The sequence below is a fragment of the Arachis hypogaea genome, chromosome 9 (genome assembly GCF_003086295.3).
Source record: "Arachis hypogaea cultivar Tifrunner chromosome 9, arahy.Tifrunner.gnm2.J5K5, whole genome shotgun sequence".
Taxonomy (NCBI): domain Eukaryota; kingdom Viridiplantae; phylum Streptophyta; class Magnoliopsida; order Fabales; family Fabaceae; genus Arachis; species Arachis hypogaea.
The window spans coordinates 107,332,457-107,404,545 of NC_092044.1; the positions used below are offsets into that span (position 1 = coordinate 107,332,457).

Sequence of the window (72,089 nt, forward strand, 5' to 3'; positions counted from 1 at the left end):
GGATGTCCGATTGGTTGGACTCCCTTATTTTGTTGTGTGTTTCTGTTGTGGATGCTGAGTTTTGCACAGAACTGAGGAAGTGCCATAGGATTTGTGGTAACAATGCCCGTGAGGAGGATTACGAGCTTGTTGACCCTGATTCTGACGAGAGAGTTTGCTTTCCGACTTCTATTGAGGGAGAGCGTCCCTTCTTTTATGCTTACGAATACTTTTTTAGTCAGTTGAACGTTTCTTTTCCTTTTACTGCTTTTGAAACCGACCTGTTGTGGTCGTGTAACATTGCTCCATTCCAGCTTCACCCGAATTCCTGGGGTTTTATTAAAATTTTCCAACTTCTCTGTCGTGAACTAGATGTAACACCTTCCCAGACTCTTTTTCTTTACTTGTTTGTTTTCGCCAAGCCTGGCGGTTCTTCAAAAAAGAAAGCTTCTTGGGTTTCTTTCCGGTCCGCCCAGGGCCATAAAGTGTTTGCGATGTATGATGAGTCCTTGAAGGACTTCAAGAACTACTTCTTTAAAGTCCGAGCTGTTGAGGGGGCCCGCCCTTTTTTTCTTGATGAAAATGACGAGCCTGCTTTTCCTCTAGAGTGGCAAAAGAATGTAAGAGTGCCACATTACACATGGGAAATGCTTAGTGAGGTTGAGCGGGCCTTTGTAGTTGTTCTTGAAGATTTGTGGGGAAAGCCTCCCATCTGGATACGAAGAGATTTTTGAGTGATCCATCTTTGGTTCGGGCTGCTTTGGGTACTGTCTGCTTTATTTTTATACTTGCTTCCGAGCTTTTTCTTCTCCTATGTTGTAACTTGTCTTTTGCGGTTGATTTTGTGTTTTTCAGAGATGTCGAAGAATAATGATTCTATGAAGGCCTTCAAGAAGGCGAAGAAGGCGACTGCTGCTTTAAACATTTCGACCAAGGCGGTCGGAGAGGGATCTTCCCAGGTTCCAATTAAACCTCCTGTACCTAGTTCTCCCGGGCCGAGGAAAGCAATTCCTGTTCCTTGGGTTCGTCTGGTCGATCCTCCACAATCTTCTGCTACAGCTCCTAGTGCCCATCCTAATAAGAAGCAAAAAACACCCGAGCCCTTTAACCTGGATGCCCCAGATTTTGATGCTATCGAGTTTGTTGACCAGCAAATTGCCCCCTATGGTGGGCTTTCCATGGACGACGTTTCTCTTCTTCAGCATCTGGATTTTATCACAAAAAGTAGTGTGAAGATGGCTCATATGGGTGCGGCTATATTCTGAACAGTTCAGGGGATTTCAATTCATGCCACAAAATCCTTCATGGAAGAGGCCAAGTCGGAATTTGATCGAATCAAGGGTCTGAAGGAGGAGTTGGAGGTGAAGTTGGCAAAAGTGGATAAGGAGTTGGAGGGTGAGAAGGCCAGTTCTATTGCATTGGCTGCATCTTTGAAGCTGGCCGAGGACATGGCATTGAAACATAAGGATAGCTATGTCTCGGCTTATAGGGAATTGATGCATCTTCGGGAGGATTTGGAAACCGCTTGGGTTAATTATGGTGAGCTTCAGGGTCACCTTGTAGGTAGCGTAACTGCAGCCTCCGAGAACCTGATGGAGCAGTTCCGGGTTGTTGCTCCTGATGCTGACTTAACTCTCATCAGCCTGGACAATGTCGTGAGGGATGGTAAGATTGTCCCTGATGACCAAGATGATGATGAGACGATCCTCCCTCAGTGCCTTCTCTTAAGGTGTCGACCTCCTCTGTTCCTCCCGTTACATCTGATCCGGATTGCCAGATTTTGAACCGGGATGATGGAACCGTAGATGCTGTGTCCTTTCAGACTCGTCCTCCTTCTCCTTGTCCTGACGCCGCCAAGAAGGCTCCTGATGTTTGCTGATCTCTTTCTAGATGTATAGTTGGCCCGGCTTGTGGGCTTTTTAAAACTTTTTAATTGCTGACATTTCCTAGTTGCTTGTTTAGCAACTTTTTATTTTGAAAAACAAAAGGTAGCTTGCTATCCCTTCACGGTAGGTTTTGGTGGCCTTTCGGGGCCTTATAACTTTTGTGGAGTAATAGAGGTAGTTTTTTTTTTGACTTGGCATCTTTTTAGTTTTCTACTGATGTTTGAAATCTTGTATCTCGACCTCCTCAGATTGCTTTGTTTTATTGTTTGTAGCTTGGATCCTTTGAGGTTGTGACTTATGGGTCCAACTTATTTCTTGGTGGATCTTTTGCGCTGGTCCCCCTTTAAGTTATTTCTGTAATCCTCTTTCTTGGACCTTTGTCATGTCTCTTTCGGGGATTACTTTTATAACTTATTTGTAGGAGATCGATTTCGTTAGGTCGATCCCTTTCTAGGTTATTTCTGTAATCCTCTTTTTTGGACCTTTGTCAGGTCTCTTTCAGGGATTACTTTGATAACTTTTTAGTGGTAGGAGTCCGACTTGGCTATGTCGGTCTCCTTTAAGTTATTTTTTGTAGTCCTCTTTCTTGGATCTTTGTCAGATCTATTTCTAGGACTACTTGTATAACTTTTTAGTGGTAGGAGTCCGACTTGGTTATGTCGGTCTCCTTTAAGTTATTTTTTGTAGTCTTCTTTCTTGGATCTTTGTCAGATCTCTTTCTAGGACTACTTGTATAACTTTTTAATGGTAGGAGTCCGACTTGGTTATGTCGGTCTCCTTTAAGTTATTTTTTGTAGTCCTCTTTCTTGGATCTTTGTCAGATCTCTTTCAGGGACTACTTGTATAACTTTTTGTTTTGGGCTGACTTTGTTATGTCAGGCCCTTCTAAGTTAAAGTAATCCTCTTTAATAGGGTTAGCTAGACCTCTTTTCAGGGTTTACTTGTAACTTGGGTTGACTTGGTTCGACTTGTGAGCGTCGGCCAGCCTTTAAGTTATTATTTTAGCTATCCATAAGACCTCGTCAGGTTCTTTTTTGGATTGCTTTCGATAACTTCTTACATTATTCTGTGTTCACCTTTGCCGATTTGTAGAAAGTGGTTGGCATCTTTAGATCGTCCTTTGGGTGAATCGCGTTTTCACCTTTATCGAACGATTTATCTTTATCGTGGTCGTGCAGTGAAATTGTTTTTTGCCGACCTGTCGCTTTATAACCGGACGGTGAATACTTCAGATTAATGCGTCTTGGATTCTTTGTAGAATATCTAAATAAACTTTATTCAAAGAAAAAATGCAAATATATATATATGTGGGAATTTTCTTATCCCTTTAAGTCGGGCATGACCTGGATCTCAACATGGTGCCTCATTAAAAAACCTTTTCAATAAAAAGAGCACATCCACTAATGAGATCCGTTGCCTTTTCTAGCTGTAGTACCTTCTTAGGTTGCAGGCGTGCCATGATCTGGGAAGCTCTCGTCCCTCGAGTTCGGATAGTTAGTAGTAGCCCTTCCCAAGCACTTCTATGACTCGGTAAGGTCCCTTCCAGTTTGCTGCCAGCTTTCCTTCTCCGGGCCGAGTTGTTCCAATGTCGTTTCCGATTAAGATGAGATCGTTCTCAACGAAACTTCTTGGCACTACCCTTCGATTATATCTGGAAGCCATTCGACGTTTTAGAGCTTCTTCTCTAATCCGAGCTCTTTCCTGGATTTCAGGTAGTAGGTCGAGTTCTTCCCTCTGAAGTTGGAAGTTTGCTCCCTCATTATAATGGACTACTCTATGCGATCCTTCTTCAATTTCTACTGGAATCATTGCCTCCATTCCGTATGCTAATCGGAAAGGGGATTCCTTTGTGGTGGAATGTGGCGTCGTTCGATATGCCCATAGAACCTGTGGAAGCTCCTCTGCCCAGGCTCCCTTTGCATCTTGCAGTCTTCGTTTTAACCCTGCCAATATGACTTTGTTGGCGGCTTCGGCCTGTCTATTGGCTTGTGGATGTTCGACAGAGGTGTACTGGTGCTTTATATTTAAGTCGGCTACTAATTTTCTGAAGCCTGCATCTGTGAATTGGGTGCCATTGTCTGTGGTTATAGAATATGGAACCCCGAACCTTGTGACAATGTTTCTATATAAGAATTTCCGGCTTCTCTGAGTGGTGGTATTGGCTAGGGGCTCTGCCTCGATCCACTTTGTAAAGTAATCTACCCCTACTATGAGGAATTTAACTTGTCTTGATCCCTGTGGGAAGGGGCCGAGAAGATCGAGTCCCCATTTTGCAAATGGCCAAGGCGAGGTCACGCTAATGAGCTCTTCTGGCGGGGCGATGTGAAAGTTGGCATGTTTCTGACATTGTGGACATGTCTTTACAAATTCTGTAGCTTCTTTCTGTAGAGTTGGCCAATAAAATCCTGCCCGGAGTACTTTTTTGGCGAGAGCTTGTGCTCAGAGATGATTGCCACAAATACCGCCGCGTATTTCTTCTAGCACTTCCCTTGTGTTGGAGGTCGGCACGCATTTTAGTAAAGGTGTTGAGATTCCTCTTTTGTACAGGATGTTGTTTATGATGGTGTAGTACTGTGCCTCCCTTTTTAACCTCTTTGCCTCCTTTTCTTCTGTGGGGAGCGTTCCTGTTTTGAGGTAGTTGATTTTGGGGGTCATCCATCCTTAGTCCTGACTTGTTATAGTCAGGACTTTTTCTTCTTCTGAGATTGACGGGTTTTGTAACATTTCCTGGATGAGGCTTCTATTGTTGCTCCCTGGTTTGGTGCTGGCTAGTTTTGAGAGTGCATCAGCTCGGGCATTTTTTTCGCGGGGTATGTGGCAGATTTTATACTCCCCGATTTGTCCGAGTTGTTCCTTGGTTTTATCCAAATATTTTTTCATGGTGGGATCTTTGGCTTCGTAGCTCCCTGTTATTTGTGATGTGACCACTTGTGAATCGCTGTAAATGTTGAGTTTTTGAACTCCGACCTCTTTAGCCAGCTTCAAACCGGCTAGTAATGCTTCATATTCTGTCTGGTTATTTGAGGCCGGGAACCCGAACTTGAAGGAGAGCTCAACTTGGGTTCCTTGGTCACTTTCTATTATCACGCCTGCGCCACTTCCAGTTTTATTTGAAGAACCGTCCACGTAAAGATTCCATTCTGTGGGGGTTTCTAGGGCATCTATGAATTATGCGATAAAGTCGGCCAAATACTGTGATTTGATGGCCGTCCGAGCTTTATATTGGAGGTCAAACTCTGACAACTCGACTGCCCATTGTAGAATTCTGCCTGCCAGATCTGTTTTCTGCAATATTCCTTTATGGGTTGGTTAGTTCGAACCTTAATGGTGTGAGCCTGGAAGTACGGGCGGAGTCATCGAGATGTTAGGATGAGGGTATAGGCAAATTTTTCTATTTTCTGGTAGTTCAGCTCGGATCCCTGTAGTGTTTTGCTAATGAAGTAGACGGGTTTTTGCCCATTTTCGTCTTCTCTGACTAGTGCTGAGGCTATTGCCCGGCTCCCTACTGCGAGATATAATATGAGCGGTTCTCTTTCTTGTGGTCGAGATAGGATAGGTGGCCGTCCTAAGAACTCCTTGAAGTCTTGGAAGGCTTGTTCACATTCTGTCGTCCATTCGAACTGTTTTTCCTTTCTTAAAGTAGCATAGAAGGGGAGAGATCTTATTGCAGCTCTTGCTAAGAATCGGGATAGGGCGGCCAACCTCCCATTGAGTTGTTGTACTTCTTTGACACAGGTTGGGCTCTTCATGTTGAGTATGGCTTGACATTTGTCTGGATTTGCTTCAATTCCCCTTTGTGTGAGCATGAAGCCTAAGAATTTGCCTGCTTCTACTGCGAATATGCTTTTTGCGGGATTGAGCCGCATGTTGTGTTTCCTTATAGTGTAAAACACTTGAGTCAGGTCGGATAATAATGTATCTTCACTTTGTGTCTTTATCAACATGTCGTCCACATAAACTTCCATGATTTTTCCGATGTGATCTGAGAAGACTTTATTCATTAGCCTTTGATAAGTAGCTCCTGCATTCTTAAGAACGAAAGGCATCACGATGTAGCAGTAGTTTGCTTTCGGTGTTAGGAACGAGGTCTTTTCTTGATCTGGTAGATACATGGGGATTTGATTGTATCCCGAGTATGCGTCCATAAATGAGAGATATTTGTATTCAGAGGAAGCATCTACTAAAGCGTCAATACTTGGGAGTGGGTATGGATCTTTTGGACAAGCCTTGTTGAGATCGGTGTAATCGGTGCACATTCGCCACTTCCCATTTGATTTTTTCACCAAGACAATGTTGGCTAGCCATAGCGGGTATTTGACTTCTCTTATGAATCCGGCTTCCAGTAGTGCCTGTACTTGCTCATCCACAGCTTGGGATCGCTCTGGCCCAAGTTTTCTTCGTCTCTGTTGCATCGGTCGAGATCTTGGATAAACTGCCAACTTATGACACATTAGCTTAGGGTCTATGCCTGGCATGTCTGCGGCTTTCCATGCGAAGAGATCGACGTTATCTCGTAAGAATTGTATTAGTAATTCTTTTAAATCTCCTTTTAGTATCGTACTGATATTGGTTGTTTTTTCCGAGGTATCCCCAATCTGAATCTTTTCTATCTCGCCTTCTGGCTGGGGACGAAGTTCTTCTCGTCGGTGAACTCCGCCCAGCTCGATTGTGTGGAACTCTTCTCCTTTGCCTCTGAGGTTTAGGCTTTCGTTATAACAGCGACGTGCCGTCTTCTGGTCTGCTTTTATCGTGGCTATCCCTTTTGGGGTTAGGAACTTCATACATAGGTGTGGGGTCGAGACTATTGCGCCGAGTTGATTGAGTGTTGTCCGTCCTATGAAGCGTTGTAAGCTGAACTTACATCGACTATGATGTAGTCTATTTTGAGGGTCCTGGATTGGTCCCCTTTTCCGAAGGTTGTATGTAGTGGTATGTATCCGAGTGGTCGAACCGGAGTATCTCCTAGCCCAAACAGGCTGTTTGGATATGCTTTAAGTTCTTTTTCTTCCAAGCCGAGTTTATCAAAGGCTGTTTTGAATAAGATGTCGGCAGAACTCCCTTGGTCTATTAATGTGCGGTGTAGGTTGGCGTTTGCCAATATAATGGTGATAACCATGGGATCATCGTGTTCTATGATGATGTCGGATGCGTCCTCTTTAGTGAATGCTATTGCCGGAATGTTGAGTGCTTTCTCCTCTTCTTCGACATGATATACTTCTTTGAGATATCTTTTGCGAGAGAATTTAGAGATCTCACCTGCTGTGAATCCGCCGTGTATCATGTGAACATGTCTTTCTGGTGTCCGAGGTGATTGTTCTGTTCGTTCGGTATCTTCATCCCTTCGTCTCTTTCTTTGATCATCTCGGGTGGCCAGGAATCGATCTAATTTTCCTTCTCTCACCAATTTTTCTATGATATTTTTTAAGTCGAATCATTCGTTTGTGGAGTGTCCTCGGACTTGATGGTATTCACAATATTCCTTTCGGTTTCCTCCTCCCCTTTTGCCTTTGAGCGGCCGTGCTGGGAGGATTTTTTCCGTATGGCAGACTTCTTTGTATATCTCGACCAGGGATGCCCTGAGAGGGGTGTAGTTATGGTATTTTTTTATTTTCTCCCCTTGTTGATCTTCTTTTCTTTTGGGTTCTTTGTCTTTGTCTCGGTAGGAGGCCCCCGATTTTGAGGTTTTTCCTAACCGAGCGTTTTCCTCCATGTTGATATACTTTTCTGCCAGCTCCTGCACTTTGTCTAAGGAGGTCGGGTACTTTTTTGATATAGATTGGCTGAAAGGTCCCTCTCGTAGGCCATTGATGAGTCCCATGATAGCGGCCTCCGTTGGTAAGCTTTGTATGTCCATGCATATTTTGTTGAATCTCTCCATGTAGTTGCGGAGGCTCTTCCGATCTCCTTGTTTGATCCCTAGTAAACTGGGGGCGTGCTTGGCTTTATCTTTCTGAATGGAGAATCTGGTTAGGAATTTTTTAGCTAACTCATCAAAGTTTGAGATGGACTTCGGGGGTAGGTTGTCGAACCATCGGATCGCTGTCTTTGTGAGAGTTGTTGGAAAAGCCTTACAGCGAACAGCATCTGGGGTGTCAGTGAGGTACATTCTACTTCTGAAGTTGCTGAGGTGGTGGTTGGGATCCGTGGTGCCATCATACAGGGTCATATCCGAGAGTTTGAAGTCTTTTGGAATTTCGGTTTTCATGATTTTCCTGGTGAACGGGTCTTGGTCTTTGCGTGAATTTTCCTCGAAATTAGTCCGGGGGGCTTTTGATTTGAGATCGGCTTCCAATTGCTGTAGTTTTTCTTCCAACTCTCGACGTCGCCGCACCTCTCTTTGGAGATCTCTTCCAATTTTCCGTTGTTGTTGGGTTTCTTTTTCCAGTTGTTTTAGGCGATCTAGGAGCGCTTCTATTGCCCCTGAATTTGGTGAGTCTTTGTCTTTGTTGGTTTCCGGAGTGTTTTGTAGCGTGACATCCGCATTTTTGTGCGGTGTCCGATCCTCCAAACCTGAATCGTTGCCGTTGTCATGGTCGTCCTCCATGGTGATAGGATGACTTCCAGGTTCTCCGGCAACGGCGCCAATGTTCTGAGGGTTACCTGAAATTGTAGGTCGATCTCGGACAAGATCTTCTGTGCTGGTCGGAACTGATGTGTTCGGCTGGTGAATAGCGGCCGTCGCTGGTGCGTCTGACTTGTTGGACTGAATGTGCTGCTGATCCTTTGTTACCGAAGGGTGGGGGGTACCTGCAGGGGACTCCGATGCTTAAGTTAGCAAGGGAATTAAGCAGGTATTGAGTAGAATCAGAGTATGAGTTATACCTGGGTGCTCCAGTGTATTTATAATGGTGAGATGTGGCCTTCTGTGGATAAGATAAGTTAGTTATCTTATCTTATCTTTTATCTTTAAGTGAGGTCATCTTATCTTTAAAGGAACCACCCTTCTCGCTGTATGCTTGGGCCGCTTTAGGATTTGAGACGTGTTCCTCTATTTGGGCCCTTCCTTGGACTTTCGTAGGGACTTGACCGAGATCTTTGGGAAGAGGTCGGGTTATCCTGACCTGAAGAGGTCGGTCGCTTTGTCTGTCGAATATCCCGGGTCGGTCATCTCGACCCAGGGTATGAACAATAAAATAAATGTTATTTTACGAAAATTTTTATTTTTAATATAAGATAACATTAAGCTAAAATAAATGTTAATATGATATGAAAATTTAAAGTTTTAAATTTTTTTTTCTTTAGGCCAGAAGAACATTTAAATTTTTAGGCTGCATTTATTTTTGAAAACAAAACAAGATAAAATACTAAGAATTATATATAAAGAATAGAGACATAAAATATAATGTTTTTGTATTTTGTTTCGTAATAAAATAGAACAAATTATGAAAATCTAATTTATTCTATTTTTTTCATTCAATAAATTTAAGAAAAAAATATAATAATTAAAAGTATAATTACGAAAAATTAACAAAAATAATGAAAGAAAAAATAAAAAATAAGTTATATCTCTTGTTAGTGTTTTTATATTCTTCTTGTTAGGATGAATACAAAATACACTAATTCAGTATTTCTAGACACAATATCTCTATTCATATCTCATCTGCGAAACACAATTTTATATTTTTGTATCCTTATCTCAGTATGTCATCGCTATAAATAAATGTAGTCTTAAAGTACAGTAACTTTTTTTTGTTGCACATTAGACAAAAATTCTACTATCATTAAATCTTCCACTAATACTCTCATATCAATTTATTACGTGTATAGTAATAATTAGAGTTGGAAGTGAGTCAAATCAACTCATGAGTCAATTTGAGCTTGACTTGTTAATAGTTTGATAAGCTAAACTAAGAACTAGTGAATCAAGCTTGAACTTGAAATTGAGCTCATAAATTAAATGAGCCGAACTTGAGTTTGAATAAGCTCATATCAGCTTATTAGCTCGTGAACTAGCTCGATATATATATATATATATATATATATATATATATATATATATATATATATATATATATATATATATATATATATATATATATTAATATTTTTAATTATTTAAAATTTTATATTTATTTTTTATGTATAACTGTAGGATATAAATAAAAAATTTATAATTTATTGATAGATAAATAATATATAAAATTGATCTTTTTAAATATTTTAAAAATATATAAATTATAATTTACTGATATAGAATTATAGATTATTTTCTTATTATTTGAGTCAGCTCGTGAGCTTTTGGTGAGGCGAGATTGAGTTTAAAAAATAGGCTCGATTATTAATGAGTCGAGCCGTGAACCAAACTCAATTTTTTTGAATCGAGTTTGAGTTTGGTATAGCTCGACTCACTTCCAACTCTAGTAATAACCATACTGTGATAACAGTTCAAATTTTTGTTTTAATAAAAAAAATCATGCGTCAATTTTCATTTAAGAAAATAATTATGTATAAAATATATGTTAAATATATGTATTTATACAAATAAATATTTAAAATATTAAATATATATTAAAAATAAATTAATTAATATATATTTATATACAAATACATAATAATTAATTTAGTAATTAATTTTTAATATATCTTTATCATATTTAGTCAACAAAATAGTATAATAGTTATTATAGGTTGTATTTATTTATAGATATAAGACATTAAAAAATACAAAATTATGTTTAACAGATAACACAAAGACATAAAGTTCAAAGATATTAAATTAATAATTTTTTGTGTTTATTCTGACAAAAAAAATATAAAAATATTAGTAAGAGATAATTTATTTTTTATTTTTGTTATTTTTTATAATTATATTTTTACTATTAATTTTATTTTTAAATTTAAAAAATAAAAATAAATTAAATTTTTATAATTTATTTTAATTTATTATTTTTTATAAAATATAAAAATATTACTTTTCCTTTGTATTATATTTTATATGTCTTATCTTATCGTATCAGTCATAGTTCCTAAACAAGGCGTGAAAGGGTGGGAACAACGTGATTCTATTTCTACGTTTGGAAAAGTCATATGTTTATTAGAATAGAAACAAATAAATAACAAAGGCTATTGAAAGACCAAATGAAGAAGAGTAAATAAATAATTAATTTAGATTGGTCGTCGAGTAATCAGTTTATTTATTTATTTAAATAAATATTAAAAATTTAAATTTTATTTTATACATTTAGTCATTTATTGATTAATAATAAATTTTTAAATAAAATTTAAATTTATAATAAATTAATTATTAATCTCTCAATACCGTAACAAATAAAAAAAATAATAATAAATGAATATTACTACCAACTTACAGAGTACCATCATTTTTAACCTTATGTAAATACTACTGTCATGTTGGATACTACTTAGTCAAACGCAATTTAATAACTTTCATAGATTTCTATATATTATGATATAAAATTTTAAAAATCAACTACAATTTAATGGTCAAAATGGATATATAAGCTTCATAATCTGAAGATATTAAATTTGGTATTTCACAATAACTATCTTAAAATTATTTTTGTTTATACTTATATTTGGTTTGACTAAAATTGATCGATTTTTATATGTATTTAATTTTAGTTTGACTAAAATTGTATTCAATTTCTTAATATATGTATTGATTGGAGTAAGTTTCTTTGAGAATAATATAGACAGAGAGACATATATAAAAACATATATATATATATATATATATATATAATTTATTTAATTATTAAGATAAATTTATACTTAATTTAATTTTTGAATTTATACGTGAATTTTAATTTATTTTTAGAATTTTTTAAATGTAATACATATTAATCTTGGAATAATTTTCGACTCATAGAATGTTAATAAAGTCTTTATATAAATTGTTAAATGTCAAACTTGTAAAACAAAGCCATTTTGATTTTAGTATTCAAATAGTTAGAATAGATCATCTTAATTGTTAAAAAAATTTGAAAGAGTAAAATATGATCTTTAATTTTTAATTATTCTTTCTTATTTTTTCTTAGTTTCACTTAAAATTAATGATAAGAAATCACACTTTACTCTCTCAATTATTACAAAAATTGAGAGGACCAACAATAACGTCACATCACTTGTTTTGAGAAAAATATTTTAATAAACACTATTAACAATATTGTTTTTGAGTTATTTGAGTGCCAAAATTAAATGACGTCATTTTACAGAATCTAATATGCTATCTGATTGTCTACGTCAGCGTTTTATTAATGTTTGTACGTCAAAAATTATTATAAGACTAACATGAGTTATATTTATAAAATTTGAGAACTAAATAGAGACAATTGAAATTTAAAACCAAATTAAGTATTATCTTTTACTAAGATATTAATAACAAAATATAAATATATTTGTTGCTAAAAACCTAGTTTATATCTAGTTGGTGATAAGATTATGAGTGAAATTTTAAAAATTTTAAAAGAATAAAATTATAATAAAAATATTTGTCTTATATCTAATATTTGTATCCTAACTTTCTAACAAGATATTAAATACGTATATTTTTGAATCTCATTATATATATATATATATTATGTCCTTCTAAAATTTATATTATTAAACAATTAGTAGAGATATATCATTATCAATAATGTTAGAGTAAAGGTTCAATTTGACTTCTGTCTATTTTTATAAAAGATAAAACGTCGCTTATAAAAAAAATACTTTGATCCTCAACTTTTTTTTATTTTAGGACAATACGATCTTTCTATTAAAAAAGTTCGTTAAATAGTAATAAAAAATAAATTTATAAGAGTTTTATTTGTAATTTATGACAGTTTTAAACTCCCACAAACTATGAATAAGTTTATTTTAAAAAGTTTTTTCTCCTGTAGTGGTTAAGTGGAGAAAGATCATTGTTAAAAATGATGTCACGGAAAAAAATTACAGTAGAAAAATCTTTTAAAGAGAAAAAAATAACATCGAACAAGAAATGAAATAAGATAGATATAAACAAAAAATGAAATAAGATAATATTAATATTGATGATATCTGTATTAGTGATGATGACAGTAGAAGAGATAATGATGGTGATAAAATATGGCTACACAATAGAAATAGTAGAGGTAAAAGTGATAATGATGAAGATGAAGAAGGTGATGGTATTAGTGGTCATAGTTGGTTATATTGTTAAAAATAATTTTGTGTGAATTTAAAATCTCCATTAATTACAAATAAAATTTTTACAAAACTTATTTTCGTTATTATTTAACCGATTTTTTAACAAAAAGATCGTATTATCTTAAAATGAAAAAGTTGAGGATTGAAGTGTCTATTTTTTTTATATAAGAAGCGCATTATCCTACGACCAAATTAGGTCTTTACTTATAATATTATGTGTATATTAAAAATTAATTACTAAATTAGTCATTTAAATAAAATATATGTTAAAATATAAAATATATATTAAAAATAAATAAAATATTATTCATATTTATATATAAATATATAGTAATTAATTTGTTGATTGATTTTTACTACGTACATTTCTGTATCACTATTATACCTAGATATGGGCAACAACCAAATACTAACGGTTATTCAGTTACTCATTCACGGAGGTATCTCGGGTAGAAAAAGAATATTTGGATCTTTAGTGGTCCAAGATTCTTTTTAAATCTTATCCATTAAAAATTTAAATCAATGGATAAGATTAAAGTATTTTTATTATATAAAAATAATTTTATAAAAATAATGATATTAAAAAATTTTAAAAGAAATTTTACTTTGAAATGTCTATTTTGTCCTTTTCCTTTTTTATCACTTCACATTCCTTTCCTCCCTTTTTAGGTTGACAGGTACTCATCTTAGTATCTTACCTTGTCTTTTGCTTTTTCTCCCTGGGTTGCCTCCTTCTCTTTCTTCCACTTTTTCCTTCTTCTACATGCGCATTATCACCTATCACATCTTTGAAAAACCTCACATTCTAAGACGATACCATATTATACCAACAAGCTATACAAATCATAAAATTGAAAATATAAATTTTTTTATGATGAATCTTCCCTCAATTGCAGTTAATATTTACTTAGCATTATTACTATTGAAGCTTAACTGGTAACATCCAAAACACATTTTGAGTTAAAGTCCGAAAAAAAATGACTTGTCTTGATTTAAAGTTAGTCTGCATCATTGTATAGTAGTATCTTCAAGGATCCGTCTGAGCTATTAATGCTTTAAGGAATAAACACGACCACGCTGAAAAAAATGGCCAAATAAAAAATACTTGCGTTTTGTCATCATGGGCTATGCCGGCATCGCAAGAAAATTGGCTCGAGCCATTGTCTTAGCACCCAATGCCACACTCTGTGCCGGACATGCTGTTGGAGAAGATGAGTGAAAAAAAATGATAAAATAGTCATTTTATATTATTATTTTATATTTTTTTGTAAAGACCACCAAGATCTTGATTTCAGGTTTCCCCACCTAAGTCAAAACCTTCACGTTGAACAATTGTGTGTGAATGCCTAACTTAAACAAAGGGAGCACCAACTACCATGTACTTTTTTTTCTCTCTCTCTCTCTCCCTCTCCTTCCAATTCTCTCTCTTACTGTGAAAGGCTCGCTCTGTTTCTATACCAGCATTGACTACCTTTCTGCCTTGTGAAGCGTTCACTGCGGCTATCTAACGCACACGCACAGATCGAAGAGCTGAGGTACAAAAGATCATATAATTAAAGTGCACAATAAACAAAATTCCAAGCATTTACTTGTAACCTTCATTTCACAGATTCTGAAGATTCTTTATATCATCCTCCATTGTGCCAAAATCCCATGTATTTAAATTGGGTTTTAATTAGTCAACATAGTCAGATCCATAGCCACACAAAGAAAATCTTCTTTTGGTAGTGTAGGCTGGATACCTGTGCTTACTTTTAGTTTCCATTTTCCATTCAGCATTTCCATGTTTTTCAAGTCATTTATTTCAGCATTCAAAGCAGGTAACTGAATCATTCATGCATGAAAAAAAGAAAAAAAAAGGCAGGGGGTTATTCTGATATTTATTCATTTATTATATAGATTTGTGGTAATATTATTTATTGCTGTAGCTATGGTGAGGAAAGTGTTGAACAAATTTTTGGCAGGTTAGGATTATAGAGACAATGGGGTGAAACAGAAAACTCTGGATTTGCATGACAAAATCTAGCAAGAGGTAGAATAGAGTTAGAAATAGCTCAGAAGAAGTCTTGGAACTTTGCAGCTTTCTTTCCTGTTCCATTGAGATATTAAAGCTCTACAATTTATCCAAATGAGCGGCCAACAAAATAGCAGGTAAGATTTTTCAATTGGGGATTTTTGGTTTTTTTTTTTTTTTTTTTCCTGCTGAGATCCATCACAAGCTTGTTAATTGTGAAACAATTGATCTTTACTGTTAATATAAAACATTTCTTAAATGTTTTATGATGTGACTGTTTGTTAGAACTTAGAACTGTACCTGTTTATGCTGTTTATTGATTTGGTGAAATACGTAATGCAGAATCTAAAGTGGTTAATTCAACACCTATGATTCTTTGTCCTGCCATATCTCCTGGTTTATCTCTACCCTTTTATGCATATCATTATTTATTGGCCATCCTCCCTATATGTTATGAGTGTCGCTTCACTGGAATGTTTATTTTTAATTTGTACTCATGGTTTCCAACTACAAGAGCTATGTCTTACGAAAGATGAACAATGAGTTTGATATGATCCCTCCTCGTCCATACGTAAATTTTATCTATGTTATTATAATTGGATTAATAGTCAAATTAGTCTCTAGAAGATAATATATTCTTCAAATTCATCTTTGAAAGATTTTTTTAATCAAATTAATCATTCAAAAATTATGAATTAATCATATTTGTCCTCCAATCACTCCATTAACAATTTTCTTTCAAAGATTGATGTTGTAAAACATTAATTGATAACATATATAATATCTGATATGTCTAATTGGATATTGATTAAATATTTTTATAAAAATTTATTTAGTTATTTTTTCCAATTATAAAAATTCTATTCCCAATATGACCTATTGACTAAATTGATAGATTTTCATAAATATATTTAGTCAACGTCTAATTGAACATGTTATGTGTGATATAAACTATCGGATAATATTTCACATCATCAATCGTTAACGAAAGTTGTGAGTGGAGTAACTGAAAGACAGATATAATTAATTCGTAATCTTTGAAAGACCAATTTGACTGAAAAAACCTCTCAGGGACGAATTTGAAAAATACTTTATCTTTTAGGAACTAATTTGACTATCAACCCTATTATAATTCTATCCTATGTTAACAATAATGCTATAGAAAATATATTCTCCATGTTCAGAATATATTTCCTTATAAATTATGCAGATATCAACCTGGACAAATGAAAGAAAGATAACATTGCAAACTTTTTTTCTAAATTGCAGATATTCAATAATGAACTTTGAAGAACAGCTTTTGGGTCAAGATGAGAAAAATTTTCAAATAGAAAACGCATGGGTACCCCTCTCTCCTGAGAAACTCAATCCAATAAGATCTAAAATGTTATCAGACTATCCAGTGAACCAATTGAGAGGAAATTTTCAAAACTTTCCTGTAACTGAAAGAGATTACATGAAAGAGATGTTGCTGCATTGTAATAGACCAAATCGGAATCTCAATCTGACAGTGCAAACAGGTCAAATTGGACAGTACAGCAGTTTTGATGGAAACTCAACTAATAGAAGCAGAGTTCTCAATCACATAGCAGGCTCATACACACAGGCATGTAACTATGAGAGCAGTGGATTAAACAGTAACGCCTTGGAGCTTCTGCTGAAGAATAATGCAACACATATAGCTTCTGCTAACAGGAACTTGAATCTGAGCGTTAACATGGCAGCGAGAAATCCACTGCTACCAAAATTTCATCATGAGGCTACCAGTGATGTAACAAATTCCTATGCAGGTGTACATAGGTGCAATATCCATTCCGCTTCAGAAATCATTCACAAAGATCCAAACAGACTTGCAACTCCAAATGTGAATTCTGAACTTAATGGAAGCAACTCAAATAGTTTGCTCAACAGCTCAGATTCAAACCAATGGATGGGCATCTTCTCTGAGATACCCCAGGGTAAATACTTTTTTTTTTTTTACAATTCAAAATCAATCTTCAGGGTCACAATCCTAACTTCTTATGTTACTTTAATTCAAAAACACCAACTCTTAAACAATTGAATCAGAATATTAGATGATCCAGTTGCATGTCATATACGACCACAGAACCATACAATTGTAACAGTTTTGTCAAATTAATAAATGAATTGATAATGAGTAATTCAAGGCAAATTCACTACTATGGTAACTTACTAATTAAGCTTTGGCTGCAATACAAGGAAAAGAAGGGGGGGGGGGGGGGGGGCGCGGGGAATCCACAATTCAGTAGCATCTGATTTTACTTGTAAACCCAAGAGACATTTGATGTTCATTAAACTAGTTATGAAAGAAATTGTTCTTTGAATTATCAAGACCTTAACCATGAACTTTTAAAAGCATAGACAACGATTGCAAACAATAGTTTTGTTTTTTTTTTCTATTCTTCACATTGTAAGCCTGAAATTGGATATCCCTCACGCAACTTAGTAAGCAGCAATAAGAAACTATGATAAGGTTTGCAAACTTAAACACAATAAATCCATTTATTTTGACTGACTGACTAAATATCTTTTTCCATAGATTATGTTTCAGCAACTGACTGGTGATGATAAAAACTGCTTCCACAGGTGATACTTACCCTAAGTATAATATGAACAACATGCCACTAAGAGAAGCTGATGCAACTGGTACTTTTACCAGCTCTCTCCACTCAATACCAGAAAAAATGGATCAATTTAATTTTTTGTACCAGTTATGTACAGTGCCCGATGACACAATAGCTGAAAGCACCAGTCAGGAGAAAGGCAACCAAGAAGATATGGCTTTGTCCAGAGAGAATGAAACTCAGGAATACTGTGATGAGCTTGTACAACAAATTGTCGATACATCATTTGTAGTTTCTGCACCACATGGGGATCAGAATGGTTCTGACAACATCTGTGAGAAGGGAATTGACCTGGGTTTTGACCTAAACAAGACACCTGAGCAGAGAGTGCCTAAACGAAGAAAACACAGGCCAAAGGTAATTGTAGAAAGCAAGCCTAAAAGAAATCCAAACCCTGCAACAGGAAAAAGACAGGTTAAGGAATATGGAGCCAGAAAGAAGAATGTCGCAAAAGCTGCAGCAACGCCACAGGCTGATCTTATAAAAGAAACCTTTGATTCCACTGTTGTAGCTACAAAATCCTGCAGGAAAGCTTTAAATTTTGACATAGAAGAGAGTAGAAATGAAAGCCAAAGAAAAATAGTCTGTCAGCTGGATATCAGCAAAAGAAATGAGAAAGACTTCAATAGCACTTCAGAGTATAAGGCCACAGAGATGCTCAGCGGAGCAAATGCAAGCTCAGTGTTGCCGATCAGCCAGCAGGATAAGCTTACAGTAGAAGACCAACAACCCAGAATCACAGATGATATCAACCTTTCGCTGAACCAAAAGCTAACTAATACTTTCTCATCAAAAAGAAACCTATCCATTGCCATGTCAGCAACTGCGGAAGAACAGCAGATAGCAAATTTTACAGTCACTGAGAAAGGTTCAGCTCAAAGGAATTCCGATATGTGCAAGGAAAGACATAATGGATGCATGCAGCAGTATATTCGAGCAAAAGAAATTGACAACCTTGCCCTTCAATCAGAAGCATGTGTTGAAAATTCTCGGAAGATCGGTGAACTAACTTGTCAGAAAAACCTTCAGCTAGTGTCTAAAGTTCCCTCCAATTCCACTAAAGGGAGGGGTTCCAAGCGAAAATATTGCAGACGCATTGAGAACCAACATGACTCAGCCACAAATGCACTTAGTACTTCCTTGTGCCAAGAGATTTTACCAGGGAATGAAAAGTTTGAAGGTGCAAGTCTTGCAAAAGCTTTCTTAAAAGCTCCAAAGAGGAAAAGATCTCAAAATAGACTCCCTTCAAAAGGACGTGGAAGGTCATCCAGCCAAACAATGTCAAAAGATGATACACAAAAATCCAGAATAGAAGAGAAAAATGGATGTCAATCTGAGTCTAAAAAAAAATCAATTTTCTCTATTGAGGGTAATAGAGCTCTAAATCAGCAAAATATTGGAACCAACACTGATGATTTCTTTGTCATATCAGGTAATGCATGTTCTATAAATGAAGAGAATTTTTCAGCAGCACTTTACATGATATAATGATCACCATCTGTTTTATTTTCAGGAGAATCATATCAGATAGGTTCCACCCTGATAGATAATATAACTAACCAACTAAACAATCTCAGCTTTGGGGACAGCAACATATCAGAAACGGAAGGACAAAAGGCACTTGTCCCATACATGCCAGATGCTTCAATTATACCCTACCAAGAATCTCAATTTGTGAAGAAACAGAAACCAAGGCCGAAAGTGGACCTTGACCCAGAAACAGAGAGAACCTGGAAACTATTGATGGGCAAGCAAGGAAGTGAACACTTTGAAGGAACAGACAAGGAAAAGGAGAAATGGTGGGAAGAGGAACGAAATGTGTTTCGTGGACGAGCTGACTCCTTCATTGCACGGATGCATCTTGTTCAAGGTATACATAATTTTAGAACATTAATTACCAAGCAACAAATAGCTTTTTGAATCATATGAATTCAACACCATTCTTAAATTGGTAAGTTATATTATACTTAAATGCCTCTTCTTATCCATGGGTGAGGATAATTGGCTTTGAAGTTTTAAAAAAAGGTAATAAATGCTCAGATATGTTTAGGCAGGGAAGACAGAGTTAAGATGGCTAAAAATAGGATAATCTATCTGTACAGGAGTAACGATTACAATACCTTCAACAGTAACTTTGTCACGAAGGAAGAAAAATAAGCAAAGCATTACTAGGCACACAAGAAAACCATCTATATTTTCAGTAACAACTCTAGGGCAAGGCAGCAGATACTGACACTCAGATAGGACAACTAGCAAAACGAGGATCTAATAACTTGTTAAAATACTTGATTTCTAATTTGTTCACCTGTCAGCATATATTTAAAAAGTCAACTACATGTCTTCATATATTCCCGCAGGAGATAGACGCTTTTCAAAGTGGAAAGGATCCGTGGTTGACTCAGTGATAGGTGTTTTTCTCACTCAGAATGTTTCAGACCATCTTTCAAGGTATGTTAAAAACCAGCAACAGGAACTTGATCACCTAAGATGTTTCCCCATTTTTTTTTTTTTAAATATATGCTGTTTGCCAATATTAATAAAACATTACAAACTTTCTTCCTCTCTCTGCAGCTCTGCCTTCATGTCCCTTGCAGCTAGGTTTCCTCTTATGTCAAATAGCTGCAAGGGTTTAAATGATGTTACGGGCAGACACAAATCACCTGAAGAACCAGAACTCTGCATGGTATATCCTCATCAAACAATAATATCATTTGGAGGAGAAATATTAAGACAACCAACCTACCAGCTTGGCTTTCAGACACCTCATTTTACAAGAGAGATTTGGACAGACAATGAAATGTCAAGTATAAATCCTTACAATCAGAGCTCAGAGGAAGAATTCTTATCATCGCAAGATTCTCTTGATTCCACAGTTATTCAGGGCACTGGAGGAACTAGATCCTGCTCAGGATCCAATTCAGAATCAGAAGGCCCTAGCAGTGGCAGTGGACCCAGCAAGACTCAATTTTTAACTTCAGCAACAAATTCTTTACAGGCAGGGAGTATCCCTATGTTTCGGGAATTTTACAATAGTGTAAATGGGGTGTCACTGTTTGAGGAGAGAACAAAACATGGACAGGTTGAAAATGTAAAACAAAGTTCCATGTTAGACAGAAAAAATAGTCCCAATTTCAAATCAGCATTCAATCATCCCTCCATCTTTAGTTATCTACAAAATGAATTACCTCCAGTTTCTTCTAATTACTATGGGGAACATTACACAGACACTCAGTTGCTGAAGACTTTTCAAACATATGGTGATGAGTCTTCTTGTCTGGAAAATGTTCCCATGCACAGTGGATTCCATGACACCAATTATAGGATATTTGGCATTAAAGAAATAGGAGTTGGTGGAGATAAACCCACACGGCAGCAGTATGAAAATGGAACACAAGAGTCTCCAGCGTTGCCAACAATGAGCCCTCATGTATCATTAAACAAGAATCCAGTCCTTACACATGATATTTCTCAATCTAAGTCTCATATGAGTTGCATGCAACCTTTAGCAAATCATCACCTTGTAGGTCCAAAAATTTTACCAGCAGAATGCAGGCCTTGTATAGAGGCACTAAATACTTCTCTGATACTGGGCAGAAGGCAAGATGATGTCACATATGATTGCTGCAGTATCCCTAAGGATGTTGACGGTGGAAAGGGGCAAGTGTGTTCAGATAATAGTAGTGCTGAACCAAACCCACAGAGAAAAGTGTATCTTCATGGTCCTAATAAAGAGAGCAAACTCAAGGTCTCAAAAGCAAGGAAAGTGAAGCCTGAGCATTCAGAGAATTGGGATGAACTGAGAAAGGAGGTACAAGCAAATAGGACAATTGAAAGGAGTAAAGATATAATGGATTCACTGGACTATGAAGCAGTAAGATGTGCTCCAGTTAAAGAGATATCTGACACTATTAAAGAACGAGGGATGAATAACATGCTAGCAGAACGAATCAAGGTGTGTTTAACTAATCAAGCTTGTACAATGCTGCTTTTTGGCCATATTTCTTAGACAAATAACTTCTATTATATTTCAGGAATTCCTCAATAGACTGGTTAGTGAACACGGCAGCATTGATCTTGAATGGTTAAGATATGTTCCCGCAGATAAAGCAAAGTAAGCCATCTTAATTTCATCATTTCTTAAATTACCATTTGCCATTGCACCCAATCCCTGTTGAGAAATTTTTCATGTAGCATATAATGCAAACTAACCTTGCACATGCTCTTTCTATGGCATTTCCATATACAATGTAAACTGTAGAGACTATCTACTAAGCATACGAGGATTGGGGTTGAAAAGTGTGGAGTGTGTACGACTTCTAACACTTCATCATCTTGCTTTCCCAGTAAGTTTATTTGAAAATAAAATCCATTCATTGCCACAAGCCAAAGAAAATCACTAAAATGGGTTACAATAACATGTTAACATGAACCATGTCTTGAAGGTTGACACCAACGTAGGAAGAATAGCAGTCAGACTTGGATGGGTCCCTCTCCAACCACTTCCGGAATCACTTCAGTTACACCTCCTTGAGTTGTAAGTATCTTGTGCCAACTGTATACAGAGAAACATATCACAGAAACAGCTAACTACTGTGCCATGCAGGTATCCAGTTCTGGAGTCAATTCAGAAGTATCTGTGGCCCAGACTATGCAAACTTGATCAAAAAACCTTGTAATATCTTGAGTCCCCCAAAGTTTAGATTAATAGAAAATCAAATGTGAACAATTTTGGCAAAAATAACCATGCAACTGCAGTGGCTAAAATAACTAACATATCTATAACTGGAATGTAGGTATGAGCTGCATTACCAAATGATTACGTTTGGAAAGGTATGCATAATTTATTTTCGCTTTTGCTCCAACCTTCAGTTAAAGGCATAATACGTTTTTGGAACTAGATTTGGTTCATAAGCAGGAGAAGAGGTTAAAGTAAATCATGCTCCAAACATACAGGTTTTTTGCACAAAGAGTAGACCAAATTGTAATGCATGCCCCATGCGAGCTGAGTGCAGACATTTTGCAAGTGCTTTCGCAAGGTTAGCTATTCAAAATGTCACATGCATTATATACTCCACAAAATATTTAGTTCATACTTGAGACAAAGTCAGTCACAAAACTTATAAATAGCTACATCTTTGCAACTTTAAGCCTATAAAATTTGTCATTCAAATAAATCCAGGCTAATAAGTAATAACAAACAAACCATAGAATAGAAAGCAGAAACCAACAAAGCAGTAAATATGAATTCTTCTTTATAGTAACGTTTAGTATTCATTGCATTAGCCACTTGTTTTTTGTAAGTTGACTAAACCTTTTAGCACACAGTGCGCGGCTTGCCTTGCCTGGACCAGAAGAAAAACGCATCACAAGTAGGCATGTTCCCATTACATCTGAGAGAAACCCTTCAATCAATATGAACCCCGTGATACTACCTCTCCCTGAGATCAACTTGATCAAAGAAGTGGGTCCTGAAAATGGGAAGTGTGAACCAATCATTGAAGAACCAGCAACACCAGAACAAGAGTGGGAGACAATTGAAAGTGACATTGAGGACTTCTTTGAGGAACCTGATGAAATTCCTACCATCAAGCTAAGTCAGAGAGAGTTTGCAAATAATGTACAGAATTGCATTCAAGAATACAATCAGGGTGACATGTCTAAGGCATTAGTTGCCTTGGATCCACTGTCTGCTACTATCCCTGTACCAAAACTGAAGAATGTAAATCGGCTAAGAACAGAACACCAAGTGTAAGTAAATACTGCTTTGCTTGCAACAACATAAGGCGTGCCATTCTAACAAATCTAACTAGAAACTTGAACTATTATTCATTTTATAAAGTCTAGCAACCTATAAAGCAATTTAACATCAATAAATAGCATTCTTGGCTGTAAACACTAAGCAGCAACAATCATCCAAAGGTAAGTGCATTCACTAAACAAAGTTAGATCTTCACCTTCATTTGAATGATTGTGTGTGTTAAGCACTTAGGCAATGCAAATCATTTGTGTATCTGTTAATTAGTATAAATACAAGTGATAAGTTGTGCAACACATCCCCATTCTCAAGAGATGGAAACATGATTTCTATGTAGCTTTACTACATGGAATGTACCACTATATTTATTGCATACGTATACGTGAAGTAAATGCCTTGATTCTCTGTATTATGTGACAAATCGGTTTCAAATGAAATTCTAAATGATGCTTTCCTACACCTTATGGATTGATACAGATATGAACTTCCAGACTCACACCCTCTTTTGGAGAAGGTCAGTTAACCTTCCTTAGTCCCTAAAAAAGGACGAAAGAAGTTTATGAAGTTTTTATTTATTAGAGTTTACTTTTCTAATAAAATATACAGATGGATAAACGGGAACCTGATGACCCAAGTCCATACCTCCTTGCAATATGGACACCAGGTTAGCAGAAGACTATTTCCGTAATTCAATAGTGAAAAATAAGGAATTTCACTAAAAGCTACCTCATTTACTATACTATACTCTAATACCAATGAGCAAATACATCTAAACAGTCAAATTGGAATTTAAGTGAAGCATACCTATTACTATTATTATACAAGGTTGAAGTTAGATAATACGATAATCTACTTACTCCAAATTTATGACACTGAACATTAGGTGAAACTGCAAATTCCATTGAACCACCAGAAAGAAGGTGCATATCCCAAGACTCAACCAACCTGTGCAATGACGAGACATGTTTTTCGTGCAACAGTATTAGAGAAGCAAATTCACAAACAGTCAGAGGAACAATTCTGGTAAATATCAATTCATGAATAGATAACATGAAGCTTTATTTTCTTGCCTTTAGTTTTATTTAATAACTAATATAAACATGATTCCAATATAGATACCATGTAGGACAGCAACTAGGGGAAGCTTTCCACTGAATGGAACTTACTTTCAAGTTAATGAGGTATGTATAATCAATTTTACTTGATAATTAAACTACCTTAACAAGTCTACACTTATTTTACTTTTGCTGTTTGCCAACAAGGTTTATGATCCTTTTTATTATCATGAAGTTATTTGCGGATCATGCATCCAGCATTCAGCCCATTGAGATCCCTAGGGCATGGATATGGAATTTGCCAAGAAGAACTGTTTACTTTGGAACCTCTGTGTCGTCAATTTTTAAAGGTTGAATACTGCACATAGATATTCTAACCCAGTTTATTGTACAAGGTAAAATTTTACTAACCAAAATTACTAATGTCTACTAGGGCTCTCAACCCAAGAAATTCAACAGTGCTTTTGGAGAGGTACGTAAACTACCTGAATTATTCACACTCCATCATCTTTTACCACACTAGACATATTGATAGTAGAGAGAAAGACTGAAACCTTTTAAATGGTTGCCTCCTCTGGGAGTATGGGGAGAGTATTTCCTTTCTAATAAAAGTACATGATCTATTAATTTAATTTACCGAATTTAATTATTTATTATTGAAAGTCAGTTTACATCCAAGGTAGGTAGGTATAGATCTGTAGAAGTGAAAGAAAGAGGAGTGGTTTACAATGAACATGCTGTAAATAAACTAATATCACATTACCTCTTTCATTTCCAATTAACAACCAAATCTGCATCTGAAGCCAACTCGCAGGGAAAAACGGGCCTAAGCTAAGACTAGGTTCAGCAAAATTTTCATAAACCTGTCAAATGTCAAAAAGTCAGGTCAAGAAATGAGAAAAAAAAAAATGATAAAGAGACTATCATAATATTAACAGAAATGCTGGTGTACAAGAAGCATTTCTCATTTCCATAATATCCTTCAGTCAAATGTTTGACACTATGGGCGGAGTAGTTGTAATAGTAGTAGTAGGGTAGTAGTATACAACATATCAATGTTCAATTATGTTATGCTTATTAAAGATTTTATACTTGATTTCAGGATTTGTCTGTGTCAGGGGATTCGATCAACAAACACGAGCACCACGCCCTCTTAGGGCCCGGTTGCACTTTCCAGCAAGCAGATTAACAAAGGCCAAAATAACGAAAATGTGAATGTCAGATCATGTTACTTAAAAACTTACCAGCAAAAGTTAATAGTGGCAACCAACTTTCGAAGACAAGGGAGAATTGCTGACCAAGCAATTGGAGATTTTTTTATCATCATGCCTTTGCAAATTCAATCATTCCTTTAACCTCAAATGAATAAAGAACATGTCATAAACGAGGTAGAAAGGTCTTCATTTAGGATACAAAATCCCAGGGGGATTGACCTGTATATCATCTCCATTCAAGCTCAGAACATTCATTTAAAACATGTTGACATCATAGCAAATGCAGTTGTAATTATTGCACAATTGTCAATAAAAGAATTCATTGAATAGAAAACAATCAGAAATCAGAAACTCATTCCAGCAAACGAAGCAGTCTTGGTTTAGTAAAAGTTGATAGAACATATCTCAATTGACAGAAAAAGTATCTCAATTTCAATTATTAAGGCTTGGTTTAGTAGTCTTGTTCGGTTCAGCTAATCAGCTCAATCCATATACACACTACTAAATGTTATTTTTACACTGCAAATGCACTTTACACGGAGTAAATTCACTCATCTGCAAATAGATTAGAATCACTCAGCAGTTAGCACATATTTCAAAAATCAATCCAAACTCAACAAGATACCAAAACGAGAGAAATAATAATAATAATAATAATAATAATAATAATAATAATACCTAGGCCAACTAAACCAGCATTACATTCACAGATTTCACTGTCATAAAAGTATAAACATTATAATTAAAATAAAAAAACTGATAGCGGTGATATATGAAACAACAATGAACGTGGCATATACCTGGAATTGGAAGAGATTTCTTTTTCCGTAGCACCGTGGAAGGTAAAGCGAGAGAAAGAGGATGAAGAAATGCGAGAGATTAGGGTTTGTGGATGGGAAGGTGCTAGACACACAGAGAAAAGCCAGCAAGAGAGCTTTTAAGACTGAGCGTATTATAGTGTGTCTTAAGATAAATATAAAAATTAAGAATGAGAAATAGATTTAAAATCGAAAAAATTAAACAAAAATATTATAAAAATTCCAGTCCATTCTTTTTTGTAGACATCAGAATCTCAATTCCAGGAAACAAAGACAGCCTAAGTTAACCGCTATCTCTTCCCTCCTTTCGTACCTTTTTTTTTTTAAAAACTCACTCTACTAATCTCGCGCCCTTCAGCTTCGCACCTAGAGAAAGGCAAGAAGAGAAAAATAAAAATACAGAAAGTAGCGACCACAGTGGGAGTCGAACCCACGACCTTTTGATCCGAAGTCAAACGCGCTAATCCACTGCGCTATGCGGTCTCTGATTGATAGGTTGAGGTAAATGATTTAATTCATAGAATAAATCTAAGATTGACCCAACATCAACCCTGTTAAAAACCTTATTTATTAATTTTATTTTTTATAGGATATGTTCTTAAGCAGCAAAATTATTTTTTTTATCCTGAGTTATTCAGGCCATTCATCGGAGTTATTGTTCTCCCATCACCTACCTAACTTATAGCGTAATTAGGTTAGAAATAAACATGTTAAAATGATCCTTATTATATAGTAGTACTAATGGTATAACTCTACGTAGGAGATAAAAATCTTGAACTTTATCGGGATCTGATATCTAAGAATAACTTTTAACCACTTTAACTCTCGCACAACTTGGACGGTAATCATGGTTGGTTATTAAGTGAAAGCCAACTCAAAATTAAGAATTCCCTGGACCACTTCTAAAGAACTATGTTCCACATTAAATCCCAATTTAACCATTCTTTGATGTGCATTCTATTTTCATATTTTGGATGAGAGTTATTAAATTTTCACATACTTAAAAAATATAGCTAAAATTATTAAAATTATATTTTTTAATTTAAAAATTTAAAAATAAAAAATGTAATCATATTAAAAAATACTATCAAATAAAAAATATTACTTTAATTCTAACTATACCTTTTAAATCTTATTAAAGCTTAATAACCACCATAATTATAATTAGCGGAAAGTTATTTTTTCTTACACGATTAATTCTATTGAAGCAAATGGGTCTCTATTAATTACATTGAATGAATAAGAATTAAAAGTTTTAGTTGTTATTGTAGAAAGAAAAAGAAATCAAAGAAATGGAAGTGATTAACAAAAGAAAGAAAGAAAGACTGGAAATTCTGAAATGCGAGATTATCCAATGATGACACGAGAAAGAGGCCCCAAAAAACCCTACGTTCATGTTACAAAATCATCATGCAATCCCATCATAGTCTCCTTCATTTCCCTATCGTGGGTCCCACCATTCTTAATTTGTCCGTACGATTTGTGATAAGCAAACCATGTTGTCCAGCTGGCCTTTAATCATCCAACTTTCCTATTTCGGCAAGGACAAACTCGTCTTTCCAACCATTTGCCCACAAAAGGAACACTTTCCCCTTTCCTTTTCAAAACTTTCAATTTCAATCTTCAATATCATGCATGTCATAAACTTAAGTAAAAAAATACAATAGTATACCAATAAATTATTTAAATAGCATAATTTTTTTATTTAAAAATTTAGAGTTTAATTTTTACTCTTAATTTAAAAAAAATATATAATAACATTAATATATACACTTAATCTTCAATTCTTCAAATATTCCAACTTTTTAAAAGTAATTTTCAATTTTAATATAGGTATATGTTATGAAATCAAAAATGTTAAAAAGACAAAAAAAAATTTATCTTATGTAATATTTATTAATTTTAATAATAATTAATTAATACTAATAAAATAAATTTTGACTATTTTAATTAATTTTTTGTTAATAAACATTTTTGTTATCCAATATACAGAGATATAAAATTATAAGATGACAAAATTTAATGCTTTAAACCAGGAACAAATCCACCTATATAAGCAGGGACGGACCCAAGTTCAATGAAGAGGGGCACTTGCCCCCACTAAGTTATAAAAAAAATAATAATATTATATAAATTAATATATTTATTTCAATGTAATTATATTTTTGTTTTCACAAAAATTTATAAAATTTTATTTTGAGATTTATATTAAAAATGTTCTTTTATTAAATTTAACATGTAATAATATTTATTTTATTAAATTTGATTTAATATTAAAATTAAAAATAAGTAAATAAATTAACTCAATAAAAAATTAATGAATGATAATATATTTTTTAAAACTAATCAACAAATTAATTATTAAACTAAATCTCAGTTCTCTAAATATAAATAAAATTATCAGAGTCTTATTTTGTCTTTAAAAATTAGTTATAATAAATAAAAAGAATATCTACCTATTAATTAATATTTTTTATTTTAATATTATATAATACTTTTTAATTTTATTTTTTAAATAATTTTGCTTGTAACTATTTTGAATTCAAAATATTTTAAGTCATAAATATTACAACAAATAAACTTTTTAATTGAATGAGATGTAATTAATATTTGAAAATTATAATGAGTAGTAGAATAATTGTTTAAAAGCATAGAAGTTGATTTTAATATGTTAAAATATGTATATTTTTTTAGATAATTATTTACGTGATGAATATAAAATATAATTTTTTTAATTACAATACATAATTAAATAGATGTGTAAAATTTTTAATATGACAGTATATTAAAATTAAATTAAATTAAAATATTTTAAGAATAAAAGTGTTTACTAACTTTTTTAAACTTTTATATCTCCATTATATTTTTAATATAATTAGTAATATTCAAAAAAATTTATCTTAGAATATATATTTTGTCCCATTCTTAAAATTTTCTGGGTTCGTCACTGTATATAAGGGTCAAACAATTGCCCCCCATTAAATTTTAAAATAACAAATTATAAATATATATGTATATTTGTAATGTTCCTATTACAATAATATATTTGCCCCCACATTTAAAATTTTTTTATTTATGTGTGAAAAAAAATTATACTATTAAATTTAATACAATGATAAAGATTATTATATTATCTAAATTTCAAAAAAAGTATAAAAAATAATTTTTAGTTAGTTAATGTTAATCTATTTTGGTGGTTAGGTTTATAATTCAAGATTTAGAATTAAAAATTAATAATTTTAGGTTTAGATTTTAAGATAAATAGATTAATTTTTAAAAAGGGCCGATGTTGGCTAAAAAAATTAGTTAATTCCGTAAAAAAAATTATAACATAAATATTATAGAGTGTCAATTTAGCAATTAAATAATAAAAAATATTTGAATAATGATTTAATAAAGGGTAAAGTATGTTTTTTGTCTCTAAAGTTTGGTAAAAGTTTTAAAAATACCCGTAAGTTTTCTTTTGTTTCAGTTTTGTCTCAAAAGTTTTTGATTTGCATCAAATATACCCTTAACGGCTAAATTTTAAAAAAATTTAAGACCAGTCTAACAATAATGCATGAAAATTATGTTTGATTTGCTTGTGTTAAGAGTTATTTTTATGAAATTGTTGTTGAATTGGTCTTAAATTTTTTGAAAAATTAGCCGTCAGGGATATATTTGATGCAAATCAAAAACTTTTGAGACAAAATGGAAATAAAATAAAACTTAAGAATATTTTTAAAATTTTTGTCAAACTTCAGAAACAAAAAAAATATACTTTACTCTTTAATAAAAAAAAGACATTGTTTATAACTATATATAAAGAAATTGTGACCTGTTTGATTTTTTAATTTTTATATTTTACACAATTTTTTTATTATCCACTCACACAATTATAACTAAAATTAAATTTAGTCCATTTAAGTTATGCTTTTTATAAATTTTTTTAAATATTAAGGTATAATTTTTATTATATAAAAAATAATCAATAAAAATAACTTTTTATGAGTATAAAATATTTAACAAAATTCTAGTATTAAAATAAAATATTATGCACCATATTAAAAAATTAATTAATATATTTTAAATTTTAAATATGTAAATATATTGTTATTTTTACTCTACTATTAAATTTTTTTTGGATCTGTTACTATTTTGACCTTATGTAATACTGCTAATCGATGCATCAATGTTAAATTGATTAATCTAATATAAGTTCGTGCGCGTGTTAGTTACACTAGTGATGATGATGAAGAGTGGAAAAAAGTGTTTACCAATAATCCTAAGTGGTTTGTACGTTTAAAATTTTATAAATATTAAATGCACAAAAAAATTAATAATTAAATTTGTTATTATATATTTATGTACAATATAAATATTATTGTAAAAAATTCAACTTATTTTTTTATTAGTCATGAATATATATATATATAATTTTTTATATGAAACTATATCAAATTTTTCTATCTTAAAAAATATAGTTTACGATCGTAACAAATTAGAATACATAATTTTTTATCCTAATAAAAATATACATGAAAGTACTCTTAGAGTATCATATTTATATTTAAATTATAAAAATATTATTAATATAATATTTTTATGTATATCTAAATTATTTATTAATAATTATTTAATTTATTTTTAATATAAAATTTATATTTTAATATTTATGTTTTATTAGTGATTCGTTTGGTGGCTAGTTTTTTAGAATTTGACAAAAGTTTTTACATAAAGAGCAAGGGTTTTGGATTCTGATGATAATCTATAAAGTGAATTTGTATTGACCAATATATCACTTCTACCTAATTCACTTGAATAGAAAAGTAATATTTTTCTCCTAGTTAAACACTTTTTAATAATAATTGAACATGTTATAGGTAGTATAAAATTCAGGTAATCAAGTTGGATCATCAAATTATATTATTAGAGAAGTGCAGAGTCAACGAAATAAACAAATGACAAACCTCTGCAATTGATAATTATCTATGTATATAATCATATTATAGAAACCTTCTATACTATTTACCATATGCTATAGGTTTTATTTAATTGCCTTCCCTAATAATTTTTTTTTCCTTAAATTCTCTTTTGTTGGAATAATACATGCACTAAAAAAACGCTAAATACTGTTAGATTTAGCGTCAAATATTATTGATAAATTTATCGTTGAAATTGATAATAAATTTATCAGATAAAAAAATTATTGTTGGATTTAATTTTCTGATGATAAATTCGTCGATAATAATTGAAAAAAAATTGGCGCCATTATTATTGGTGGATTTGGTAATCCGATTTAGTACAACGCAATATTTGGTTATTCGCAAAATGTTACCGTCAAATTTAGCCGCAAGTAAATTCTATTGTAATATTGCCCTAAATTCGAATTAGAAATTTTTCTGCGCTCATTTTTTAACTACTCTCTCTCAAATCACTTCCGGCGGCCCCTCTACCAGCATCGATCACCACCAACCAGTGGTGGAGCTTAGTTCAGACAAGGGGGGCATGGCCCCCCCAAACTTTTTATAAAAAAATTAGTAATACTTTTTTAAAAGATAAAAAATAGTTCAATTGGTTTACATACTTTACTATAACTTAAAGTACCCAATAAGTTCAATAAGCAACACTTTCTCTACCTTTAAGTTCAAATATAAAAAATTAGATATTTTTATTTATTTAATTTAATATTATTTTATATTTTACTATTTATTTAATTAAATTTTTTATATGATAAAAAATAATAGAATATTCAATAAGTATTAATATTATTGTATTTGTATAAATTGATAAAAAAATTCAATAAATATTATAAATTTTAATATTTGTCCTTCTAACTTCTTCTTTATATATTCTATAGGATATATATTCCAAATTTTTATATAAAATAATAATAAAAAATAAAAAATTGATACATTTTTTAAGAAGAAGGCTAATATTTAAAAAGGAGAACATATAACTTTTACAATATCAACATCTGTAGATAGTTCTTCTACTTTAATGAATCACGAAGAAAGTGAAATACAACTTTCAAAAGTTCAAAAGTTACATCTGATGAGTTTGACCTTAATTTTTTGGAACGAGACCTTGAAAATGGCTTTAAATCTGGCAATATCATCCAAATTAGAGAGATGAAATTAGACGAGTTTATCTTAAATGGGGTTCATATCAAACGCTTTTTGACAATTATTTTCTATCATGGCCCCCCCAAAAATTTGTTTCAAGTTCCGCTACTGCCACCAACGACATTCAGAAATTGCATGGACTCCTTGTATTACGTTGGTCGCTCTATTGCCACCATTTTCATCGCTCTTACCACCGTTGTCGCTGCCACTGTTATCGTTGTTGCTCCATGTGTCGCCACCTCGCCTTCCTCTCTTCAGGTATGTTGTCCTCCTCCTGCTTCCTTTTTTTCAATTTATTTTAAAAAAATTTCTAATGCAGTCCTGCTAGTTGGTTACAGCCATTGCGATTTTGCCATCCGTGCTGCCACAATGCTAGACAAATTCTCTGCCACTGTCTCCAAGTAACTCATTAATTAGTTTTGGGTAATTAAAACCCTAATACCTAATTTATCTAATTCTAATTTATTGTGTATTAGAAAATTTGTAATTAGGATGTTTATAGCAGAGATTTAACTATTTTTTCAAATTTATTTCATGTATTAGATTTAGAGTTTTTTAATTTTGTTTTGATTTAGAATTTTTTTAATTCTTTTTGATAATTATATGTTTGAAATCTACATTATTTTTATTAGTTGATTGTTGTTTGAATCTTCTAGTAGAAGATCTCCTGCATTGTTCTTATTTCTATTATGATTTTGTTTTAGTTAATTATTTTCTAAGTTAATTAGTTGGTTGTTGTTAATTGTTTGAATTAATCTTAATTTGTTTATTTTTTAAGTTAATTATTGACTTATTGTTTATTGTCATTAATTTTATAAGTATATTATTATCTGAATTAATTACTTGATTGTTGTTAATTATCTGAGTTAATTTTAATTTGTTTATTTTCTGAATTAGTTATTGACATATTATTTATTATTGTTAATTTTTTAAATTTATTATTATATGAGTTAATTATTTTTTGAGCCATTGAACGATATTCAGCCTCAGTAGAGGAGGCAGGCACGATCTATTATTTTTGAGTCTTCCAAGATATTGGTGAGTTACCAAGCTGGATGAACCAGCCTATGATTCGAGTGGACAACTAGTCCAATCGGAGTCACACCATCCATAGAGTCGCAAATCATTCTCTCGTGGGAGAAGAATTCCTTATCCAAAATGTCTCTTTAAATAGCGTACAACATGCAAAGCAGCTTGCCAGTGTTCGATGCGTGGATTTTGCATGAACTGGGACAACATGTGAATACTGTAGGCCAGATCAAACCAAGTAAAACACAAATAAATCAGTCTTCCAATAAGTCGACGATATATGCTAGGACCAGATAAAAGAGAACTTGTAGCTGACCCCAGTTGATGATTCTCTTCATACGGCGTTGCTACAGGCTTAGCACCTAGAAGTCCTGTTTCAGTGATTATATCCAAAGCATATTTTCTTTGGCATAGAAAGATTCTAGTCGGAGATTTGGCAACCTCAACTCCCAAGAAGTATTTCAGCTGACCTAAATCTTTCATGTGAAAACATGTGTGTAAATACTCTTTGAAACGTTGAATTGCAGTACCATCATTTCCTGCAATTACAAGGTTGTCAACATATACCAAAACTACCAATTGCACGCTATTGTGGCGAAGGCTAAACAAGGAATGGTCCTTTGGAGATTGCTTAAAACCATATCGAAGGAGAGTAGATGAAAGTTTTGCAAACCAGCATCGTGGAGCTTGTCGCAGTCCATAGAGAGATTTCTGAAGTTTACAAACCAGTCCTTGTTGAGACACTTGAAAACCAGGGGGAAGCTTCATGTAAACGTCCTCATCAAGTTCTCCATGAAGAAATGCATTATGGACATCCATTTGGTGGAGTTTTCAATCCATTTGGCTACTGCCACTGCGAGTGTTGTTCGAATTGTTACCATCTTTACCACTGGAGAAAACGTTTCATTGTAATCCAAGCCTTTCACTTGATTATTTCCCAAAATTACTAGTCTTGCTTTGAACCTCTCTATTGTCCGTCAGAGTTGTATTTAATTTTATAAACCCACTTACACCCATGTGCTTTCTTTTCTGGATGAAGGGTTGTGAGCTTCAAAATGTCATTGAGTTGAACTGCACGAATTTCTTGGGACATTGCTTCATGCCAACGCTTATCTCTAACTGCTTGAGAGAAAAATAAAAGCTCCTGTTCAGTCTGAAAAGAGGCAAGAAAACTGTGGTATTATTTGGAAAATAAATTATAATTCACAAAATTTTGTATAGGATAGGACACAACTGAGAATTCTGATGGAGAGGAAGGTTGGTCGGTAGGGCCTATTGGTATCGTAGCAGCAGAGACAAAATTGTGCAACCTGACTGAGGGTGTCTTCATGCGGTGACCCCGACCAAGTGGAACATCCATCATGACTAGTGGTAGATCAGAAATCGGCATTGTTTCTACTACACTTGGTTCCGATGCATCGTCAGCAATGTACTCTTCAATCTCTTCATTGAGCTCATGTCCCCCTTATTGGTCAATAGGTTCTTCAATAAGGGAGTCCCCAGCAGAGTCATTCAAGTGTGGAGTACTGGTCTCATTGTGTGTGTCTTCTTCAACAATTATTTCTGTCACATGAGGTCCAATATCTTCAATCCTTGGTTCCAAAACCTGATCCGCTTTAAAGGGAAACACATCTTCAACAAAATGAACGTCACGAGAAAGAAAGAAAACTTTTTTTTTCAAGTCAAATAGTTTCCATCCTTTTTGCCCAAAAGGATACCCAACAAACACACATTTTCGACTACGATTGGAAAATTTGTCCCGTTGCCTATTCTGATTTTGAACATAACACAAAGAGCCAAAAACCTGCAAGTGCTCATAACTTGGAATTATTCCATGGTAAACCTCATACGGAGTCTTGCCCTTCAGTACTGAGGATGGCGTACAATTAATTAAATAGCCAACAGTTAAGACACATTCTCCCCAAAACTGGATAGGAAAATTGCCTTGAAAACGTAATGATCTAGCAACATTGAGAATATGTCGATGTTTGTATTCCACTTGTCCATTTTGTTGCGGTGTATTAACACATGACGATTGGTGAATAATACCTTGTTGTAGGAAGTATTGTTTTAAACACATGAATTCCGTTCCATTATCAGATCGCACCATTTTAGCGTATTTGTTATATTGGCGTTCAACCAAAGAAAAAATTTTTTTCAGTGTGATTGATACCTCAGCCTTTTCTTTCAACAAATATATCCAAACCGCTCGTAAATAATCATCCGCAATAGTTAAGAAATACGAAGTACCACACAAGGAGGAAGTTCTATAGGGTCTCCACAAGTCACAATGGATTAAATAGAAAATATTGGAAGCTTGATAGTCACTCAAAGAAAACTTATCTCTTGATTGCTTAGATTTTTCAATAATTTCACAAATTTCATTGGCTGTATATTTTTCACTTACATTACGGAGCATTTGCATAATTTGAAATGATGGATGCCCTAATCTCTTATGCCAAAGTGCTAGTTGATTCTCTATTCTGGTATGACAAGTTTGAATCTTGTGTGCCCCATGATACCAATAGAGCCCATCCTTCCGCTCACCCGCTCCAATCAGCGTCCTCAAAGTGCGGTCTTGTATGACACAAAATTTATCAGAGAATTGTACTAGACAGTGTTCTTCATCTATTAATCGAGAAATTGAGAGTAAGTTGCATTTTAACTAAGGTACATAGAGAACATTTTTCAATTCAAGTCCTCCTTCAAGTATCACTGTTCCTTGCTTGCACGCTATCACCTGCTCTCCATCCGGTAAACCTACTGGACACCAGCGTATAGTTTTCTTTTCACATAAATTTTTCAGGGTCCAGTCATGTGGTTGGAAGCTCCACTATCAATGATCCATAAATCAAAAATTCTTTTACTAGTCATTTTTTCGGAGTCATTTGGTTTTTGCTTGTTTATCATATCTACCAATACTTGTCATTGTTCATTGGTCAATCCTAACATCTCATGTCTCATGTCTTCCATGTTGGTTGCATGCTTACCACTTCCATCAGTGTCTGCCACATGTGCACGCGCTGGAATTCCTCGAGTACACGTGCCTTGTTGTCTGTAGCCTTTGCCACCATCTCTTCCTTCATTCCTTGGTCGATCGCCCCAACATTCTGGATATCCTACAATCTGAAAGCATCCTTTAACATCATGCCCACTTTTGCCATAGTGAGAGCATATTGTTGATTTTTGGCTACGATCGTCCTTTCGTCTTATTTCCTGCCTGCATTGCGAGTCCCACAACCAACCCTTTCTCTTCTGATACCTTAGCCATCGTCTTCACTCTCTCCTCTTGGACTAGCATTGCGTACACACGATTCAGTGATGGTAAAGGATCGGTTGCCAGAATATTTAACCGCACTGTTCCGTAACTCGCATCATCTAGGCCCATCAAAAATTGGTGGACCCTCCCTTCTTGCTTCTCAAGTTGAGATCCAATCCCGCAGTTATATCTACCATACGTGCATTTGGGAATTTGCTCGCACGTGCTAATTCATCCCACAGTCCTTTCAATTTCCTATAATACGCCGTCATGGTCATTCCTTCCTGCATACATCTCGTCAAATATCCATGATACAATCATGGATTGGACTATCCACCAATCCTTAAGATCAGATGCACCTTGTTCTGGTTCCATGAGAGTTCCATCGATGAATCTTCATTTTTTCCGAATCCGAAGTGATATTTTCACCGCTCTAGCCCATTCCTCATAATTTTCTCCATGCAGCTGCACTTGCGTGATTACATCTCCTGGGTTGTCACTCGCATTGAGGTCATATGGCGAGTAAGTTTTCTTAGTTCCTTCTTATGAAGTCTCTGGTACATTTACAGAGTTCTTTCCTAATTCTGGTAAATTTTTAACCTGTTTTTCTATTAGTCATGAACATATATATACAACTTTTGATACGAAACTATATCAAATATTTCCTATCTTAAAAAGCATAATTTACGATCCTAATAAATTAGAATGCATAATTTTCTATCCTAGTAAAGATATACACGAGAGTACTCTTGGAGTACCATATTTATACTTAAATTATATAAATATTATTAATATAATATTTCTATGTATATCTAAATTATCCATTAATAATTGTTTAACTTATTTTTAATATATAATTTATATTTTAATATTTATTTTTTATTAGTGATTCGTTTGGTGGCTAATTTTTTATAATGGATAAAAGTTTTTACGCAAAGAGCAAGGGTTTTGGGTTCTGGTGGTAATCTATACAACGAATTTGTATGAACCAATATATCACTCCTAAATAATTCACTTGAACAGAAAAGTAATATTTTTTCCCTAATTAAACACTTTTTAATAATAATGGAACATGTTACAGGTAGTACAAAATTCAGGTAATCAGGTTGGATCATCAAATTATATAATTATAGAAGTGCAGATAGTCAACCAAATAAACAAATGACAAAGTTCTGCAGTTGATAATTATTTATATACTAGCGGAATTGCCCGTGCCAAGCACGAAAATGTTGAATCATAATAACTATAACTATAAAACATCTATTCTTAATATATAAAAGTAGATACATAAGCATGCACCACATTACTTTTGAGACATTTCTTTCCTTCTACTAATGTCATGTTAGCAATATTGTTTACTTGGCACAACTTTAAAATCAACCACTCAATTCTTGCTAAATCAACTATTATTTCCAAATCAGCAAAAAAATAAAATATACAAATAAAAAACTAAAAAATAGAATCCAATAAATTTGTAACCTACAAATACATTGAATTCATATTCCTATATTTATTATATCTTACCGTTATAAACAATACAATAAATTTATAACCGCAACAATTAATTTATTAATTTTTATAAATAACTCACTAAAGATAATAAATATCCATATTACAAATGTCATAATAATATTATTAATCATAATAAATTTTACGTTATAAGTATTTAAATTCCATACCATTTAAACTACATATATAAGTCTCTTATCACTATTCCTTCACATAACATCAAATTTAGCACAAAAAATTTGTTTTCGAACTGCACATTTCAAACTTACTCAATAGAGCATCATTCTTTCAGAGCAGAATAATTAGAAAACAAATAATTATCCAAGATCTAATGGCCATACAATGAGAATCTGATGATCAGGTATGACAAAAAAAATCACAACATGCATCATACATTCATACATACTCAAATATCATATACCAACTGCACATTTCAAACTTACTCAATAGAGCATCATTCTTTCAGAGCATAACAATTAGAAATCGAATAACTATCCAAGATCTAATGGCCATACAATGAGAATCTGATGATCAGGTATGACAAAAAAATAATCACAACATGCATCATACATTCATACTTACTCAAATATCATATACCTAGTGATAACATAAATTGAATATTGGAATAAAAAAAATCTTCACAATTTTAGCAACTATAAATGAAATTGATGACAAATTAGGACATAACTATGTTAAATGAAAAAAGTGTCAGAAGAAAGCATATAAAAAAAAGAAACAACTACATTTGTGGCACATGTAATCAAACACCACAATATTCAACAATAAGGTAACTCTATATACTTTTCATAATCTCATCTATCAAATTATTAGTTGCTAACCCAATAATTATTTTAGGTTCAGAATTCAATTAAAGGTTTCAGATCAAAGTGTTACAACAACTTTTGTACTATTTGATGGCGACGCAAAAAATTTATTGGGCACAACTGCTTCAAATCTAATGACATTTCAGAAAAATAATGACATTGAAGCACCACCCCATCAAGAGATTAAGGAGAAAGAAAACCATACAAATTCAAGACATCTTTGAAAGAAGAACATACATACAAAGATGGAACCAAATAACACAATAGAAAGTACATCAAACTCAATAATTTATAAAGAACATGTCTTCACAAGAACCTACGACAAAAAGAAGAAAGCAGCAACTCTAACAACCAACAAAAAAGGTGGACGAGCGCCACATAAGATAACTAAGTCCATCAACTAAAACAAATGCAAAAATAAAACCACCAAATAAAAATGTTACTTTGTATAACTCCAACATCCAAATTTTTTGTACTACAAATTATTTAAAATAAAATACCTTTTAAATTTAACTTCAATTTACACATATTTAATTTATTTCTACAAAACATAATAATTTTTAATATTCATTATATACTATCATTAATTTACTGTCCTTTCATGATTTTTTAAGCAAATATGACACAATTTTAATCAAATTTATAATAACACATATTAAGTATATACTTAGTCAAATAATGACAATAGGAAGATAATAGATCAATCAACCAAAGATAAAGAACAAGCACAAAAAAAACATAATTGAGCCCAAAAGATTATAAAGCTAATACCATTTCTTGTCCTGCAAGACATATGCATATAACTGATAAGCTTTAAAAATTTTGAGACATGGAAATATGGAATTTAGAATTCTAAAATACAATAGATGATGACTACAAATTAATTTAATATAAAAGATGGATGCCTATATCCTATAAATATTCCTAAATATCAAGGCCCTTGAGTTTTAATTCCAGTTCATTGGGGTCATCATTTTCTTAGAAATCCTCGTCAATGTCTTTTCCTTCAAGATCTTATCCAAAGTACATATCTAACATATCAGCTGAATTTTTAAATATATCCTTCAAGTTCTCTAGGTTTTTGTACAACAACTTCAAGTGCCATGACTCTCTTCCAGTGCCTTGCTGATCAAAATTGCAGCTTCATCTTTCATTCATTCTCAAATCCTTAAATTTGACACTTTGAAAGTACTGAAACTTATTTTGGTGCAATGGTACTCGTTTTGAATATAAATAAATATAGATCAAAAGCACGAAGAACATGGTTTACTCCAATAATCAATATCACCAAGTTGTTTTCCTATGGCCACAGAGAAAAGCTTTAAATTAAAACAAATAAAAAAATTTATCCATCTCATGCCAAAGATAATGAGAGGAGCAAAACAGTACATTTATTGTTTGTATCAAAAAAATAAAAATAATAAAAGAGTAATATTTTAGCAATTGTATTACAATACCAACAAAAGAAAAAAAATAGTCAATTACTTGTATAAGAATTAAGTGAGAGAATAAACCACACCAACTTAAAAAGCTTAACGCGCTAAATAGATAAATTTCTCATTTCATAAACTCTCACACATTATTTCATTTAATATAAGACTAACTATCATTCACACTTGTTACTTATCAATACTTACCTAACAGAAAAACAACTTGTTTTTATTGTCTCCTATCAAATGATCAACAATTCTTTCAACATGTTATTACAAACAGAAAACCAAAACTGATTGTTGAAATATATTTTGAAACAAAATGGAAGAATACTACAAACTAAATCAAGAAAGTCATAATTATTTGTTGAAAAGATAGTTGAAGAGTACCTTTTTCCGATAAAGGTTTGATGCAAATGTTTCGTGAGTCAATTTAGAAAACATATTGCAAGCAAACAATTATTGAAGGATATAATGCATGACACAGATATGTAAATCTAGCACCTTGTAAGCTCTAAATAAGATGGCTATTTCTTGCCATTGCAGCAACTATGAAACTCCAGAACAATAAACAATGTAAATAATAAATAATTAACCCAGAGAGAAAGTGAATGAAAAAACTTCTTCATACTAAGCTTCATCAGTCACCAAACCCAACAGCAGCATAGGTTACAATTTAACCAAGCCAGTTAATACCCCTTTTTTCAATTTTAAAACAGCGACCTCATGGTGCAACCTTTGGGACAACACCCTGACCTTCTTGCACGACACAAAGAAAAGCATTAGACATCATATGTAATGTAATCACCAATAACAACAACATAATACTGTGATAACAACATATAAAACTAAAGCAGTAGAACTTCAAATAGCAAAAACACCTAATGAAAATAACCCAAAGCATATGAAAGCAAGGCAGCAAAACAAATTCCCTTGCATAATTTAATGTCATCATTCAATTTGGTTGACTGAAATAATAAAGTAATATAAGAAAATTAAAATGGTAATCAGTTGAGCAATATTTAGATATCGATAGCTAAAATTGAAGTATAAGAGAAACTAACAAACGATTCTACATTGATGTATAAATTGAACAAGATATTCACCTTTGCCAGTTCAAAATCAGCAAGGTTGACAAATTCATGTGTATCCACCGATATATTTGAACATTTAATATCCCTTTATATTAGGAAAATTCAAAGTATGAATGTAAAACTCAAAGTGAGATTAACCTTGCTTCGATGTTAAAAGGAAAAATGGACAATTTCTAGTGTAACCCCTGCAATAATGAAGAAACTTAAAATAATAAAAATAAGTAACTTGCTTCTATATACAAAGAAAAATGATGCGGAGAAGAATGACCAGCACCTAATGATTAGACATATTGACAATAAAGAAGATGAGTTCCCTGCTTCTACATACAAAGAAAAATTATGGCTATTTTCTATTGTAGCCCTACAAAATTACTAAGAAGTGACCAGCATCAGTGATAGAAAATGTAAATGAGAAAGTAGTACGAAGGAAAATGTATATAATATTTTATTTAAGAAAAATATTATCTACAAAATTATAAGAAAAAGTCAAGTTTCTTATGTATATTTGATAGGAGATGAAACATGTCTGTCTATATACTTCAATCACAATTTCAAAAGGAGAGGGCATACCTTAAACTTCGCAGCTCTAAAGGAACCTTCACATGAATAGAAAAAAAACCCCCAAAAAATTGGATCCTTTTTGAAACATAAAATAGAGAAAACCCATCATAGAAAAAAGGAAAAAATCAGAATCACTTGTAACAATCCAGGCGTAATTGAAGACAGAAAGTTTTCACATTTCAATCGAAAAAGATAAAAAAACAAAACAATAAACTTTTGGTTTACGAAGAATCAAAGAGCAATTAAAGTTACCGTTTTGAACGGAATCGAGGAATGAGAAACCTGGGAGAATGCTTGTGTTGTTTTTGTTGTATCCGAAAAAGGAGGAATTTTTGGAGAAGGATGTATTGTTCTGTGTTACAAAGAAATCAGAATGGATAGAAAGAGACATGGCATGGACCTCAGAGATGGTAGAAGAGAGAAAAAGATGCGGAGAAGCAGCAAAAAACAAAGAAATTTACGTCCGTGGAACAGAGAGAGGTGAAGGCGAAGACAACGGAGAGTACGCCAAAGTCAACAAAGAGAGGCACCGTGCAAAGGCGGAAGAATACTTTGAGGAGTAATGTTTGAATGGTTAATAGTCAATAGAATGAATTGGATTGGATGAATTAATGAAAATTGAGACCGGTGAAACGTGGTCGTTGAAAAGGAAAATGCATTTATTCAGGATGAGCCGAGGTAATGACACGTGGATTGCTGAAACCAGAAATTAGGATATTAACTTAGGGTAATCATATTATAAAAACCTTCTATACTATTTACCATACGCTATAGGTTTTATTTAATTACTTTTCCTAATATATTTATTTTTTCTTTTTTTCTTAAATTCTCTTTTGTTGGAATAATATATGCAATACAAAAAAACGCTAAATATGGTTAGATTTAGTGTCAAATATTATTGATAAACTTATCGTTGAAATTGACAATAAATTCATCGGATAAAAAAATTATTGTTGAATTTGATTTTTCGACGATAAATTCGTCGGTAATAATTGAAAAAAAATTGGCGTGAATATTATCGGCGGATTTGGTAATCCAAATTAGTACAACGCTGTATTTTGGTCATTCGCAAAGCGTTACCATCAAATTTAGCCGCAACTAAATTCGACGGTAATCTTACCCTAAATTTGAATAAAAAATCTCTCAAAACACCTCTAGCAGCCCCTCCACCAACGTCGGTCACCACCAACGACGTTCAGAGATTGCATGGACTTCTTTCATTGTGTTGGTCGTTCTATTGCCACCATTTTCGTCGCTCCTGCCATCATTGTTGCCGCCACTGTTGTTGTTGTTGCTCTATGTGTCGCCGGAATTGCCTCACCTTCCTCCCTTCAGGTATGTTGTCCTCCTCCTGTTTCCTTTTTTTTCAATTTATTTAAAAAAATTCTAATGCAGCCACCTCGCCATCCGTGCTACCACGACGCTAGATAAATTTTCTGTGCTGCCACTGTCTCCAGGTAACTCATTAATTAGTTTTGGGTAGTTAAACCCTAAATCCTAATTTATCTAATTCTAATTTATTGTGTATTAGAAAATTTGTAATTAAGATGTTTGTATCAGAGATTTAACTATTTTTTTAAATTTAATTCATGTATTAGATTTAGAGTTTTTTAATTCTGTTTTGATTTAGGATTTTTTTAATTCTTTTTGATAATTATATATTTGAAATCTGCATTGTTTTTATTAGTTGATTGTTGTTTGAATCTTCCAGTGTAAGATCTCCTGCATTGTTTTGATTTTTATATTGTTTGAGTTAATTATTTTATAAGTTAATTAGTTGATTGTTGTTAATTGTTTGAGTTAATCTTAACTTGTTTATTTTCTAAGTTAATTATTGACTTATTGTTTATTGTCGTTAATTTTCTAAGTATATTATTATCTGAATTAATTACTTGATTGTTGTCAACTGTCTGAGTTAATCTTAATTTGTTTATTTTCTGAATTAATTACTGACTTATTATTTATTGTTGTTAATTTTTTAAGTTTATTATTATATGAGTTAATTATTTTTTGAGTTAATTAGTTGATTGTTATTAATTGTCTGAGTTAATCTTGACTTGTTTATTTTTTGAGTTAATTATTAATTTATTGTTTATTGTGGTTAATTTTATAAGTTTATTATTATCTGAGTTAATTATTTTTTGAGTTAATTAGTTGATTGTTGTTAATTGTCTAAATTTATCTTAACTTGTTTATTTTCTGAGTTTATTATTGACTTATTGTTTATTATTTTTTTAATTTTCTATGCTTATTATTACCTGAGTTAATTAGTGTTGTATTTTCTGATTTATTAGTTTAGAAATTGTTGAATTTAAATATTTTAAATTATATATTAATTTTTAATCAAAATTTTAAATAATTTAAAGTTTAAGTTTACCGTCGGATTTACCATCAATAAAATTTACCGGTAGTTGAATTAATTATTAGTTAATAATATATTACCGTCGGATTTATCGAAAAAAATTCGACGGTAATTAATGACGGAAAAAAAATTCGACAGTAAATAATTACTGGCGAGATATATACAGTCGGATTTATATCGATAGTAAATATATTACCGACAATTTTTTTTAATAAATCCACTTATAAATCTGATAGTGTTTGACAAATTTTTTGTAGTAATGGTTGGAATAATATATGACACTTGAACCTATCTTGTTGTTATTCAATTAAAAAATAATACTATAAAATCTTCGAGTAAATTTATAAATTTAATATTATGATAAAAATTATAATACTAAGAAACAAATATTTTATAATTTGTCCAACTTATTTTTTTATTGAAACATTATTAAGAATTGCTACTAATAATACACACACATAATATATATAATCAAAATAATATTTTTTAAATTTGGTATAGACAAAAGATTTTTCTATATTATATTATTTCATTCTTGATGATGAATCGATTTGATAGTTTAGCTTAGATATTGTTATTTATGATATTATATTAGTTCTATTTGATATGATCGAGATATGGTTTAGACCATTGAATTTACTGACGAAAGATTTGCCATCTCTATGGGATTAGATCCCGAGTTATTTATTAAAAATAATAGAAAAAAGCATAGAGATTATGGAAGTAAAAATTTTGGCATTTATTGCTCCTGCACTGTTCATTCTAGTTTTCACTGTCTTTTTACTTATAATTTTTGTAAAGACGATAAGTCAAAGTGACTAATTTGACTTAAACACATGATTTCATTTCTAAATTCATGTCAATAGTGAATGAAAAAAATTCCTCCCATATTCTAGGAATAATTTTTCAGTAAATAGCCAAATTATGGATAAGGAACTTACTATGCCAGTGACCTACCAAAATTTATTGTAGAAATTGAATTTTCAGGATCAATGATTGGACCATGCAAACTAAAAATGCCATTTCTAGGATAAAGGAAGAGATTACTCGATCCATTTTCGTATCGCTCATAATATATATTAATTTGATCACCTATTTGAGATGCATATCCCATTTTGGCACAATAGGGATATGAAATCCACGAGAAGCGACAGGTCGTATTGTATGTGTCAATTGTCATTTGACTAATAAATCCGTGGATATTGAAGTTCCACAAACGGTACTTTTTGATACTGTATTTAAAGTAGTTATTCGAATTCCTTAGGATATGCAAATCAAACAAGTTCTTGCTAACGGTAAAAAGTTTTAAATAATTATAATCATTGTATATATATTTTTTCAATAAAATATTTTTATGAGGAATGCTTTAGGTTACTAATTAAATGGATATTGATCTAATTTAAATATTTATAAAATTAATAATTATTTAATAAATAGATTCATCAAATCTTTTATTTTGCTATGATTATAATGACTAAATTAAATAAAGTATTAACAAAGGAGATTGAATACATGAAAAATTAATCTTTTTAAATCATTCACTAGCTCATTAGAATAATAGTAGAAGATAGAGTGCTTATTTGGGCGTCATTAAATCGGTAAAAAAAAATTTTTTAATAAAAAATATCTTTTTTAATTTTTAGTGTGTTTGGCGAATTTCTAATAGTAAAAGTAAAAACACTAGAAAAATAAAAAATAATCTTTTTTTAGAATCTACAATTTACATCTTTTTTTAAAAGATTTTTTCCTTAAAAAAAGATGTTTTTTACATAATAAATGAACAAAAAAGTACCTTTATCTTATTTTACCCAAACATATTTGATAGATAAAAATATCTTTTTACATGAGATATCCAATCATAAAATCACTTTCACTACAGGAAATTACCAGAATAGTGACCGATTTTAGCAACCGAAAAAAGTGGTTGCTAATAATAGAATTTCTCGAAGTAGGAAAAATCGGTCGTTAAATTGGTCATTAAAATTATATTCAGCGACCGATTTTAGTGACCAAAGAAATCAGTCCCTAATAGCAACCGATAAGTTTGTTATATGAGTAACATAAAGTTGGTCGCTAAAATAGTCACTACTTTTTAACTTAGCGACCGAATTAGCAACCGAATTGAGGAAGTAACGCTTGGGATTGTTGGTCACAAAATCGGTCGCTATTTTTTATTTAGCGACCAATTTTGCAACCAATAGAAAAAGAAGCTAAAAATGGTTGATCGCTAATTTGATCACTAAGCCGGCGGTCGCTAAATTGGTTGCTAATAGTTAAGGTAGCGACCGATTTAGCAACCAAATATAAATACTGATTTAAAGCAATTGGTTACAAAATTGGTCGCTATTTTTATTCAACGACCGATTTTGCAACCAATGAAATAAATAGGGTGGAAAATTTTCGTCGCTAATTCGGTCACTAAGTCGTGGTTACTATATTGGTTGAAAATTTAATCCTTAGCGACCGAATTAGTGACTAGTAAAAAATACTGTTAAAACTAATCAGTCGCAAAATTTGTCGCTAATTTAAATAAAACAAATTAATTAATGAATTAATCGACCCTACCTAACACTAATTCACCCACAACACTCTCATCTTCTCACACAGTTACCGATGTAACCACCGCCAGAAGCACCTCTCCTCGCAGGGTCTTCGTCGTCGATTGAGTTCGCTGCGCTGCCGCCTTCATCTTTAGATCTCGGCGCCGTCGTCGTTAACTCGTTATATTCTGCGTTCTCATCATCGTCGTCGTCTTTAGCTCGCAGAGTCATCGCCTTTGTCTTCTGATATCTCGGCGCTGTCGTGGTCATCTTCATCAATTTCTAAGGCAGGCACTCTTCCATAATCCAAATTTTGATTGATTTCATCTACTTTATTAGGGCTTTTAACCTATTATGATCAATTTAATCTATTCTGAACAAATTGAACAATTGGAGCTTGAAGGTAATAGCTGTAATATTATTCTACTCTCTTGCTCCTTTCGGCCATTGCTTATTTGCTCTGCTCTTTCTTGTTTGTGGTTCTGCTCTCTCAGTCGTCGTTGTACCTACTCTCTCTCTCTCTCTCTCTCTCTCTCTCTCTCTCTCTCTCTCTCTCTCTCTCTCTCCCCCTGTTCTAGGTAGGTACGTTCTAAAAATCTCCTTAAAAATTATATCTGTTAAAGGTTAATTGTTAGTTTGATATATTTGTTAGGTGATTGTTTTGATGTTAAAAAACTTGATAATAAATGACACTTTAATATATCTATTTAAAGTTATTCAGAAAATTTGTTACTGAAGGTGCACGCATTTTGCTCCAACCAAATAACCTTATTATGTTCATATCAACATAAGCATTCAGAATTATTTTGGTAGTTAGAGCTAACAAAATGTCCTTGGTTCTTTTTATTTTGAATCAAAAGAAAGATGTGTAATTTTGGTTGCATCAGTTAATCAATTAGTTATTCTTCGGTTATGCATTTTCATGCATCTTGGAGTTGTAACTTCGTTCCTTATGTTAGGGGGATGAGCTGGTGCTATTCAAATCTTAACTTAGAGAGCATGCACTTTTACTAAACACAGTAATGAAGTTGATAAACCCTTCAAAGTCGAATAAGTTGAAACACCACCCCCAACAGACAATGTATTTATTCTATTCTACTACCTGCATTTATTTTTACTCTATTTTACAAAATTTTGTATGTCTAAGTGTAACCTAATATGTACTCAATGCAATTCAAGTTGCTTATGTTGGGAGGCAATGGATTTTGGCTGACATATTTGTAGAGAAGCCTTAGATCGTGGTTGCCAATCTTACTCTTAGCAGGTTCCAAATCCCATTTTCATTCCCATTAGAATTGTTTGGTTGGTGCAATTTCATGCCACTCATTTTGTCTTTTATTGCATTAGTTTAAATTCATTTTTGATGTGCAGACCAATGAATTTTATCAATTGGCATCAGTGGCATTCTCCCTACTTGTGGCTTGGGTGTGTCTTCTATCTATTCTTAATCTTCATTTCTTCGCAAAAGTATTTCCTTCTCGATATATCGTAGTTTGTTTTGTAATCTAGTATCTATGAGATTACCTTTTGTCATTATGAAGTCCTGGTCATTCTTTATATATTTTCTTCTCTGATCTGTAGTGATAAGTTATGCACACATTTATGCTAGCCAAACAACTTTTGCGCCTTTGACAATTTGTTATTTCATTTCAGTATAGTGATAAGATGGGTTTAAATCTCGAACTCGGTTCCTTTGTTGCGGTCATGATGATATCAACAACAGATCTTGGTCAACATACACTAGAACAAGTAACACCTCCCCCTCCTCTGCATTATATGAGCATACAACCCTCCTTTCTTCTAATGAATTTTTATCGTGACAGGGTGGCTATGATTATATGATAGGTACCTCTGAGCATGGTCAAATTATTAAGTCACATGAGCTTGAAATACCTTCTTTCAGGTATACTTCTGTTATAACATAAGCTTTAAGTTAACATGGCTTATTGATTCTAACTTCTAAGAGTTGTGTATGAAAAGCCATTGCTTTTCTTATAGTTATTGTTGTTTATGATCCAAATTAAGCTTTTGAATATGATTTATTAACTTCATTCTTTTTCTTTTTTCACCATATTGTTAGACATTTGTTGATTGCCTTTGGTGGATTAGCTGGGCTGGAAGAGAGTATTGAAGAAGATGATAACTTAAAACTATTTTGTACATTGTTGCCAATGTGCTTACTCTTGAGATTACTGCCAATCAAATATTTGATCAATCAAAATTTATAATGTGTTTAATTGCTTCACTGGTTCTTATAATTTCATAATTTCTCTTCTTTCTATTTAATAGGTGAACGGTGAGCATTTAGGATCAGAATGATTAAATATTATATTTGATTAATATAGTTATTGATTGAATGTGTGGTTTTAGATAACTATGTTTAGATGCGTTATAGTTTTGTTGAATAACCCGAGTAACTTTGTCTTTAGCTCAAGTGACTATCTATTATTAGTTATGAACAAAATATTTCATTGGATAGTGTTGGAATATTGTGCTAATTATATGCCTGAAGTTCTAAGCTTATACTCTCTGATGCTAATCATTCCCAACCTCATTGTTTGTCATTGTCCTTTTCTCTTCCTCCATGGCATATCAGTTAATCAAAAACCAGATAGTTGTGATGTTCAGAGGAATATGTTTATCTGCACATGAAAAAATTCAGACCCAAATTTATCTGAGTGACAGATCAGTGTACATGAGGCACTGTACCAAGAACAACTCAATGTATATTTCAGTCTTAATTATAATCTATCTTCAATATGTGATTTGCTTTTATTCATTATTTGTTCTTATTATTTCAGAGGGTTTATGGTGAGGAACAGAAGAAGTGTGTAGTAACAAAATAAACCTGACATTAAAGGTGTCACTTTGTGGTAATGAGAAAGAAGAAAGAAGGAGGAAGCTGAAGGAGTCATTATCAGTGATAAAAAATAGCAGCATCACATATATTTAGTATACATAAATATAAATTTGTTGTATTTGCATGGATTTGTTTCTACCTTCATTTTTTTTTTCAATACATATATGTAGTATACATAAATATAAATTTATTTGTATTAGAATCCATTTTTCATTTCATCTTTATACGATTTCGCTTTTACCTTCATTTTGATTTTCAATAATTGTTAGTATTTAATCCAAATGAATAGTTATCTATCTTTAATTATTTATATATTTTATTAAATTAGAATTATATTTAAAAATTAAGTTTTAATAGTGATATATGCAAAATTTAGTTAAAATTTATAATTAGGAAGTAGCAGTAGTGGCTGATTTAGCGACCGATTTTAAAATTTTGAAGTTAGCTATTAGCCACCGATTTAGCGATTGAAAAATTAGCGCCTAATTTAGCAACCAAAATATTAGTCGCCATTTAGCTAGCGATTGAATATCTCAGCGACCGATTTAATGATTGAAATATTAGTTGCTATTTAGCGACCGAAATGATTTAGTATGGGTTAGGTGGTGTTGATGGAAAACCGGTTGCTAAATATTAGCGACCCACATCGGTCGCTATTTTGAATTTAGCGACCATCAGAATCGGTCGTTAAGCTGATAGCAACTAATTTTCAAGAAATATCAGTCGCTAAATTGGTCGTTATTCTGATAATTTCTTATAGTATTTTACTTTTGTAAAAGATCTTTAAAAAAAGGATCATTAAAAAAATATTTTCTAAAAATAGTGTCTAAACAAGCCCAGAGTAATTGATAGTTATTCTATACATTAAAAATTTGGCAAAAGTTGAAAAGGTAAGAGAATTGTTTTTTTCAATTTTTATTAGTAAAAATTATATTATTTTATGTTATATATGGGATCATGAAAAAGTGTTATTCGATATCAACTTATTGATTATTAAATTTATATAACTAATTTACTATTTACTTAGAGTTGAATATACATGGAGTTATACGAATGTTCTAATAATCTTTCTTAAATAAAAATTTTATTATTATTTTATTTAATTAAATAAATAATTATCTTAATTAATCTAAATGAAATATATATACCTTTTGCTAGCAATAATAATAATAATAATAATAATAATAATAATAATAGAAAATAAATGTCAATCAAGAATAACTAATTATTCTATAATGAATTTTAAATTTAAAATAAATTCGGATTAGATCATAACCGAAGTAGTTTCAAATTGTGATATGATTTGTAACCATCCATACTATGTTTAGTTGTTTACCATTGCAATAAAATTAGCTTATGACCGAAGTATTTTAGGATTACACACTATGAAAAGTGTATCCTAATCCTACAATAAGATACACTTGTCAAAAATGTAATTTGTATAAATAAAAACAGAATAATTAAACCTTAAATTAATTACTATCTATTTGTATATAAATGTATGTCTTGTTTAATTATTTTTAATATCTATTTTATATTTTAACATATATTTTATATAAATAGTTAATTAAATAGCTAATTTTTTATGTATATATAACATAGTTGTACATTTATATAGGTGCTACTTTAAAGAGAAAATGAATCTTTTTAATTCTTTTCCTCTCAATTATTGTTGTAAAGCGTGATATCTCACCACCACGACAAGAAAAGCATTGAATACCATAGAAATTATCGTAAAAAATCGAATAAAATTTGACGATATAAACTTCGCCAGTAATCAGATACCGTCAGATTTTTTCGTCCGACGGTAATAACCATCAGATTCTGCGACGAATTACCTACCCGAAAAACTATTTGGTTTCCAGCAGATTTTTCCAACAATAATGTTGGCGCCGCCATAATATCTTATTTCCTTCACTATTACCACTGGAATCCGACAGTAATGTCAATTTTTTAAAAAATATTATGACACAATTTTTTATAATTTTTTCCTTTTAAATTTTAATTTTTATTTAAATTTATTTTTCACATAATTAGTGGTCAAATTATAAATAATAGAAACCAATTATGTAATATTAAATATCAAATATTTAAATAAATTAAAAGTCAAATAAATCAAATAAATACAATAAAATAGTAAAACAAAGTCCTAATCACTAAAGATACTGGTAGTAGTTGTCATCATTTCTATGGTCCTGCTGAGGCGGCAGAGAAGGCGGTGATGTCTGTGTCCCACCAGTAGCACTGCTGCCACTAGCAGAGCCGCTACCACTGGCATACATCTGAGCCTGGTACACCGTCATCTGTTACTCCATCCGCTGCAGCTACTCCAGTTGCTCCCTCCACTCCAACCTGAGGTCATTTGTGTCTGTCACGCGTGTGAAGATCTCCTGATACCTCTGTCGAGTCTCGATCAGCCCCTAAGCCTATTCGTGAACGCTCTGGTGAGCTCATACACCTGCAGCCTCAAATCAATCACTTCCTCGAGATCGACGGCTCGACTGGTGGCAGAGGTGAACGATGACCGCCGAAGCTGTGGGATGTAAAAATGAATCGGTAGGGGAGCGTTCCGCCTTAGAGGAAAGGACCCGCGCGAGCAGTGGTGGACGAAGCGGAAGCGAGAATGATGGCTTGAGTAACGCAAACGTTGGTGAGAATCCAATGTCTCGAAAACCTAAGGGTTCCTCCGCAAGGTTCGTCCACGGAGGGTGAGTCAGGGCCTAAGATCAGGCCGAAAGGCGTAGTCGATGGAGCTATTAGAGCGGGATCCACTTTTTGGGGAATATGAGTCGAAGCAATAACAAGAATATTTCTAGTGGAACATCTTTCACAATCCCTGGAGAGATAGTTCACTAATAGACCGAGGGATAAGTAATTCGACTCATTCACATCCAGATCATGAATGTTTGGAATCCATATTATGCAAGGAGACATTGCTTTTGCTAATTCGAATTGAAGGGTGATATAAAATCGGTCTATTTCCGGCATCATATCCATAGTTAGCGCATTCATCATAGTTAGAAGCTCCAGCTCCGTATCAAGGTCACGGTCGATATCGTCACTATCATCAATATCGTCACTATCATCAATATCGTCACTATCATCAAAAAGAAAACTCTTAGGCTTGTTATCCAGAAAATGATACATTGGAAGACTCAAAAGATTCTGCCAATATCAATAGGTTTATTGTTCCGCTCCTGTATCTTCCAAAAAGAAAAAAGATCTCTGAGAGCTCTTTCCTGGATCCGAAAGAGAGTACTCGGGTTCTCCCAATAACTAAAAAGTGGATCATGCCTGAATCTAACTGGGGTTCGCGGTGGTGGTGCGAAGGCTGTTGGCGAAGAACAACCCCAGCCAGTATATGCGGTTCTTGTACAGTGCTGAAGCGGTCTCGTGCCAAACCGCATCGAGATCCACGACTGAAATAACAGAGCCATTGGCGTCCTTCCCACTTTGCTGAGTTGCGGCCTCCAGTCTCTGTGTGTATAACTCCTGTGTAACGCATGTTATTATGACTAAGACGACAGCTGTACAATTAATTGAAAATTTTAGATCACAAGATCATCAAATGTTTACTCGTATAATGATCAGTAGACCACTAATAAGCAAATCTCTCTATGTTCTTCTTCAAAGTGTGGGTGTACTTGAAGATCTCTGCTAATGTCGATCGCGATCTAACAACTCCGACTGCACATGTTGCATTGAAACAATATGTTAGGATGCTTACTAATGATATGTCAAAGAATATAACTAAGTTAATAACAAAATTTGAGAAGCTACATACTAGCCTCACCTTAGTCTTCATTAAGGTTGCTGAGTCGTCGGTATACTTAGATGACCTGACCGATGCCCTGTTAGCTCTATTTATGAGACGCCGATGCTTGAACTCCTCATCAATCTCCCTGTAAACATAAAGAGCCTTCTTGATTTCTAAGCAGAGCCAAAAAGTGAGGTGGTTGAGCTTCTCGCGTACATCCTCTAGCACCTATTGCAGCCGCCTATCCATTTGATAGCAATATATCTCATGGTTCTGAAAACCGGACCAGACCGGCCGGTCGAACTGATCCAACCGGGAACCGCCAACAATTCTATTCGGCTTAATAGGTAAAACGGCAATTCAAAAACTGCTCTGAAACTGTTGAACCGGCTGAGAACTGGCCTGTCAGACCGAACCAGGACCCAGTCGATTTTCATTTTTCTGCCAAAAACGTCACCGTTTTGGTATTAGAAGAAAATGGAACCAGCCTTTTGGTCTCACACATTTTCTTCCTTCTCTCAAACCCTAGCCTCATCACTCTCCTCTTAAAGCTGTGTCACCGCCGCCGTCGAATCTGGTCCAGTCGTCGTCCTTACTGTTTCAGCGTTGTCGCAGCTCATCTCTGCCATTGCGTCGCACCGCATGCTCCACCTTCCTCTGCTCGAACAATCACAACTTATTCTTCAATTCGGTCTCAGTCCTCGTCTTTGTGTGCTTCGTCGCGCTACTGCCGTCGTCCATCGTCGTCGTAGTCATCATTAAGTGACGAGACACACAGAGAGAGAGAGAGAGAGAGACACACACACACACACACACACACACACAGAGAGAGAGAGAGAGAGAGAGAGAGAGAGAGAAAGGGAGAGAATATGCTGTGAAGGGGAAAGAAGGGGTGGAGGTCACGCGAAGGGTGAAGCCTTTGCTTCTTCCGTTGTGTTTGAGCTCGAAGACGGCCGCCAATGCTGCTACCTCTGTTACTGCCTCTGTCGTGCCTTGCCATCATGTTACCACTGATTTCAAATGCCGTCATTCTTGTGCTACATCAAAATCATGCTAAATTTGTGAGTGTCCATTTTTTTTGAATGCTTATAAATAATAAGATTAGACATTGATTTTTTTTATTATGGTTTTGGTCTGAATTTGATCTTGTTTAAATTTTATGATTTTGTTACTGGCTCCTAAAATTTGGGTTTTTTTCTAATATGCTTAACATCAGAAAGATTTGGAAAAGTTTGTTACTCTTTATTAAGAACGTGTTAAAACTTTATTAAAATTTGGCTGAAAATTTTGTTATAAGTAACATAGATAGATAGATAGATAGATAGATAGATAGATAGATAGATAGATAGATAGATGGGATATACCAAAATGAAACTAGAACTGTGAAGGATACCATGTTTTCTAATGCTACTTTACTTCATATATTGTTTCTCATTCTTGTTGTTTTTGAAGTCTTTTATACCCTTGAAGCCACTTCCTCCATCATGGAATCGGAGGTTTTGTTTAAATTATGTTAAAAATTTTGATGAGTAGAAAAAATGTATTGTGTTGTTTGTCCTAAGGTTTTGTACTGTTGCATATTTGTTCATTTCACCGCTTCATGTTTTAGGAATGACTTTTATTGGTATCATTTTTTAAGTATTTTTTTATTTTTAATAATTTGTTCCCATCTCATGATATGCTTTTAGGACTCTAAGTTAAGGTAATTGGACATTGTTTGTGTTATAATTCCTTAATACATTTCAGGCTGATATAGAAGAAATTATGCTTAGATTGTAATTGATAAAAAAAGAAAATATGAACTTATAAGTGATTGAATATGAATCTAAGTTCAATGAATTGTTAATTTATATTTCATTTAGGTCATATTGAATTGTTTTAAAAAAAAATTGTTCGTCCTTGAGTCACTATGCTTGTTATTTATGGGATAAAAAATTTGTAGTCTTATTATTTCTTGATTGCATCTATAGGTCTCACTGTTTATGTTTGGTGGCTTTGAAAAGTATGTCTCTGCTTTGTATGTTGCAGCAGTGAATGCTAATTCAGCCAAAAAGATTGAGTTTGAGATTTTTCAGTTTATTAAGATAGTAAAGAATAGTACTATAGTTTTCCAGTTGATAAGTGACTTGTATGTGAAGAATGATATTTTAAGGTTTATATTAGACTACAATTATAATTTAGAATGTTTATTTATAATTTATTTATTATTTTATTATAAAACAGTTTTTTCGATTTGACCACAGTTAGACCGGTTGGACCAATAAACCAGTGAACCAATGACTAGAGCGATTCGATGATCGGTCCAGTTTTCAGAACCTTGATATATCTTCCTGATGAGAGCATCATGTTCTTTGTCCCATATAAAGTTTAGCTATCCAAAGAAACTTTAAAATTGGTTAAACAAAATATATTGTATTAAACAAAATAGAAGATATAAATTAGCTAAAAAGGTTTGACTATATTAGGTTTTTACCGCCTATTTTTAAAATCATCGCTCTTTGGTATCAGAGGGGATCTTTTTGTAGCTCAGTCATGGATGATCGTACATCAGTTTGATGACGTTGGTCATCTCCTAAGTACATGCATTGTTGTTTGGCACAAACCTATCGACAATTCACAAACAAACCAATATGACAATATAAATTAAAACTTCAGAAGCAAATAACCATAATATATAGAGATTTTTTTAGAAATTTTTTAGAGTTTCATCTATAACTGGAATGCATCACAAACTCTATCCATCAACAATTAACTTAAACTCTATCTATCAACAATTAACTTAAATAGCACCAATTATGAACAATAAATGAACAACAATCAATAATCAAGAAGCAACATTCACAAATCTATTAAACTAAAATCAATAATCAAGAGTCAATAATCAGGATATAACAAACACTTTCAACAGTTCAAACCTACAACCATAAATCCACTAAAACTAGAATTAATAATCAAGACATATCAAACACTTTTAGCATTTTAAACCTACAATCCTAAATCCACTAAAACTAGAAATCAATAATCAAGAATCAATAATCAGGATATATCAAACACTTTCAGTATATAAAATACTTAAAGTAGTACTTACGCCGTTCCGCCATCGGACCAAATTTTTAGCCGTATGATGGGAGGCGCTGGAGAGGCATCAGCTGGCTAGCTTTTGGGAGAGAATTTTGGCACAACACTGTCCGTCACTGGAGGAGGCGTCGCCGAGACAATGTGTTGCTGAGTGGAAGGAGGCAGTGTCATCACCATAGATGCAGGGACGTAGTTAAGATTAGGGACCATGATGAATGGCTGGTCCAATGCACCCGCAACCTGTGACATCATCGGGATAGTCGGAATAGAGCGAGAGGATCCAGAATTCTCATGGGTACCGGCAGAAATCCTTCCTCTACCACGACCACGACCATGACCACTAGGTTGATCCGCAACACCTCTATTTGTCATCATGTCTGTAAAGAGCATACCAATTAAAAATATGCTAAAATGCACAACATCATTCAAAATGTTTAATAAAAATAAACTACGTTAAACTTAATTAAAAAAAATACATTATCTGTTGAATTAAATAAAACAAAAGAGGAAAGTGCACATTCTAACTTCACAAATATTTAGCAATATATAATATATTACTACATGTATAATTTTGTCCGTATGCAAATAAAAAGTCATTCATAAGTCATTTAAAATGATCTCATATTTGATTTTTTTAATTTACTGTAATAATAATAATAATAATAATAATAATAATAATAATAATAATAATAATAATAATAATAATAATAATAATAATAATAATAATAATAATATCTTAACACAATAAAATATAATATACATTATAACGAGTAATATAATATAATTAATTGCACTTACTATGCATAAAATAAAGAACTACTAGATTGATTGAGAATTAATTATTTAATTACACATACATTTAGCAATATGCCTATTTGAACAGAATAACTTGAACTATGTAAAGTATATGCATTAAAGTTTGAGCATCACTAATTTACTAAATTCAATTCCAATTCAAAACCAACATCACAACAACAATAATATTACATCATTATTAGAACTCACAAAAATCTAATAACCTAATCTAATCTTATCTTAACCACGTAAATTCACTAAACAAAAAAATTATTTCTAACTAAATTATTATACTAATTAATAACTAAACCTAAATTAATCCTAAATTTAACGAAAACAAAAATATAAATTTATTTACCGAAGAATGCAGACACAGAGGTGGATGGGAGAATGATGGTGGTAGCCGGTGTTGTTGGTGGCGGCTGGCAGAACTAGATGACAACGAGAGGGAAAAGAGATGCCAGAAAGGATGCGGCGGCTGGGTTGACATGCGGCAGGGCTGACGGAGCGGCGGGGAGGAAAAATGTTAGAGAGAGAGTGGAAGAAGAAAGGAGAGAGAGACATATTGAGGAGGCAGTGGCGGGACTAACGATGGGGCCGATGGAGCGGCGAAGAGAGAGAGAGCATTAGAGAGAGAGGAAGAAGAAAGGGTAGAGAAAGAGACATATTTGAAATGAAAGGAGAGACCATTCGCGCTTCGAATTTAGGACAAAATTACCATCAGATTTACCGTTGGAAATATCCGACGATAAACCATTGCGCGTCACCAAAACGCAGTGTTTTTACTAAATGGGTTTACCAGCAGATATATCCAACAATAAATCTGATACTAACTTACGTGCCTATTTTTTTTGTTGTCCTCCAATTATTACCGGCGAATTTACTGTTAGAAACGTAAATCTGTCGGTAATAATTTAACCTGACAAATTCGATGCCATTACCGACGATAAATCTATCGCTACTCTGCGACACTAAATTTAACAGTACTAAGCATTTTTCTTGTAGTACATATATTTTTAAGTGAGATAAAAAAATATATAAAAAATATTAAATAGTAAAAAATCATACTTGACAAAATAATTAAAAAAATAAAAAATACATTCCCCCTTTAAAAAGAGTTCATTTTGGCAACAATTTTATCTTGGTATTGGTTGGAAAGTCTGCTCTTAATTAGATATAATTAAAAACAATAACACTAATTTATTTTATTTTATTTAGTATTTATATATAATTACAAGCTGATTATATTTAAGATTATTTAATTATTCTAACAATAATTAATAATATAAAATAAAATAATTTTAAACTGCTTTTGACTAATTTTCTGTTACCTTACAAACATTTTTCATTAATATTGCACTAGCTAATTAGCTATAGCTTAGTTAGACTTATCAACACATGGTCAATTGAATTGAAGTAAAATATATTTCTTCTATATTTAATTAAAAAAAATAACAATATTTAATTAAAAAAATAACAACTGCACTATTTTTTTTTTACATTTTTTTATAATAAACCTTTTTTTTATCAATCACTTCTAATACCAAAAATATACATATAATATTTCTCAATACTCTCAAGTACGAGTCCAAGGTTTAGGGGAAAAAAAGGATATTAAAAAGGGTATGCTTCCCATTGATCTCATGTGCTTGACTAGACAGGATTTTTATACAATAGGAGGCTGTTTGTAGTTTTCTTCTTTTTTTTTTTTTTCAAAAAGAAAAATGAAGAAGCAATACTGGTATAGAGTTACTTGGTTTAACAAACAACGCAATATTACTACACTGATCATGATAACATACCACAGGTGTTTGTCAAGAAATTCAGGGAGTGTATTCTGGTTTCATAGCTTCACTCTGTCTAAATTTAAAGTTGCCCCACAATTTGGTCCAATGACTAATCAATTTATTCTTGTGTCGGATTCACATTCATAAAAAAAGCAGCCAAGTTTCAAAAGTTGGTCCAAAATTATGTTTAGGCTATCAACTTATTCTTGAAGGAAAAAAAATGATTATTGACGGTTTCTATATTTGTTTTGTATTTAAGTTAATATTAGACAATTTTCTATTAAAAAAAGTAATTCTGTATCATTTTTCGAAAAATAACAAACACACATCTCGTCTTTAAGATCATTCACGACTAATGCTTGATCCCTTTGTTTGGTTAAGAAAAGAAAATGAAAATATATATATATATATATATATATATATATATATATATATATATATATATATATATATATATATATTATAAAAGTACTGTTTTTGGTGGGTTCATTAGTTTGGTGATTATGGTGGTTAAGGTACAACAATTAATCCAAATTTAAAATGTGGCATGTTTGAGGTTATAAGAAGAAGAATTTGACTAGATGTAATGATAGTAAATACACTAATGAAGCAAGATAACAATTCTGAATCAGTAAACAATTACTAATTAATATTTTTAGGAGATTAATAAATTATTGTGAATTTCAAAAACTAAAATTACAAAAATTGGATAAATTGGATCGAAAATTTGAAAAATTTTCAGCTGTAATAGTAGAGGGTGTGGTTCCATGAAATTTGGATGAAGAATTAGGATTCTGTCTGTAATTGGTGTGTCTGTAATTGGTGGGTCCTGCAATTTTTGGCGGACAGTTATTCCTCGAGTTCATTTCCAAGAGTAGCAGGGGAATTAGGTAGGTCCTCATTGATGTTGAAAGTGAGAGGAATAGGTAGCGTCTCCGTTGGCTTTGAAGGTGAGAGGAGCAGCCGAGGTCCCCATCGGCAGTGAAAGAGTATCCATCTTCACTAACCCATCTCCCTCAACCTCAAACGGAGCTATGCAATTAGATCGAAACTCTTAACTACGGTGGCGTTGTTACTCCTGAATTATTCCATCTCCAGCGAAGTTAGCAACAACTCATCCATCGTTATTAACTGTCTTCAACCACACACAAAGCCATTACTTTCCCCTTCGTCGGGAATTATTAAATCATTATCGACCCCATCGATTTCTAGACGAGACCATATTTATCAGTACTAAACATACATCAATCCACACATAAAGAACCGACTAATGCATTTTCTCCAACGAAAACAATTTTACTATGCCCCATCTTAACACCGATCGGCAACTACTTCAATCCTTCAAAGCCATTAAAATTAATTGACATTTTTAACTTTGGAAGATCACACTATTTGTAACGTTATCTGCACAGTAATAAAAGAAAAGAAGATTACCATGTTTAGTATCTAAAATACAAGTTAATGATAACAAGGTAAAATACACTTGTCATCTTTTCATTGGAGGTACATTTTATAGCCACCGCTAGCCACTATAAACGCGTATATATATATATATAGAGAGAGAGAGAGAGAAAGTACAGAGAGTTAATGGTTTTGGTATATAATGTGTACAATAAATTTAAAAAGAAAAATATTTTAAAAATTAAAAATCAGATTTTTACAAATTTATAAAAATCAGATTTTTAATTCAAAAATTATATAAATTAGTTTTAATATAAATACAAATTTATAATTATTATTTTTACTTTCTTAAACTTAAAATTCAGTTTTTTTTTTACTTATTTATCTATTTTATAATACTTTATTTTAGTTTTAGATGTCAAAGGACAAAAATAATATTTCAAATTATTCTAGTGTTACAATACCATGTTTTCGCCAAGAGAGGCAAGAAAATTTTTAAGATGGACCACATGTGTTTTTTTTTGGTTTTTCTCTCTATTTTCTTTGCATAATCAAACAACACAAGATTTTTTTTCTCTTATTTTCTCTTATTAAATTTTCTTTTCTCCCTTTTTCTATCGAACAAAAGAAAAACGATAAGTAGTTGAAGATAAACTATTCTACAAAAATAAAGCTAGTTCTTGTATTACTTAAAATCAATAATAAAAGAATTAAACAATCAAATTAGAAAATTATTTTATGCATTTTATCAGACAAAATAAATTTTTAAAAAATTACAATGTAATTAATTTTTGAAAATAAAATATTAATTTACTTATTACACTCCTTTTTTTTTCAAAAAAGAAAAAGACAAGAAAAGAGTAAGAAGGTAGGAGATTGAATAGCATGTAATCTTAATAAATATTGATGACGAGGGATGTGACATAGGGGATCACGTGATATGTATGTATGTGTATGGTATGTTGTTAGGGGGGCATGCATGTAAATGTGCATGGCATGCAGCATGAGCATGGGGCGTGGCCTATACGTACGTACAGAGGACTGCAACAAAGTGGGTCAGCATTTCAGCAACGTCTGAACTAAGCAATCAGTGCTCACAGTGATTCAGTCACCCCCTACTTCTTTTCGTCTTTCTTCCTTTTCCTTTTTTTTATTAACAAAATCAAATATTCAATCTTCAATGTGAATGAATGGACCCTGTCTATGGAGATTATAATGCTGCTGTTGCTTCGGATCCCAGGAGAACACTCCGTCTTAGATTATAGCAAACTAATAATCAATTTCTTCACATGCATGTGGACAACATATTCATAGGATAAAGTAGTAATTTTATTTAGTGGAGCAATGTTTGGACAATTATAATTTTTTATTTTTAATCATTATTTAATCATTACTTTAACTCTTTTAATTTAATTTTTTTAGTATATTAATTCAACAATATATTTTAAATTTAAATTTAATATTTTTGAGTTCATATAGGAACAATTCCTTTCTTCTATATAATGTCATCTTTCTTAGATATGAATAACAATTGTAATTGTAGTGATCATATAGTGATAATTTAATAGTTCGAAAATAAAATTGATAGAAAAATAATAAATAATAAATAATAAATTTAAATGATTTTAATAAAAAAATAAAACATTTCATTTTAAATGACAGAATTAAAATTTAATTTAAAAATTACGAATTTACAGAAATTGTTTTTAATATGTAGATGAAGATGGATATTTGAAGTGTATTATAATATTATAGATATATAAAAAAAGTGTTCAACACACATTTTACGTGTTGCCAAGATGATAACATGTGTCTAATACGCACTCTGCGTGTTGTCAGAATGATGATACGTGTCCAACACACACCCTGCGTGTTACAACACACATCATATGTGTTAACTTTTTATCTGCAAAATTTATTTACCTGTAATTACATCAAATAATTCTATTTTTAACAAAAAAAATCTAATATTTTTTTCATATAAAAAAAATTAACCACGGATTAAAACCATTGTATTCTATTTGATATTTTGTGTCAGTTCGATCAACGATATTGTAATTTTAAAAAATCAACTTCCTTCTGCTTCTAATCATTAACTTTTTAGCTTAAAATGTTGCTTATACTTATATACTATATACTATATAATTTTGGGCTTATTAAAAGCAAAATATAAGTTTATTTTAGTTATTTTCCCCTTTAATTTATCGAACTGTAATATACTAATTAAACTAAAATCGAGTTAATGATTTAATTTATTATAAAATTAAAGTGAGGCTTTTTAAATATTTTTTGCGGCTTCCTTGAAGATAAATTAAAATGTTTTTCTAAAACAAAAAAACTTATTGAATTCTGTTTGTTTCTTTGGCACGAAATGATATATATATAGAAAATAAAAAAGATTGAATTACATGATATTCATATAATTTGTAGGTAAAATAATCATAATTTTCAAGCGATATTTTACAAACAGCATGATAGTGTATATTAATTTCAACTTTTTGTCGTCTGTCCTTTATCTCAAAAAGAAAAGGAGAAAATTAAAGCGAAAATAATGATTCCAAGTTAAGCATTATTCTTAGTTTCTTAGCTAAATTATTGGTCTTTAATCTTCAACCCAACTCCTACTAGTTCAAGACAGAGAGATAATATAATGTACTAGTTTTAAATACCTACTTAACTTATGGAATATGGAATTGAAGAATACTGGAAATTTTCTTTTTTAAAATAAAATAAATAACATAGACCATCTTTCTTCAAGCCTATATGCGCTGTGTAGTAAGTTTATATAATTCATAATATAATTATGTTTTTTTACGAATATTTTATTTGGTTTAGTTATGCTATATGAATGTGTTTGCTTTATGATTGCAGGTTTTGCCGAGGTACATATCATCTATGTATATAAAAATAAAAAATGTTGTACATCAAAATTAACTACTAAAATTAGTCATTAATATAATTATGTACAAATATAATATAATTTAATTAATTTTTAATGTGTATTTATATTTTAATATGTATTTTATATTAGTTAGTAACTAATTTGAATATACACATGATATAATCATGTAGAATATCTTATTATAAAATGATAAATTTTATGATTTTTAAAGATACATTAGTGCATTAATAAGTACTATTAATCTATTTTTGAAAATTAAATTTATGTAATAATAAAAAATATGAAATTAATTAAGATACGATTTTTTACGAAATATATATGATAAAAAATTTCAATATAAAAGTGTTTAATCATGAAAAAATAATATAAAAAAATCATGTAAAAACGTATAAATTTAATTAAATAACCGTATAAAAATATTTATGTCATCAGTATATGAGAAATTAAACTCTTACAACTTTATATATATCCTTAATAAGAAGTGCTTGGCAAAACCCTTCAATCTTCAAAATTAAAACCAATCCAACACACAAAAACTTAAATACTTTTGTCTCATTGAATGAGCTTTTAATAATAGTACATACGGATTACACTGTAAACAAACTAAAAAATGAAAAAGTATATACGGCTTACGTACTACTAGCTAGGGTGGAGCCTACGTAAATCAGCAATGATAGTTAAAAGACTCGGGAAAAAATTGCCCCAAAGAAAAAAAAAAACAGAGAAAAAAACGGTTTCATAAGTTTGTAAATTGTTCATATTTAAAAAATGATACAAATTATATTATCAACTCAACCAAAAATAATTCATTTGACATAAAAAGTTTTGTGTAATTGTAAAAGAAATAATATTTTCGGAAATAAATTAGACGAATTAAATTTGAATTTGGTAAAATTAAGCATGATTATTATTATTTTTGGGCGGAATCATTGGACAATGGCAGTATATATGTGGTAGGAGTATTGAGTAGAAGACTGACATAAACATGCAACATTGCATTGCAATGCATAACGTGCTTCGAATATTGAGCCGAAAATAAAAAAGAAAAAGAAAAAAGAGTGATGGGATGGAAATGATGGAAGTGATGAGAGCATAAGTCAAATATTAGGTACGTAGTCTATTCCATGTAAATGCCTCCTTTATTTGGGCCTTCCCTTCATTTCTGAAATACCAGGATTCCCGATTTCAGTTCCCCAACCCCCCATCTTCAAATTAATCTTTCCTTTCTCCCTTCACTTACCCTCTCTTCTATCTTCATACATTTTTTTTCGTGTGCCATGTTAAAAAATTATTTAATTTTTTAATTTATTTATGAATAATATATATATTAATTATAATTATAAATTATGTTATTTTAAATTAAATAACTTATATGCAAGTCATTTTATTTATTATTATTTATTATTATAAATGTTAATTTAAATAAACCATAATTATTTTTTATTTAAAATTAAATAAGAATAAAATCAGATATTATCTTTATTTAAATTTTATATACTATTTTTATTTAAATTTTAAGATTTAATAAGTGTCACACTCAAATATAAATAATAACTTTAGAATTTTAGTTCTCAATACATTAAAGTCGCCTTTGTAATTTTTTTATTAGAGAAGTTACAATTTAACCCTTTTAAAGATATATAAAACTTTGATTGAAAAAATCAAAAAATCAAATTCTCATGATTACAGATATATTTTTGCATTATGATATATATATTTTGGTAATTTAATACGAATGATTTGAATTAATAAAATTATTTATTCTAACATCTAAAACATTGTGATCGATTAAATTAGCTAGGTGTAAAGAGAAAAAAATAACAGTAAGTGGAATTATGAATTGCCTTTTTAATTTGGATCAAAAGTTCCTTTTTGGGCTGTGTGAAAATCATTTAGAACATTTATAGGGAAATTAGTTTTTGTCCTGTTATACTAGTAGATGCTATAAAAAAATCACAAAAAATTTAGTTAAGTGATAAATTATAATATCTCTTAATATACTGTATCTAGATTTAAAATTAAGTTTAGTCTATATAATGTGTGTGAGTTTGATGAGTGTAACAAAAAAAAAAGAATAAGATTTCCAATTTTTCATCTACAATAAGAAAACGCCAAATTTAATTTCAACTGTGATCCTATATGTTTTACAAAATAATTTATGTTAACATTCATTATATTTTGCAATATTTATAGAATGAATTTAAAGAAAAATCAAATTAGATTTTTTTGTAAATATTTAAACTCAATTTTTTATTCCCCACATAAAAAAAAAAGACATTTTGTTATTTAAAATAAGACTTCAATAATACATCACTAAGAACAACATTTTTAAATAAAAATAATACATAATAAACAATAACAGTTTCTGGATTAATTATGACAAATAACAATGTCTAATCAATGGTGGGAAGAGATAAGGGATTAATCTTTTGAACACAAGGGACTCTAACTACTTTAGTCCATTGTCGTCACAGTAGTTTTGTCCCACCCAACAGCAAATAAGGGATCTGGGATGTTGCTTTTGCAACCGCTCGGAAAAGTAAGAACTAAGAAGTAAGAACAAATTCTTCCAGAAAATTTGAATATAGAGACTTATATATATATATTTTGTGAGAGGCAATTACCATAACAAAAATCACTTTCAGTGACAAATTTTTAGTAATAATAACATAGTAGTCATTTTATGTCTTATTTAATTTATGTTTTTGCGATAATTATATATTTGACATTATTATTATGTTATAATGTCAATTATATATCTTTTGCAGTCATTGAAAAAATTTTTACTAATAGATAAATATATTAACGATTATTTTTATTATTAATAAAAAAAATAAATAGTCATTAAAAATAACCTTTCTAGTAATAAATATAGAGAGAAAAAATAAAAAAATTTGAGGGTATCTTTTATTTGCATTTTTATTTGTTGTTTTTAAGATTTTGTAAAAAAATAAAATAAAATTTCATTTTGTTTTTTTATTTTTTTTTACAAAATGTTAAAAAATTATTAAGAGGTAGAAACAGAAAAAAAAATATAAATTAAATACACTCTAAATATTTGAAGATTTATTTTAAAAATATTTACTTGATGTTTTTCTTTCAAAAAGTTTTACTACGACAAAAATCGGATCGTACCTCTATAGGCAATAATTAATAAGCAAGGTAGAACGTTGAGTAGTTTCATGCTAAACCGTACCCTTCAAAGTCACGTTCCAGTAGAATAATGGATTATAGGCATGACTCTCCAAAATTATTGTAGTAATTAATGGATCTAGAAAATTTTACTAGTGAAAGTAAAATATATTAATATAATTTTTATTGAACATTAATATTTATATTATATATAATAAAATATAAAAATTGAAAAGTGTTATTTATACAATGTTTTTTTAATTATTATTTATTATATATAATATATAAAAATATTTTTTTGGTTAATTATTTTTAGGATTTGAATTCAACATCTCTTAATTAAATTATAAGCAATGTATCATAATAATTAATTCTATTTTTATTATTTTTATACACTTAATAAATAAATTAAAAGAGTAAACAAATAGACATGTTAGTACCTATCAATACAATAAAATTTAATTATTTTGTTGATTTATTAATTATTTTTAATTTTATACTAAATAAAATTTAACAAGATAAATATTACTGCTTGTTAAATAAGTTTATAGTTTGTTTGTGTAAGTTTATAAGAGAATATAATGTTTTGAGTTATTTCTTTTAAAGATTTTTTAAAAAAGTAAAAATAATTTTATATTTGAATATCTCATTCAAATTTTTTTTATTTATCAATTATATTTAGATATAATAATATAAAAATATTTTTTTGTTTATTTATTATGTAAAAATATTTTTTTAAAAGAAAAATAACTTTTTAAAAAAGACGTAAATCGTAGTTATTTTTTAAAAAAATATTTTTTATTTTTAAAAATTTATTAAACACACTAAAAAAAGATATTTTATTCATTAAATTTTTTTATTAATTTAATAACATTCAAATAAATATTTAATAGAATACAATTCCGTTTAAACATAAACTTTAAAAAATCTTTTAAAATTTACTATGTGGACAAAATTAACATATCAATAGAAACATATATATATATATATATATATATATATATATATATATATATATATATATATATATATATATATATATATATATATATAATCTAATGGGGGCAAGTGCCCCCTAACTTCTACTTGGGTCCGTCAAAACACTTTGCATTTTGAAACTAAGTACAGCTAGGGTTTTGTCTCGAGGACGGAAAAGAAAATGCAACTTTTAATTTGGAATAAAAAGGGCTTTAGGATTTTATATATGTTTTAAGAAGGAAAAGAAAGATGAATAAAAAGTTCCTCTGTATATAACGAAGAATTTGTTTGTTTATTATTAAGATTATTATTAAGATTTTAAAATTAGAGTATACTATTAAAATAATATTCGAAAATTTACATCATCGACAAAAATAATCTCAAAATATACTAACAATAAATAAATTATCAAAAAATTTAAAAATGTGACAGATGACCTAAATATTAAATATATATTCTAAAAAGCAATTTTATAGATAAAATTTTAATATAATTTTTTGTAAGTATTATTAAAAAAATAAGATTTTTTATCTTTAAAATTTGATAATTTTATGTCAATTTTTTTTAAATTTTTTAATTGTGAAAGACAATTTTTAAAAAAAAATAAAAAGAGAAATTTAGAGATCAAATTTTGTTCCGAATTTTGTGTATCTTTTAGATTATATTTATTAAAGGTTAAAGTATTAAATTGGTCTCTACGTTTAGGCATAATCCTGTTTTGCTCCTTAAGGTTTAAAGTATCCTATTTAAATCCAAAAAAGTTTCATTTAGTTTCAATATAGTCCCACCGTGAGGTCAGAGTTAAATAATTAACGGAATTTTCTAGATGCTAGCAGTATAAGAACAAGGTCGATAATCTAGAGAATAAGTACAAGCTCCAAAGACACAAAATTAACTGTGATTGCATCAATACATTTATTTATCATTCTCCTTAGTTTTATAGAAAATATTTTATTTAAATTGTAAGAAAAATGACAAATAAATGCATGTATTGATGCATCCACAGTTAATTTTGTGCCTCTGGAGCTTGTACTTGTTCTCCATATTATCGACCTTATTTTTGTATTGCTGTCATGTAGGGTATTCCATTAATTATTTAACTTTGATCTCACTTTGGGACTACATTAAAGCTAAATGAAATTTTTTTTAGATTCAAATAAGACATTTTAAACATTAATGACCAAAACAGAATTACGCCAAACGTATGAGACCAATTTAGTACTTTACCCTTTATTAAAATATTGTCACAAATTCGAATCAAATGAATAAGTCATTTGCTAAATACGAGTGTTTTGTCATTTCCAAAAAAAAAAATATAATATTTATTAGTTATTTTTGTTGATTTTTAAATTATGAAAACTTGTTTTATCAATAACATTTTTTAAGAATTTTTTATGAGTGTCTAAATTTTTCGAATATTGAATTGATAATTATTTTTTTTATCGGCACATACTTTTTTTGAGAAAATATTCAGTCTAATCCTTAAAGTTACACTCGAGTCTCAATTTAGTTCTTGAAGTTTCAATTGTCTCAATTTAGTCCCTAAACTTTTCAATTGATTCTGTGACAGAAATCAGGAACTAATGTAATTAAAATTTGAAAAATTTAGGGACTAAATTGAGGCAATTAAAATTTTAAAGACTAAATTAAAGTTCGAGTGGAATTTCAAGAACCAAACAAAATATATATTTTTTTAAGTTTCGAACTACCTATCATCTTCTGAACTTTTTATTTTTAATATTAGAATGGTAGTGGTGTTTTTTTTAAATGTGGATTGTTGGGTGTTATTCGTAAATGTGGTACCATTTAATTAGAGAAGTAGAAATTGGACTGTCCGATTTATTAGAAGTACAAAAATCGGACATTTTAATTTCTAGAGGTACACAAGATTGTCTGATTTGTAGATGTACAGAAATCGGACCGTCCGATTTATGAGAGGTACACAAATCGGGCCGTCCGATTTGTGTTATAAAAATTAAAAAAATTTGAGGTACAGAAATCGGACCCTCTAATTTATGTACTTTCTACAATTTTAAAAAATAAAAAAAATTACAATATTAAGATATATAACTACTTTTACTTTCATAACCAAAAAAATTAGCCATCTTCTTCTCTCTTAAAAAACTTTTTTCAAAAAAAAAAAAAAGCAATGATGGTGAAGGGTTATTATAGCCATCTAAGTCTCGGCAGCGGTAGCCTTCGGTTTCTCTCTTCTCTTCTTTAGGTTTTCTTTCGTCTCTCTCGTATCTCATTGTCTTCTCTTTTCCCTTTTTTTTTTCTTTTTTTTCTCTTTTTTTTTCTGATTTTTGTTCTTGCTTTTGATCCACTACTATTTTCCTATTTTCTCTATTCTTCCTTCCTCTTCCCGTCTTTCTCCTTTTTTTTTTCTTTTCTTGTTTTTGTGTTTCTATTTTTCTGATTTTGAGTGTTAGATTTAGATCTCAATTACCTTCTAATAATTTATTTCTCTTTTTTTATGGTGTAATAATTCTCTTTTATGAGTATTTTGAAGAAAGATAATTTAAAAGATTTATTATTCATGAAATTTTTTGCAGATTTAAAAAATACTGATATTTATTCAAAGAAAAAAAGGTATTTTACTGGGATGTAACATGTTTATGTAGTTTTAAAAACAAAAAAAAATTCATAGTTATTTTTATTCTTCTCATTAATTAAGATATTTTGTAATCTAATATTATATTTTCTATTAGTTTAGAAAATACTGAAATTTATTTCAAAAAAAAAAGAAAAAAATATTTTACATATGATACAACACACCTATGTAAATTTAGAAATAAAATAGACTTAAAATTATCTTTATTTCTATTTATTAAGCTTTTTTGTAATCAAATATTAAATATTATCTTTATTCTTACTCATTAAGGTTTTTTTTGTAATTAAATATTACACTTCTTATTAGTTTATAATTCATTATAGAATATTTTTTTAGGTATTTTTAAATTATAAATATCACTTAGCTTTTCTATGAATAAAATTTTTTCTTCAAAATAAAAAGTTTCTTCTAAGAATTAGTTTTTAGTGATCTGAGAATAAAGAGCAAAGGTGTTTTATTAATAATACATTCTCGTATATATATAATTCAAAATTAAACAAAAGAAAAAATATATTAATTTCAAGTGGTTATTTCTAAAAATAGTTTTACATAAATTTTGAAATTAATAATACTAAAAAAATAAAAAATATTCAACTTAAATAGCCAAACTTACATTATTATTTAGTATTTATTTATTACAAAATGTATTAAATAAAACAAAAAATAATAAATTTAATATTTTTTACTATTATTTTTTTAATTACCGAATATTTTCGTTTTGCAACAAATGCACCCATTATATATATGCGTGATTTCGAAGCTTTTTAGAATTATATTCTCTTCTGTCCTTACAAAGTTGAGAATGTTATCATGTTATAAGAGACAAAGTCATAACTTTTATTCTTCGTTAGGCCTAAGATTATTATAGTACTATTAGTTCAATTTAAATTTTGTCTTTCTACTGATATAGATAGAAAAATTGGAAAGCAATCATTTCTACTGATATTCAATTAATTTTATTACTCTTTCTCTTTATTTTTCTCTCGTTCTCTATCTTGAGTCAAATATTTTTCTTTTCTTGTTTACAAATCCTTAACTTTGTTCCGTCTAATATTTTATTAGTTAATTATTTATTAAATAAATTGATTCTCTAGCAAAAGTATAAATTTTAATTAAGTGATTGAATAGTCAATTTCGGGCTTTGTTTTGTAAAGTTGTTATAAACACTGAGTGGAGTTTCGAAGCAGACTAAGAATCTAATATCTCCATACTCAACAGAAATTTTTATGAAGATTTTATTCTTGGTAGCAAGATTTATATTTCAATCTACACCTAATAACTATTTTCCAGTTCTCATTATATAGGAAGAAAAAGTTCAGTTGAAAGTTGAAACATATCCCATTGTATACATATTTTATTATCTTTTTAGTGGGACTTTTTCTATATATTACCTGTTGCGCCATTATATTCATCTCTTTTTTTTTTCTTTTCTTTTTTTTTTATAGAATAATGATGCATAAATAATAAATATTATTTTATTATTATTTTTTGTCAATAATAATTTATACTAATATTTTATAAAAAAAATTATTTCTATATTTATCAAAATTTTATATACATAAATTAATATAATTTACACT

At 31.2% G+C, this 72,089-nt stretch overlaps 1 protein-coding gene, 1 long non-coding RNA gene and 1 other non-coding gene across 6 annotated transcripts; 1 reads left to right on the plus strand and 2 right to left on the minus strand.

Annotated features, from left to right (window-relative positions):
• The first annotated feature begins 13,828 nt into the window (after window positions 1-13,828).
• On the plus strand, window positions 13,829-26,009 carry LOC112711550 (transcriptional activator DEMETER). 2 transcript variants are annotated; one of them, XM_072203418.1, is made up of 21 exons: window positions 13,829-14,527; window positions 14,962-15,143; window positions 16,276-16,964; window positions 17,614-19,083; window positions 19,165-19,521; window positions 20,009-20,099; window positions 20,223-21,603; window positions 21,683-21,762; window positions 21,910-21,994; window positions 22,094-22,185; window positions 22,255-22,323; window positions 22,445-22,481; window positions 22,605-22,687; window positions 22,977-23,399; window positions 23,884-23,920; window positions 24,013-24,070; window positions 24,290-24,429; window positions 24,522-24,587; window positions 24,697-24,811; window positions 24,895-24,933; window positions 25,564-26,009. In XM_072203418.1, exons 2-21 carry the CDS (start codon window positions 15,121-15,123, stop codon window positions 25,674-25,676), a joined length of 5,448 nt encoding a protein of 1,815 aa, XP_072059519.1. In that variant the 5' UTR covers window positions 13,829-14,527; window positions 14,962-15,120; the 3' UTR covers window positions 25,677-26,009. The 2 variants fall into 2 exon arrangements, with proteins under 2 accessions (XP_072059519.1, XP_025620016.1); XM_025764231.3 differs by having other exon boundaries at window positions 14,074-14,527; window positions 14,957-15,143.
• Window positions 22,689-26,911, minus strand: LOC112711551 (uncharacterized). 3 transcript variants are annotated; one of them, XR_011866031.1, is made up of 5 exons: window positions 26,476-26,911; window positions 25,706-25,810; window positions 25,225-25,324; window positions 24,264-24,351; window positions 22,689-23,230 (listed from the first exon to the last, which is right to left on the minus strand). It is a non-coding gene; the product is annotated as an uncharacterized lncRNA (long non-coding RNA). The 3 variants fall into 3 exon arrangements; XR_003157522.3 differs by having other exon boundaries at window positions 25,706-25,894; window positions 26,476-26,907; XR_011866030.1 differs by having other exon boundaries at window positions 22,689-23,218; window positions 25,706-25,894; window positions 26,476-26,898.
• Window positions 26,903-26,976, minus strand: TRNAR-UCG (transfer RNA arginine (anticodon UCG)). Its single transcript has one exon. It is a non-coding gene; the product is annotated as a tRNA-Arg (tRNA).
• Window positions 26,977-72,089: the final 45,113 nt, after the last annotated feature.

Bases quoted from the DNA above. Each gene is read 5' to 3' on its own strand.
- LOC112711550 (XM_072203418.1), top strand. From the start codon at position 15,121: ATGAGCGGCCAACAAAATAGCAG. The intron at 16,965-17,613 runs GTAAATACTTTT...CTGCTTCCACAG, and splicing joins CTTCTCTGAGATACCCCAGG to GTGATACTTACCCTAAGTAT. The intron at 19,522-20,008 runs GTATACATAATT...ATATTCCCGCAG, and splicing joins ACGGATGCATCTTGTTCAAG to GAGATAGACGCTTTTCAAAG.